The following is a 67,475-nucleotide window of genomic DNA, read 5'->3' on the forward strand; positions in this document are numbered from 1 at the left end:
CTGACGATCAACTCGTTTCTTATCTGCCTGAGTTTGCATTCGATTCTGAGCAGTACAGAGATGATCTTTCAAAGCATCCAAATGCAACTGACGCTTTGTGGCCAGATCTGCTACAGGAGAACTGGTCTGGTCAGAAATCTGAGACAGAGCTCCAATGTTTGGTTCATACCCATACAGTGCTTTGAAGGGAGAGCAGTTGAGGGAAGAGTGGAATGAAGAATTGTACCACAGTTCAGCCAACGAGAGCCAGGAATGCCGCTTCTTGGGAGAGTCATAAATGGAGCAACGGAGATACATTTCTAAGCACTGATTCACGCGTTCAGTCTGACCGTCTGTTTGAGGATGGTATGCAGTGCTGAGTTGTAGAGTGATATCATAGAGCTTGAACAATTCTTTCCAAAATGCACTAACAAAGATCTTGTCTCTGTCAGTCACAATGGAGGAAGGAAGACCATGCAACTTCACAATATTGTCCAAGACTAACTTTGCAATTTGTGCAGCTGTGAATGGATGTTTAAGACCCAAGAAGTGAGCATACTTAGTAAAATGATCCACCACCACCAGTATAGCATTGTATCCATTAGAGATGGGTAAACCCTCAACAAAATCCATGGTTATGTGTTGCCAAGCCCCCTCAGGAATAGGCAACGGAGCCAACAAACCAGCCGGAAGGGAATTCATGTGTTTAACTTGTTGACAGACAGAACACTGTTTCACATAATCCTCCACATCTTGTTTCATACCTTTCCAAGAGAAGAGATTTTTCAGACGATAATATGTAGCCTTTGTCCCAGAATGCCCCCCAATAGCAGAAGAATGCAAAGCAGCAATGAGCCGAGTCTGGAGAGCTGAGTTAGAACCAATCCACACTTTGCCATGATGTTTGATGAGATGTTGGTGTAAAGAAAAACCATTGTCGTCTGGGGAGTGAACAGCCAATTTAGTGAGGAGAGACTGAGCTGCTAGGTCAGTGGTATATGAATTAACCACTTCCTGAATCCAAGTAGGTTGTACTGTGGCCACTGCTTGCAGTGCCATGAGATGACCCACACGAGACAATGAGTCAGCCACTGTGTTCTCTTTACCTTGTCGATATACAATTTTGAACTTCAGGCCCATCAACCTTGTCATGGCCTTGCGTTGCATGTCTGAATGAAGGTTTTGTTCAGATAAATAAGCTAGACTCTTGTGATCAGTGACAATGACAAACTCCTGCAATTGCATATATGACCTCCAACGTTCCACAGCCATAATTAGTGCCAAGAATTCTTTTTCATAAATGGACAGAGCTCTATGTCTGGGTCCCAAGGCTTTACTCAGAAATGCAATAGGTTGAGCACTTTGTAAAAGCACTGCTCCAATGCCATCATCACAAGCATCAGTCTCCACTTGGAACTGTTGGGAGAAATCTGGTAAGGCCAATACTGGAGTGGTACTCATGGCCTGCTTAAGGAGATCAAAGGCAATTTGAGCCTGAGAAGACCACTGAAACATATATTTTCTGAGTAACTGTGTCAGTGGCTTGGCAATGACCCCATAATTTCTGACAAAGCGTCTGTAATAGCCCGTTAAACCCAGAAAAGCCCTCAACTCAGTGACACAAGTGGGAACAGGCCAGTTGAGCATAGCATCAGTTTTGGCAGGATCAGTGGAGACCCCATGAGCAGATATAATGTGGCCTAGGTATTCTAATTGCTCCTAAGCAAAAGAGCACTTGCTGAATTTCAAGTAAAGTTGATTGTCTTGCAAAACCTGGAGAACTTGCTGAAGATGATCCAAATGGCTCTCTAGAGTAGGGCTGTAAATCAAAATATCATCCAGAAAAACCAAGACAAATTGTCTCAGAAAAGGGCTAAAAAATCTCATTCATCAAACACTGGAATGTGGCAGGTGCATTGGTTAAGCCAAAAGGCATCACCCTGAATTGAAAATGGTCGTGGTGAGTCTTAAAGGCAGTCTTGTTTTCATCTTGTACAGCCATTCTGACTTGGTGGTAGCCAGACCTCATATCCAGTTTGGTGAAAAATTTAGAACCAGCTAGCTCCTCCAATATCTCTTCTATAACAGGCATAGGAAATCTGTTCTTGACAGTGATGGAATTAAGTTTTCTATAATCCACACAAAATCTCCAAGTTCCATCCTTCTTTTGCACCAAGAGTACTGGGGATGCAAATGGACTGGTACTATACTCAATTAAACCAGCCTATAATAGCTCCTTAACCTGCCTTTCAATTTCAGTCTTGTGCAAGGGAGAGTACCTATATGGTCTAGAATTCACTGGTGGTGTATTGGGAAGAAGGGGAATGTGGTGATCATGTTTCCTGAGTGGTGGTAACTGTTTGGGATCAGAAAACACAGTGTGATATTGCTTAAGCACTCTATCCACTTGAGATGGATAGGCAGGAGTCTTAGCAGGAACAAAAGAATCCACAACAGCCAAGGACCATACAGCATTACCTTTGATCCACTTAGCAAGAGTGGCACTGGACAGCTCTTTAACAGAAGCCAGAGAAGGTGACAAACCAACCAGTTGCACCAGCTTATCTTTAACTGTGAATTCCAGGGTCTTATTAGCCCAATCACAATACATTGGACTATGAGAATTCAGCCAATCATAACCGAGAATGGCATCATAAGTAGGAATATCAAGTACCAACATATCAGTAACAAGAGTATGACCATTACACCACCATTCCAATGCAGGAACCACTTTATCTGTAACCATAGTATCTCCACTAGCAAGTTTGACCTGTCTGGGCACCGCAGGACTGGCAGAAATGTTCAGGTTCTGAAGGAATGCTGAACTAACAAAACTGTGAGAGCTGCCACTGTCCACCAGAACAAGCATAACTTTGTTGTCAACTAGAGCTTGTAATCTCATAGCTTGACCAGAAACGGTACCAGATATGGCATTCAAAGACAGCTGACAAAATTCCTCATTCAGAGCATCCTCGACAGCTAATTGAGTCAACACCTCCTCAGTCAGATTGGTATCTAAGTCATTGACAACCAATGCATTAACACGATGCTTGTTACGTTTGGAACACTTGTCAATATGACCAGCATCAAATTTCTCCCCACAATAAAAACAAATGCCATGTGCTTTTCTAAAGTCACGTTCCTGTCTCTCCTTCCATAAGTTGCTGGTAGCAGCAGTTTTGTTGTCAGCTTTGGTAGCAGTAGCGAAGGGCTTAGAATCGGATGTGGTCTTCTGAAACTTAGTCTTACTTCTCTCCAAAATTTTCTGCTGAATTTTGGCGAGCATGATAGCTTTGGTCATTTTGTCTGGGACTTGAATTTGGACAGGAGCTCTGATGTCCTCCTTGAGACCCTTCAGAAATTGAGAGACAAAAAATTCCTCATCGTAACCATGGTGGTGCATGGATATTTGGTACTGAAGAGATTCAAATTCAAAAACAAACTCTTCTACGGTTCCCGTTTGTTTCAGCTCTAACAGTTGATTCAAAGTATCACGATAATCAGAATGACCAAACTGAGTTTCCACAGCCTGAATGAAGGAATCCCAAGTGCCCAAACCAACCTGTGCCTTATAAAACTGAAGCCACATAGCTGCATTCTTCTCAAAGTACATTGAAGCCATGGGCACCCACCTATTCTCAGGAACCTCAAAGATATGAAAATAATCTAAACATTTATCCTTCCAGATTTTCGGTTGCTCACCAGTAAATTGAGGAAAAGGCATCTTAGGTAGAAAATTACGATGCAAACCATGTGACTCAACACGCGGACGACCAGCGAGATGGGAGGAGGAAGGCTCACCAAAACCGCGATGGAATCGATGTGGCGAGACCGGCTGCTCAGCATGGATCTCAGAAGGAGGGTGGCGATCAACGAGAAGTTAGGCAACTGCATGAGCGGTGGAATCAAGCTTCTATTGCAGAATCTGGTGTTCTTCCCCATACTGATGCATAGCCTGCGTGTTCAACTCCACCTGGGCCCGGAGTTGCTGCTGCGTGCTCCCAATATCTGTCATCCGAGCGAAGATGAGGTCGAGGCTCTCCATAACCTGCTCCTGGTGTCGATCATCCTGACTCGCAGTATGCGCCATTGCGTCGAGCACAAACTGGGTCTGCACGGATGGCTTGGGAGGCGCCGTGGTGACCGCCCGCAAGTCGATCCAAGCAGAGAAGAGAAGATGGATAGCAATTCCGCCCGCAAGGCTCACCAAGTGTGGCGGAATCACAAAATTCCAGCGAACAAAAGCTCAGATCAAGATCGACGGAATACTGCGGAACACCAACGAATCGGAGAGCAGGAACACAGATCTCGAACCACGAACGCGTTCCGATGTCCCCCAACTACAACCTAAGCGGCGCGAGGAAAACCTATGTGGACGGCGGCGCCGGAACGGCTAACTGCCGGTGTGCGGTGGCCGCCGCCGACTGGGAGTCGGTGGGCGGGGCTTGGCCGTCACGATCGGACGGATCGGCGACGGATGCAGGCCGCGGTGCCAGAGAAGCAGCGTCGGCCGGGGGAGAAGACACGGCGAGAAGGGAAGCGCGCGCTAAGGAAAGAACGACTCTGATACCAGCTGTCACACCCGTGGCCGCGGCAAGATCGCCGGCGACGTGAGCTCACAGAATGGATCAAGGAGAACGATAACTTGGGGGAGGGGAAGACCCCTCTGTCCCTCCACGAGTCTGTTACAAGTTCAATTTATTCTTGTCTTTCTCTCTACACCCACACTAGACTATATAGTCTCAAACACTGTCCGATCGACCCGGCCAAACACGATACGCTCCACACGCAGGTGGACAATTCACACGCGTTGATCCTCTGATGGTGTAGCCGGCGTGACAAGGACGCCACGAGGCAAACAACCAACGGCTTCCTTCCGCGCCGCCGCCTATAACGACCACTTCACGTGCCCTATCTTTCTCCGCCTGTGTTCACGGCTCCCCAATCCCGTCCCCCTCGAGAGTCTAGGCCCATCCCCCGAAGCCGCTGACGCAGGAAACGAGTCGACATGGAGGCCAAGAAGAAGTCGGACCCCTCCGCCGCTGCCACCGCCGGAGCCGCGGCGCCGCCGCCCAGCGGATACTTCAGCTCCGTCTTCTCCTCGTCGCCTGCGGTACCGTCTCTGTCATCACGCCTTCTTTCGGGCCCTCGGGCCCATTTGATGTTAGTTTTAAGGATTGTTTCGATGTCGCCGTTTGTGGTGATTGGTGAACTGGTGGTGCGATTTGATAAATCTGTTATTGAATTCGTCAGTTTTTTTTTCGCATATGAATTTTGATTTGATGATGGAGGAGTTGTAGGGTTATGCAAAATCTTATTTGGGTATGCGGTTTACATTGTTGTTCTTGTTTTGCTTTTTAGGGGAACGCAAAAGACGCAAAGCAGACCGACTTGTACGCGATGCTGAACAAGCAGAGTTCCAGAGGCCAGAATGGCAATAGCATCACAGGTGGTTCTGGGCATTCCTGTCAATTTGATATATATTACTAGTCGATTTAGTTTCAGTTCATATTCATATGTAAAACAATCTTCATACCTGTTTGTTAATCATCTTGGCTTACAAATGATCTTGGGCATTGATGTAACTGTGGAAGTTTAATTCGTGCTCCAGATAGCAAATCTAATGGCCGCAATATGTACAAGGATGGAAAGCATGCCTATCCAAACGAGTCATCAGAATCTCCTTATTTTGGCTCATCCGTGCATTACGGTGGTCGGGAGTTCTACAGTAGCTCTGCACAGAAGCAACATGCCAATGAACCCCCCAAAAATGTACGTAGTTATTTTTATATAATATACAGATAGATTAGATCACTTATGTTTAATGTTTGTTTTGCATGTTGAATACAGTATAAAGAGGGCAATCCAGATGGCTCTGCTACTAGAGGTGATTGGTGGCAAGGTAAGGCATCTTTACACGCTATTAATTTGTACATTATCTTGAGTTGATGAATGTGTATGCACTGACTAGATTGCACTTTCAGGTTCACTTTATTACTGAATAATCTCCTGTGGACTCTCCTTTTGTGAACGAGGTATACCCAGAAGCACACTAAAAATACTTTTCCAGTTTGTGCTTTCCATCACTTAGTATTAATCTTAGACTATATGCTTCTTCAATCTCAACAATTGTTTATAAATTATTGTCTGAAAACGATAGATTGTTAGTCTTTAACATCAAGCTGAACCTATTCTAGAGACATGCAAGATGTGATGTGTGGCAACTTAGTTTCATTCAGTCTTTTCTTTGGTGTCTCTAGGGATGCTGCTCTTGTTCATCCATTCAGTGTCGGTATCCTATACAAGTCTTAATTACTTCAAAGCATATCTTAATTTTATACTTGTGTCGCTATTCCAGTTTGATTACAAAAAAGAATAATCACCAAAGTCTGTACAAGAATTACCTGTTAGTTGTCGAATCCTACATATGATTGCATAATAGTGGGGGCTGACAATGATACTGTTAGCTGTCATGAAAAGTAAACTTAATTAGCTAGAACTAAAACAGATTACATCACCATCAATATTTTCTCTAAGCCTAGTATACCATCATGATAGGTCACAATTCATAAGGAGAGTATTGCTCCTGTAGAGAGTATTGTCTTACAATTAAGATGCTTGGAAGTGTTATCAATCTATCCAAAATTAGGGAGTACTTTCCTAAGAAGTCCATAATTGGTATAATGTGATGTTTTGGCATTTTTTAGCCTCATTCTTACCATGATATGAGCCTGCGACAAAGGCTACTCCCCAAGAATGTCAAAGGTTTTATGAACTTCATGGTTTGTCAGATGCTTCATTTTAAAACATAGAAAAAAACCATATGTATTAATGAATTGTGACCTATTAGTGATAAGGTATCTAAAAGTTACATATATCACTGATAAAACATATAAGGCTGATGGTGACACATAGGAGCTTAACCAGTACTAGATAAGATCACTAGAAACCTGCTACACCTGTTGCACACAATGCCTTTTCATCCTTTTATTCACATCATGTTCCCCTTTTTCTTTAGGAATAAAAGGAGTAGCGCTTGTTGCAGTGTTGGAACTGTTGATACTGAACCGTCAGGCATCGGAAAACCATAGCTGGGAGTTGGCGTCGGGACTACGCCCGTCCTGTCGGTGGAGGCAGTATTTAGATGCATCATCTCACCTGGACAGATGTGGGTGTAGGCCGTGTCCTTTTTCTGTTGGTCCCTTTGTGTTTCTTGTGGTTTAGGTGCAGTACTGAAGTAACTGAACTACTGCAGGGAGTAAGCTTCATAAGCAGCTGCCCAAAGAGTCGCAGCTCGCAGGATCTCCTGCTACCTGTACCGCGTGTGTCCTTGTTCCTGCTATGTTTCTAAATGATTTGGATTGTACATACACCTGTTCCTACCAAGGCTGTTTGGGACCGTGTCCAGCATAAGCGCGACGCGAATAAGCAAAACGCCGCTCCAACCCCGCTTCTCGCTTTTTTGCGGCCGCACGTTGAAACCGCAGCTTTTTCTGCGATTGGTGGTTCAGCAACGCGCATCCAACACGGGGCGTTTGGCGGGTGTATTTTGCTTTTTTTTTTTCTCAAATGCGCCGGAGAAGCCGAAACAAACACGCCCTAAACTCTTTCTCCAAGTTGACCAGTGTTTTCTCCTGCAATTTCATCTCATGGGCGAGGTGGTTTGTGGGCTGCATTCTTTCTCGTGGGCCGCCGCTGAAGGCCTGACTCACTGACTGACTAACCCACACCGGCCGCCACCTGGGAATGGGCCGGTGTGGCGGTATGTGCCAGGTTTTTCTGTTCCCGTTATGTTTCGTCTTCTGTTTCGTTGGCCCATCGTCCTCTATCTATTTCCCCCCAACCCCGTTAGTAGAGCCATTTCCCACTCAAAAAAAAAACAGTAGAACTATTTTGCATTTTTCTTTTTTTGATAACAGAACCATTTTGCCTTGCGACGGCGCCGAGCTTATGCCTTGATCCGATGAACATCGAAAGGCAACTCCCTTAGCATACCAAGACTTGCAGAACTAACATGACACCGTGCCAAGCATTACAAACGGAGGGCGGCAAACGGCAACATGAGAAATCGCCCTCGGATGCCTAAAAACTAGTAGCACGCAACAACAAATCTGGACAGCGGGCACGCCTGACGCCGACACGAGGTAAGTATACACAGAGAGGCCTCCCCGCCGGCGACCTCATCTGAACCCAGCGTCTGCCCCGGATCTTCACAGCTCTGCCGTGACGGCCGTCGGGATGTCCAACACGGCGCTGCTGCCGAGCAGCATCCCCCTGACGACCTCCACGCCGGCGCGGTCAGAAGCAGCGGACGTCGCTGTTCTCTTGGCTCCGGCCCCCTTGGCGTGGTGCGACCGGCGGTCGACCAGCAGGGCCCTGCCGATCTTGGACGGGCTGGACAGCTGCGCCGGCGAGAAGCTCGGCGTGGCGTACGCGGTCGCGTACGGCGTGCCCGAGGCGGGCACCGCCGTGGCCTTGCTGCTGCTGCTGTTCTTGCAGGCGATGTTCCCGTCCGCGCCGCCGGCGGGGAGGTGGTCCGACAGCTTGCTCAGCTCGTCGACGTTGAGCAGGTCGTCGATCCGTGCGATGATGTTGGAGGCCAGGCTCTCCAGGACCCTCGAGTAGCTCTCGAGGATCGATTTCCCCACGTCCTGAAGAACATGACAAACAAAAAGGTTCAAGCCAGACATCAGCTGAATAACCGTTTCAGTAGGTTCAGTATTCAGAACATGACACGACGAACCTTGTTGTACTGGATCTTGCTCATGTCCAAGCTCGTCTGCGTGAGCCCGGGGAACCTCTGCTTCAGGGATATCAGGAGGCCCTCGGCGCGCTCGGCGAGCAGGTCTCGCTTCTCCGTGTCCATGATCATGTCCTTGACGATGCCCCACGACGACTTGGCGCCGGCGCGGCTCGCCGGCTTCGCGGCGCCGCCCCTCCGGCGCCACACGTAGATGGACGCCTCGACGCGGTTGGCGATCTCCAGCGCCTGGTACTCCGACGACAGGTCCAGGCAGTCGAGGAGGCAGTCCGGGGAGAACTGGTCCGAGGTGATGTACCGGTAGATGACGTCGCCCAGCGTCGCGCGCCCATTCTGACACGTCCAGCGTTGATCAGAGAAAGCATCGTGCGTTAGAATCAAGACACACCGGCCAGCAAGAAAATGTTCAGACATGGCGACATTTCTGAGCTCGATCTGAACCTTGGGCAGCGAGTCGAGGTAGGAGTCGGGCACGTCCATCTCGGCCAAGGCGTTGCTGTTGATGGCCATGGCGGCCTTGAGGATCTGGTTGGCGCAGTCGCGGCGGTGCTCGACCTGCCTCCGCGTGGCCTCGCAGAGGCCGCCGTGGGGCACGCGGGGCACCGGGAGCCACCACTTGTCGTCGCGGCGGTGGAACGTCCTCCGGAACGACGCCGAGCCGTCGCAGTCCGGCGCGCAGATGCCTTGGTCCACGTACCAGAATTCGGCGTCCCTGAATCCCTCCAGGATTTCCTGGAAGCAGAGGTTTGTCAGTCAGTCAGGAAATACTCCCCATTCTTTCAGAAGAATTGGGAGGACAGACTCGAGAGGATGTTGAACTCACGAGGAGCATGTTGTCTAGCTTCCGAAGTGCAGGCAGGTTGATGTACAGATCAGACCGTGGCCTGCTTGTCATGATCTGAAAACAAAGTAGCCCACAGGATCAGTTTACACTGCTCGCGTCATTTTTTTTGTTATCTTCAGAGTTTTTTTTTTTTTTGGTGCGAAAGTGTCTTCAGATGTAGAACTGCATATTGCAATGTTCAAGTGGCCAGTTACAGTACATAAGGAACCCAGATATTTACTGGTATATAATTATTGCAGCAAGAAAATGGCCAAACAGGATTAGCAACATTCCCACTAGTTCTGATCTCGTGGTCAAGTACTTGGCAGATGCAGCTAGGAGTGTGCAAGCATTTGACCTGGCAGGTTTGATGAAACACGCAGAGGTGACCAGCCAAAACGGACATCACATTGATGTGCTCTTTACTCTTGCATTGGGACCTCAGGACATCACGCGCTTAACTGCCCCTTTCAATACATTAGGTTAGGTATTACTCCTCCTAAACGGCTAAGTAGGCCGGACGCTGCATTGCGGTCCTGCAGAATTTAAATTCAAATCACCCAAGATTTTGCGCTCATTGCACTTGGGCAGGACGCAGCATCTGATCATGGAAATTAAAACGACGCGGTTACTGTGCTGGGTTCGGAGATCTTACCAGTACTTAGTTCATGACACCGACTGATTAGTGATTACAGGCAAGATTTTGGCATTGATGCAGAGGTTAATTTTGGGAGTGTACTCAATTTAGTTGTTAGCATTTCTAGTTACTACTAGGAGTTAGGAGCAAGCTTTACCTCCAGCCTAGTCCCGTCCGGGAACGTCTGCCATGTGGGCACGAGCTCGACGATGTGGTCGCTGACGCAGAGCAGGCAGTCCATCTCCCGCCGCCACATGGCCTTCTTCTCCGGCGGCAGCGGCTCCAGCCTCCAGAGCTGCCCGAATATGGTCGCTGCAATCGCAATGCAAAGACGGCGCGCACAACCGCAAGAGCTAATTAAGACCCCGTCGCGATATTTCTCGTCAGGGAAAGGGGAAAGGCAACAGGTGGTGGGCAGCCGCCAACGCCAACCAACCGAAGCTGGCCGAGTGGATCGCATGGGTCACGAGCGTACCGCAGAGGTTGGTGATGGCGTTGGAGATGGCGAGCGCGGTGCCGACGCCCTTGCCGCTCCCGGACATGTCCTCGCCCAGCAGCAGCTTCGAGAACCTCTCCTTCATCATCTCCATCTCTGCCAAATTCCGCCGTACAGTTGGTCCGGATTGCTGGCTTGTTGCACGTTTGAAACGGCAGAGGAGATTCGCTTGCGACGTACGTACCTGAGGCCCTGCGCCTGTCGGCCGCCGCGTCGTCCTCGCCGCCGCCACTCGCCCCGGGCGCGGCGGCGGCGGCGACGTCGGCCGACACGCAAGTCTTGATGATGGCCACCTTCTGCCAGTCGTCGGGCGCGGTGTAGGTGAAGGACACGCTGGAGGCGGCCTCGGAGCTGGCGCTGGAGCTGCTCCCGCGGCGGCCCTCCTCGTCGGCCGAGTCCGCCGTCAGCGCCGCCTCGCTCGCCGCCCGCTCCTCGTCCTCCTCCTCGCCCGCGCCGCCGCCCTGCCTCGCCATCCCCGGTCGACGAATGCTGCTGGCTGCTCCCTCCCTACGCTGTCTCAGCGAAATCCAGCGGGTCTTGGGAACCCGCCGGCGGAGGCCGGAGGCTTGGACTGAACAGCGCCGGCCGGTGGCTAGGACCAGCGACTGCGCTTGTGGGTGGTGGCGTGCGGCGAGAGGGGAGCACAGATAGACTGGACCCTCGTGGTCGTGGCCCGTGGGGTGGATGCGACGAGAGTGAGAGACGGTGAGCGGGAGGGGAGCGAGTAAAGGCTTAAAAAGAAGCGAAAGGCGGGGGGAGGGAGGGAGGGGGAGGAGTGACCGTTGGGTTTTGAGTCGCCTTGGTGGGCTTCCCCGTCGTCCGTCTGGCGCTTCTCCTACCAGGCTGCGTCTTTCCTTCTGGAGGGCATCGTCGGGAGGAGGCAGCAGGTCAGGACTCAGGACTCAGGACCGCACATGGCAATGGCATGGCCGCATGGGGCTGCGCGGCCAACGGTTCGAGGGAGGGAGGCTGCAGCCGGCAGGGGTTGGTCGGCGCCGGCGTGGCAGCTACGCCGCGCCGGGGGGCCGTCTGGCAGGTCATAGGTGGCGTGGCGTGGCGCGTCGTCTCTACGTATGGACCGGCTCTGGCCTCTGGCTCCTCACCGTGGGTCGTTGGCTCGTTGCCGTTGGGCGCTGTCGTTGGCTGCAGCGTGCAGGTGGTGCCGTGGTGATCATGTGCAGGGCTGCAGGGAGACGGGGTTGCTGGGTCTGCAAGCCATGGAAATTCCGAGGAGGCAAAAAGGGGCCGTTTGACGCATGATTCCTCGTTGCAGGTTTCTGGGTTTGTTTACTGGCGTTGAGCGTGATCCAACGGTCAATTCGGGTGTCATAATCCGAGGTGAGACTCGCCCACGGGCCACGGAGGACGCTGGTTGCTTGTACTACTTTCGTTTCGACATGCTACGCGTGCGCAACCATTTGAGAACTTAAGGGCAGCCGTGCAACTAAAGCAACTGATACATTTATAAAACTTCCATCTTATATGATTCTAACCGTTGGATATATAATGCGCGGCGGTACGTGTTGTCATCTGGGTTCACCAAACCGGTGGGAACCGGTCCGGTTTGACCGGTTACCAGTAAAACTGGTCCGGCCCGGTTCCGGTTTGGGCCGGTATCAAACCGGTCTAAATTCAAAATTTAAATTTGAATTCAAAAAAATAAAAAATTCCCCAAAAAATCCTAAAAATACTTCAAGGTGCGACGAATCTAATGGTGTCAAATTTTCTCAAAAATTCGTTCATTTAGTATAGTTTGCGGAGATTTGAAGTTAAACAAAAAAAACGTGCATACAAAAGTATACAAATACAATGTAAAAGTAGTACAAAAGAGGATTGGATGGTTCATTTAGGCTAAAATATATTATACAAATATTTATTTAGTGTACTTTGTGGGCATTTAAATTTAAACCAAAAAAGAAAAAAAATTGAATTTGGCCGGTCACCAGTCAAACCGGCCGGTAAACCGGCCAAACCGGCCGGTAAACCGGTCAAACCTACCGGTAAGCCGTTCCGAACCGGTTGCACCGCGGCTTTTGAATTCAAATTTGAATTCAACCGGTTTGGACCGGTTTCCGGCCAAACCGGACCGGTATACCGGTACCGGACCGCGCCGGTTTGGCCGGACCGGTTGGTAATGTTAACCCTGATTGTCATGTGCCAAGAACACCCCGCCCTATGTCTTCTCCGATCAACAAATGGGCCGTTCTTCCTCGGAGAAAACTATTAAACAAATTAATCGACACTTCGACAGAATAGCTGGTCCCTCATACACCAAAAGCACTTGGGCGCTGACACGTTAACCTTGAGGGTTGCTGGACTACGGTGATACATCGCTGAGTACGTTGCGACAATGATAGCTTCACAACGTATTTTAATTCACCCAACAAAGTTCTCAAATAAATAGAGAACTCTAGTAGTATTTGGTAGGCAAAGCAATTTTGTAGGCCCAGTTTTAAGTTTTCATCTTTGGCTGCCCCACGCATGCCCTTGAGGCAAAGCATGAGCCAGAGGTTTTCAAAATCCGGATTTGAAAACACTAACCGAGATGAGAGCCGGAGAAAGGCTGCGATGGATAGGCCTGGACGCGTCCTGCAGCCACGTCGTCGTCAGGTCGTCAGGCAAAGCGGCCGCCCTGCGGTTAGAGCCTTCCTACGCCATAAATCCCGTAAACACAAAAAAAATATCATATCGAATATATCGACACATATATGGAGTATTAAATGAACTCTATTTACAAAAATTTTTACATGGATGGGCTATAAATCGCGAAACGAATCTAATGAGCCTACTTAATTCATGATTTGAAATAGTGATGCTACAGTAATCATCTGCTAATTATTGATTAATCATGAATTAATTAGCATCATTAGATTCGTCTCGTGATTTACAACCCATCTGTGCAAAAAAAATTTATAAATAGACTTTATTTAGTACTTCAAATTAGTAAGATTCCATAAAAAAAATTTGCTTTGGAACTAAACACGCCCTGGTAACCGCGGCAGGAGCAGGATCTCTCCTTTTTGCCGGCGCGTGGGAAAATCCACCCCGTGTCGCTCCCTGTCCGTCGCTCCACGCTGTCACCCAACCCAAGCGCCCCGGTCCCAGGCTCTCCCTCCCTCCCCCACAAGGCCACAAGGCCACCGCCGGTCACGAATCCACCCTCTCGCACCAACCGTCTTCAAAATAGCCGGGCTCGATCGCTTCGGCCGGATCGCCGCACTGATCGCCGGCGGCTCCCTTGTACCGGAAGCAAAGATCGCAAAGCAACGGGCAGGAAATGATGCTCGCTTTGGCCCACCCGGAACGGAACCATCTACTAGCCTTGCTCGGCAGAGTATCGGCAGCTTTAACTGACACGCCTCAGGCTTCTCGAGCTGTACTGACCAAGGTTTTTTTTCCCGGCCGGTTAACCCAAACCGCCGGCCACAGGTTCCGGCTTACCGGACCGGTTGGACCGGTAACCGGTGGAAACTGGTTGAATTCAAATCCAAATTCAAATAAATTCAAAAGCTCCTGTGCAACCGGTTCCGACCGGTTTACCGGTTGATTTAACCGGTTTGAATTCAAATCCAAATTCAAAAGCTCCCGGTTTACCGGCCGGTTTGACCGGTTTGACTGGTGGGCCTTAATGAGCCGGCCCATTTTTTTCTTTTTCTTTTTAGATTTAACTTCAAATCCCCGCAAACTATACTAAATGAACGAAATTTTTGAGAAAATTGGACATCATTAGATTCGTCGCACCTTGAAGTATTTTTAGGAATTTTTTGGGATTTTTCCATTTTTTGGAATTCAAATTTAAAATTTGAATTTGGGCCGGTTTCTAACCGCCCGATACCGGAACCGGTCCGGGCCGGTAAGACCGGTAACCGCGGTAACCGGACCGGTTCCGGCCGGTTTTTTTAACCCTGGTACTGACACTAGCCGGAGGACGGATGTCTTTGTGCAATCGGTATCGCCCGGGATCGCAATCGCATTCCGTCTGGTACAGTGCTACAGACCAATGCACGGCAGAGCCAGCACGTACCATCCAACTTGAACGATGGTTTTTTTTCTTTTATTTAAATTTCAGATTCCTACTCAAACACTGCTCGATCCTAAGGCACACTCACCATGGCAAATCTTTGTATCTTCCGAAAGGAAGTCAAAGCCACTGCCACAGCTAAGTTAGTGGAGTGACGGGAGACAAGAGAATCGCAGTTGCGCCATACGAGAGCTCCAAGATAGGGACCCCGAATGTCAAAGAGAAGGCGACCCTCTGCCTAGAGGAATGTTCCATGAGAGTACGCACCGGCACCGCTGGTGCAGAGTGCAGACACGGCGCTACCGGTCAGGTCTGCCACGCCTTGAGAGCCCCAAGGGCAAAGAAGCGGACGCGCGGCACGCAGACACTGGGGATCATCGGGCGTCTCGTCACCTCGCGCCGGCGGGAGGCCGTCGGCGAACTGCGGCCCGCTAGTGCTGCCCCGGAATCCCACTCCGTTTTCGTGGCGCCGCCGGGTGGAGGGGGGAGATTGATTGGCCGCGGCGGCGTCGGGAGACTCGACGAAGAAAAGCTGCTGAGGATCTCGGGAGGACGTTCCGTTTCGTCTTTTCCTTACGGCAGCCACGGCCAAGGGCCTAGGCCAATCTTCTTTTTCAAAAAAAAAAGGGTTTTTAGTCTGCAGCACACCGCATAAATGTGATTTTGCATCCCGCACACTCTCAAAGTTGAAATTGTCTCTCACACACTACAAAATCAATGTTTGGTCTGCAGCACACTGAGCCGATTAAAAAAGTCATTTCTAATCTGGTTGAGTAGGAGATATCTATGAAATGGCATATATACCCTTCTTCCTTTCTTCCCCTGCCCGCTCTGTGTGTTTGCGCTCTGCTCCAATGGCACCCTCGAGGTCCGGGGCGATGGCGAAGGCGTCGGCGTCCGCATCGTCAAGAGCGTCGCCCTGGGCGCGCAGGAGGCGACGCTCCTCGACGGCCCAGCTCCGGCGTCCGCCCCCGGCGGGCTGTCGTCCAAGCTCAGAGCCCTCCGGCGCATCACGTCGGGGAGCAACCGCGCCGCGGTGCCCCTCTCGGCGTTGCTCTGTAGGGACCGGCCCGCTAGGCTCGACCGGAGCGTCACCGGCGCCGCCAGCACGCTCAGGCAGCTCCAGTTCCTCAACCAGGCTGTCGTAACCGGAGCTTCGCACTCTGACTGCCTCCACAAATAAGCTGTCCAATATCCTCGAGCGCGTCGGCGAGTACACCGCCCGGCCACCTCTGTCCTTCGCTGCACAGCACGCCCCTCATCCGTGCTTTGCCCCCAACGAATCAATGTAATTAATTAGTAGCAGCAAAATTACAGGCCATCAATCTTGCTCCATCAATTTGATGCCTCTTCTCCAAATCAAGTCGTACCACGCCATTGCTGATGTCGAGCACAGCGGCGGGCCGCGCGAGGATGGAGGCGCGGGGGAGACTGTCGAAGAGGGGAAGGAAGAAGATGACATGTGGATCCAAGGGCAAAAATGGTTTTTTACATCTTTACTCAACTAAAAATGATTATTATAATCAGCGTGGTGTGTTGAAGATAAAATCGCAATTTCACAATGTGTTGAAGATAAAATCAACTTTCACGGTGTACTCCACACAAAATCACTCTTTTAGAGTGCGCTGCATACAAATTTCCCAAAAAAAAAAGGGCCAACCTTCTTACAGGCCTAAACTACATGCATGGGTTCTGCTGAGATCTTATAGTAATGATTTCCTGAAAAGAAATTGTGATCTGCTGGGCCCAATAAGTGCTAGAGAAAAGACATTCTTCACTTGGAAGGCTTGAATATAAGATTGTACCGTCCATAGGCTTATCATCTACTAGTCTTTGTCATCGTTGGCCTAGGTTGGCACTTGGAAGTATTCCATCGCAAGCATGGAAACCATCAATCCAAAGCCCCTTGTTTTTGTGTCCAGTGACCATCCTCCAAATTTGCGTGGTGCAGGGGCGGCAGATTCTACCACCCATCAGTGCCATGGCCTACCAGTTAGTTACACCGAAGAACAACGTTGCAAACCACCAGAAGCATAGAGGGAAAAGAATATGAAATAAAGTGCCAGTGCTGCTTTCAGAAAACCTACGGAATAGTTCGTTTTAAGTTTTAATTGGAGCACGTGGACCACCGCAGTTTGGCCGTAGGTTCCCAGAAAACTGAACTTCTAACATGGCACTGCATGACGAACTGGTCCTAAAAGGGCAAAATGCTTCAGGATCTGCTCCTACTTATGCCAGCAATACTGAAGTACAAGACACTACAGGTTGTTTCTTTTTTTTCTACGAAGTTGGTTCAGTCCCATTCTGTTTAAACAAAACAAGAACCAGAAAAGGAGACGGCAGAGTATGAAATAAAAGGGTTCTTTTATAAATGAATCAAAGCATCATTTATAAATACATTAAGAAACAAGAAAGTGAAGAAAGGCTGGAGATGAGGAAAGACGTTCGAATTGTTCAGGGTAGGCTAAGGAAAGATGCATGCCACATGCGAATCTCCGAAACAATAAAGCAGATAGAGAGGCAGCTTTATTTGTTCACCATTTTGTAACCATAACACCAGATACACAGCATGGCGACCTCAAAGAGTAAAGCATTATAGAGGATAAAGCAGTGCACTGACAAGCTAATTGGGCATGTGTAGTGCTCGTGTATGTCGGTTAAAAGAGTGCGGCTCGTGTGAAACTGTGAACATAGCAAAAGACATTTTAGTTAACTTGCAAATTCATCTTTCTAACTCTATCGCGCAGTTTGGGCATGTAAGTTCTGCATGTGTATTACCAAATGTTCTGCATGGGTATTGTAATAAACATATGACCCATAATGTACTGGGGAAGATGTTCCAGACAAAGATCTAGAGTTGAAGAGGTTAGGTCAGGAACTATGGCATGGTATCAACAAACACCACGCCATCATTGATGCAATTCAAATTTGAAAATTTATGGATACTACAAGCTGCACGCATTCCAAGGTCATATGGCTTTAACCTCATAAAATTAGCAATCTTCAAGCTAGAGTCTCTAACCATCAATTACGGCCTGTTTGGCAGGGCTCCAGCTCCGGCTTCCTCGGCGGCTCCTGCTGGAACCCTACCAAACACTTAAAAGGTGAAGCGGCTCCATATTGTAGCATGTGAGAAGATGGAGCTGCAGCTTTGCCTACGAGGTCGAGCCGGTGGAGCCACAAAACCCAGCTCCACTTGCTCCAGCTCCGGCTCCACCCTTTTTGCAAGGAGCCGGAGCCCTCCCAAACAGGGCCTTAGTGTTGTGGTGGCCATGCTGGTTTCCTAGTTCCCAAGAATAAAAGCATCTCAAGAAACTTGCGGTGGTTAAAAGAAAATACCAACCTTACCTTAGTGATGTTCAGTATAACTTTACATAAATCCAGTAAGCAGGAACTTTCCTGCAAGAACTGCACTAATCTTGCTTCCTGACAAAGATGGAAAGGCCACTTGTAATGTGATACAAAGGTGGAATGGGCCTGTGTTGTGGCTTCTGACTGGAACAAGTTAGAGCTCGAACTGACAGGTAGGGCATTGAGTGCAAGAAGTAAATCATATTGGTGCATAGAAAATTATAGGTTCTACGCCGAGCAAAACTAAATGTTAATGCACACGTTTAAATGTTATCAACATCAGCTTTCTTAGATGTCACACTGGCACAACGTCCAAATGTAAACAGAGGCAATGAATTTTATTAGGACTCCTTATAATCTATGAAGTGGTAAATTTTACTGTGTAAAAATACATCGCAAAGAAAATAGACATCACGACAGAGCTGTTATAGACTTTGACTAATTCATCTAAACCAAGAAATCATAGCTACAGCTAGTTAGAAGCTCCATGGTACAGAAAATATCACGTGTACCTTGTACCTTCACACCCAAGATAACACCATCATTACACAGTCTCTGCAAGCATCAGAAGAGTGCTTGTTCCATCAGGCAGCAGCACTGAAGAAAAAGAGGCAGCACACATCCCGCAAAATAATCAGTTCCAACATTTACAGTTTAACAAGCAGGTCAAAATACAGAAATGCCTCAAATTTGGTAGCTATCACCACCCTAAACTGAATATCAATGCACTTAATAGTGACAGCTGAACTAGCCACATGTGCCGAGTGAAAAATATACAGCAGCCATCTCTACTGATCTAAGACAAGCATTGGGCAAGTATGAAACCTTACAGCAGTATTACACTAGTAAAAGTGCAGCTTAAGTAATAAGATAAAAAGGCAAGGAGTGATACCTATTATACATCATATGTTATCTCTACTCCAGAAATTCTTCCATAAGACCCTATAGTAAGTTCAGCATCGTATTATTACCAGAAGATACAGCGATTAGCGATAGAAGGATATCACAAAGAAACAGATAGAAAACCTGAGATATAAATTGTTCAGCATCTGTGCGCCTTAGGAAATGCAGTGAGTTCTTGGTCAATGACACGGAATGGTCACCAAGAGATACTTCGCCAATATCCTCCAGCACCCGAACCTGAATGTAAGGATCCTTGGGAGGGACCATGTCCTATAAAAAAGATTTAGAAAGTCAGATTCATCTATCTCATCCTTAAGAAAGCGAAACTTTTTGAGAACTTGCCTGGGTAAGTATTTCATTAAGCCTACAAAAGCATAAGACAGAAAAAACATACCACTGTCAAATCTATATCCATTTCCGATATATATGACTTGATGGCTGCAGAGTGGTTCTTGAAGTACTCTTTCTCCGAGAAATGGAGCTTTTCTTGGATATCATGAGGAAGCACAGGGCCAACTTTCCATCTAAAACTCTGAATAACTTCTGCTCGGTTGTACCTGGTCCGATATAATGTTTTAAGATAAAATACAACCAAAATCAATTTATGCAAGTGCTATCAGCATAAAACAGAGAGGCAGATTTGTACATGTAGGCCATGAGGCATCTTTTGTTACGGAGCAAGGAAAGATGGTGAATAGCTGCACCATAGTGGTCCTCGTTTCTAGTTGTTTCGATGTCTAGGTTTTGCTCCACCATTTTCCTGTCATAAGCCAGAGCGAATCAGTAGATTGTACATTGGAAATGCCAACCACCCAGGTCACTGTTCGATCAAGATGTTCAACATTCTAGTAGGACATACCAATTACCTGATCAATGATTGAAACTGTGAATTGTGCTCATTGCACTCTCTAATGACCTGATCAAACACGTCACTCTGCACATTTCGAAAGACTGAAAGTATAAGGTATTAAAGAAACTAACGGAACTGTGGCTATCAAAATCAAATTGCTTCTGATAATGGAAGAGTACTATTAATGCATTTAACTTATTTAGTTTGTGCACTATATAACAAATATGATAACATGTTGATTCGTTCAGAAAAGGATACAATGCTATAGCTTCTACTTCATAACACATAATTATTAACATCCATGTCAAATGCACATATTAAAATTCTGATCGACTACAAAAAAGGGGATGGCCGCATTCTCCGTCTTGCCCACTTTGTCGTACTGCCCCTGAAACGGCACACCACCTCCTGGTGGATTGTAGATACACGAAGAGGATTTGGAACCTCACTGCGGAGTGGACAGCACAGCCGTCCCTATGGCCGCAGGAATGGCAGGCCAGCAACAGTGTAGCTCAGTGGTGGTCCAACACTGCGACAACACCACATATCCCGCGCAAGGCGATGGCGAGTCTCACAATGCTAATCTCCTGGGAGATCTGGAAGAAGCGAAACAGCAGGGTTTTCAGACACCACGAGACCTCAGCGACGGCCCTCATGACAAGCATTAAACAGGAAGCTCTTGCCTGGGTGGCGGCGGGGGCAAAAGATCTAGCGAATCTTGTTTTGCGAGAATAATTTTTTTTCTTTTTCACCACCTAAAAGGTTGTTTCTTTCTGCTTTATCAATGAAATAGGCACAATCTCGTGCCCGTTCGTTCAAAAAAATAATAATGAAATATTTAGTGATCCTTTTTTCATGGAAACTGATAGTGAACCTATGGAACTTGGAAAAGGATAGGTTCTTACTTGATGGAGAACTAAACCAGGTGCCCCAGGATTTCTTAACAAACACGTTTAGAATGGACAAGGACAAGAGGCTAAAAATATACTCATGAGCTCACAAAATTTGATTAAAACATTGCAGGCACATCGGTCAACTGTCAGAAAAAACGTCAACATTTGATCTGATGATGATTTATGATTTTTTAGGTGCTACGCTTCTACCACACAAGTAAATTAATACTTTCGATTGAGAATAAAACAGAGTCTCTACACACCATTTCACCCATGGGACACCTGAGACACTAGATCAAACGAAATTTCAGCCGGTCGCAAACACAAACGAGACAGAACACAGAAGCATCAATCGCTCTGATTCCGAAGCAGTAACTGCAGTCTGCAGGCGAGTTCAGAGATGCGGGAATTACGTTGAACGGCGCGAGCTGGCCAGCCTCGGATGAGTCAATCTCCTTCAGCAGTTGTGACGCGCGCCTCCCGTACATCCTCCTCGCCTGACGCTGGCAACTGGGGTAATCCTGGGCGCTCGGGCAGCGTGGTCGGATGGTCTGCCTTCCAGCCGGCCCCCGACTGCTGCTTCCCTAGCCGCTAGGGTTTAGGCGACCTGGGGATCGGGGGCAACAGAGAAGTAGAGAGGCGGGAGGCGTCAGCGACGGGCGCTTGGGCCGCCGGGGAGCCGGATTTGGCGAGGGGACGCTGGCGGGGTCGGGAGCTTGGCGGCAGGGCGGTGGAAGGGGAATTTTGGTGCGACCGCGCGGGAAGAAAAATTGAGGCTTCGTTGGTGGCGGGAGGATACAGATTGGCTTTGACCTCCGGCGCGCGACTCGTTTGGCCGATTGTGACATCCAACGTTCAGCACAGCTTTGGCCACCCTCCGTTTAGCCCTGGGTTCATTGTAGCCATCCATCCATCATCCAATAAGCCAATAAAAGGAACGTTGAACGGTACAGTGATGGTCGTAGAGATGGGGCCTCACATGTCAGCCTATGCGAACGAGCGTGTAGCTCGGTGGTAGCGCTGGCAGTGGCCAGCCTGCCCACCCGCGTTCGATCCCCCGGCTGGGACGACGTGCGGTGTCGCACCGGGGATTAATTCCCCTGAGAGGACCGGGCACTGTGTAGGTAGAGTGTGTGTGGGGTTGCGTGTGTGCCGCGGTAGACGTGTTCCGAGACTTCTCGGACAGTCTCATCTGTGTCTGAGCGTGCGGTCAGCACAGATGCCTATACGAGTCTTACATGATGGGCCAGTGCTCCTGGCAACTTTCAAAAAAAAAAAAAACATGTCAGCCTATTATATTTTGCTTTACTTAGCCTTAGCAATTGTATGTAACTTCCCGTTTTACAACTAAATCTAGTTTTATACCTATATCTAGGCCAGTTTGATTCGGGGTTCATATAGAATTCATGAGCACTAAAGTTGTGCCATATCAATAAATTTGCTGAGTTTCATATGATGGGAGAGTAGTTTCATTCCCATAATATTTATCTAGCTCAATTACTAAGTTCCAATATTGGTAACTATGCAACATTAACACTGATCTTAGGCCAATCTTAATGGGAGTATCATGTGAGTGTCAAACATTAACACTAATCTTAGGCCAATCTCAATGGTAGTGTCATGAGAATTAAATTTGCTGACATGGCATATGAGAGAGAATGTGGAGTGTCATGGAATGTGAGAGAAATATTATGATAATGACACTCAATTACCTAGTTCACATTCTTTGTAACTATGCGACGACACTCTCCACTGAAACTGACCTTAGGGCATCCCAAACCCCCCATATAGGATGATTTCCATATCATTAATTATACTGTCATATGAAACTTTTAACTTACGTGGCACTATAATACATAATAAACAAGAGAGAGTGTGGAGAGAGGAAGAAACTAGATCTCATGCAAGATAAAAAGTGTCGAGGGGCGGATCTAGCAGTGGGTCTAGGGGGCTCCAACCCCTCTTAGACCCCACAAACAATGGAACCCCCCTTCATTTTTTAGGAGAAAGGAGCAGGGAGAAGGAGAGGAAGAAGAAATAAGCAGGTTCGAGTAGTTAGTCCTATTTGAAGGTAAGAAGTTCAGCCCCCTTAATCCATTTCTGGATCCGCCAAGTGTCAATACATAAATCGATATGCTAGGCCCTACAAGTTGTGTATTGGAAGTGATGTAATATTTTTATAATAAATGGAGAAAAAATATAGGTGGAGAAAAAGGAGCGAGTTTAATAGGAATCCATACTAATATATCATTGGTTGTAGAGTGTGGTAAAGTCTAAATTACTCCTGTGAACTATAGCCAAAGTTTGAATAACCCCCTAAACAATCCTTTATTTCATTTTATACCCCAAACTATGCACTTTGGTTCAAATTAACCCTTAATACAATTTATCTTTTTTATTTCTCCATGCATAGGTAGAGTTTCAAGCTGAAAATTTACAAGATGATAGTACACATCATAACTTATCTTAGAAAAATATATCATAATTTTATCATTATTTTGATAGGTCAGGATATTTAATAATAAATTAATCATTGGAGTACAAAATTATATGAAAATAATGATAAAAATTATAACAAATTTTTTAAAATGCATTGTGATGTCTACTACTACCCTACAAAATTTAAAATTAAAATTCAACTTGTGTATGGAGAAACAAAAAAGACAAATTATATATGGCGGTAAAATGGACTAAATTGTATAGTTTATGGAGTAAATTGAACCAATTTATTTTTTTTGAACGAACAACACTCGACGAGTGCGTTTCATTGATATAGTAGGAAAAATACAAGGTTATGTCCCTGGAAGGCTAAAAACAGAAAAAATAAAAAGAAGAAAACACACGCCGGCGGGTTGGATTGTGGCATCAACACGTGCCGAAAACAACTCAACTCAAACCGCTCAGGGAACCGGAGGCAGAAATGAAACTTAGTAAATTTAGAGGGTTATTCAGACTTTGTCTATATTTGAAGGGAGTAAATTAGACTTTTTTCTTTCTAAAGATGGTGGTTTGATGATATGAAATATAGACACTATCCATGTATACTATGAGATTGGGATTAAACGGAGTACAATGTTTCACAGCACGGACGCAATCCATGGTTGGCACCTGGCAAGTTGGCAGTGGCGGGAGTCGGGAAAATGAGTACAGTCAGGCAGGGTAGCTAGTCTCACTGTCTCAGATGCACCCTGCTTGACAAGTTTGAGCTGCGGTTTGGTTGAACAGGAGTGGCTCCTGCGTTTGATCGAGCTTGGCGGCTACTAGAGGAATACGAGTTCAAGATGAAACAAGGGTATCAATCATCACAAATCCACAAAAACTGACTACACTAACCAATGACCTGCCGCCAGATCAAAACGAACGACCATAAAAAAACAAGGCATGAAACCTCAAATTCGATTTCTTAAAAAAAAAACCCCTCAAATTCGATCTGAATAATTAAGACTAGAGAGCACTAGTACTAGTAGCGTTCAAAGACTAGAGATCGACAGGGTTTCTGAAAGCTGCGGCATCGCAAATAATAAAAAGCCACACTTTATTCAAATGCGGTAACAACACCGATCACAGATTCACAGTGCTTAATCCACACAAACTGCATGCTACCATCCTCGATCATATAGCTGGTAGGTTGGCCGGGTCATTACTTCCCCTTGACGACTGTCACCGGGCACGATGCGTGCGACAGCACGTAGTTTGTCACACTTCCCAAAAGGATCCTGCAGTAATTGCCAGATTAGAGAGTCGGAAAAATGAAACAAGTTAACCTATTCTTTTTTTGGGCACGGAATGATCGCCTTCCATTAATCACTGGCTCTAGGTCAACAAGCAAACAATTTTTAGGGCTATATTTGCATGCATCAAGTTCTGAGTGCAGCGAGCATTTATAAGTTTGCATGAAAAGGGTGCAAAACAAAAGGCACAATGCTGGAAGTATCAGATGTCAACAATCTTGAATTGAACAGCAAATGCAGTAAAAGTGTGGTGAGAAATATGGCCATGGTATTTTTTTAAAAAAAAGGGAATGGTCATGCAAACCAGTTCTGATTTGTAGCATCTTAGTAATTGAGCTGTGCATATTGAATTGGCTAATTGGGTAACATGAGGTGCCTTCAACAACGCGTATTTAGATACTGGAAAGTCATATTTTGTGCAGGTAATATAAACTGCATAGGTCCCTTTTCTGTTCAAGCAAACAATCTATAAATCAGGAATGGTGAGTTTTCTTCAAAACAAGAATCTATAAATCAGAAATTATTATTATTGTAACGATTTTTCTATCCATCTCTAAACTCGAGTAAAGTACTTTTTTACTGATTTTGAAATGCAAAAACATTTGCTGCGTTTAATGCCCAATATAGATCATCTTTGGACAGAAGTACTCACTTGTGAAGATATTGAGCTGAAGTCGTAGCTCCAGAACATATCTATAGAATAACTACCAACTTGTGATAATCATATATATGGGCCCTAATCATAGCATACTGCAGTCGAAGTTTCGAACAGCAGTGGTTGACCCGATCATGAGTGTGGTCTTCCAAATGCTCAAACTATTGTAGAAACATTTAAAATTTCAAAGAAACCAATTGTAGTTTCACATGGCCCCATATAAAATTTGCCAAGCAATCACGGTGAGGATGTCTCTAGGACAGGCTAGTACAATGCATCTTCCAAGTTTAAAAGTTCTCGCAAGTCAATGTTTGAAAAAAAAGGCCTCCTGATTAAGAAAAGGGTTAACAGCTCAGTATCACTGGATTCAACGATACAAGACAGAATCTGAGATCTAGAAAAGCATTATCGTTGAAATGGCATCCTGGAACAGCTCAGTATCACTGGAGTGCTGTGAATTTAAGTACTGTACTTTGGCACGTGGCCTGTCCCTATCAATTGAGCGATGCAACATATAGTATGACAATTTAATTCCGGACACTCCATTGACGCGCACGCGCTTATCTAAACGAGATTACGGAGAAACTAGGAACTCCATGACAGAACAGCGTATTCGGTTCTTGATTAGGCAGCATTTCGACAGTAGTAATAGTGTATCAGGATTGTACCTCTGGATCGGGCCGAGGCCGCGGCTGCCCATGACGAGGGAGTCGATCTTGAGCTCCTCGACGCCGTCGCAGATCTTCTCCCTGGCGTCGCCCCAGTAAAGCTTGGCCACCACCTTGAGCTGATCATCAGCACGGAAATGGGCAGGCGTCAGCTAGTTGTTATCCCCATCCGCTTGACCAAGAACGCAGTAACACTGTAAACACTGAACAACGCGGCCAGGAGGCGGCGCAGCACATGAGTCTGCAGCAGGAACATCGCCCCTCACCTGCTTCTGGCGCGCCGCCGTGTCGATCATGTCGAGCACCTCGGCGTCGGCTTTGACGCCGTAGTTCTTCATCACCTCGGGCTCCCGGAACTCGGAGAGAGGGATCAGCGCTGCGAGGGGGGGATCGAAGCACACACACGCGAGGAGATCGCATCAGCTCGTCAAGCTATCCAGCCAGGCCAGGAGAAGAACCACGCCGCGGATTAATTCTAAGAAGAAGATCTCGGCGGAGGAGGGAGCCGCGGGGGTGCTTACGGGATCCGGACTTGGCCCAGAGCGTGTGCTTGGCCTCCTCCCCGCCGTGGTGCAGGACGTGGAGGACGACGAGGGTGTCCCCGTGGCGGAGCAGGTTGTCGACGGCCCACGCCAGCGCCTTCTTGGAGCTGTCCGAGTAGTCCATCGCCACGCCGATCCGGCGCTCCCCGTCCGCCCCGGCGCCGGCCATGGGATTCGGATAAAAAACCCTCGTTCGCGCGGCTCCTCACTCGCTAGCGCTAGCAGGGCTCCGCTTCCTACCTGATCTCCGAAACGCAGCCGGGCGTGGTGCGGGGGCAGAAAAAATGAGCTCGGCCGGAAAGCGCCGCGGCGATGCGAGCGAGAGGGGAGCATAAAAAGGAGCGAGCAGGTCCGGGTGGGTGGGACCGCGTCGGCATCCGGGTCCGGGCCGAAGCAAGCGAGCGGTGCTGTGGCGGGCAGCCACATAGGCAGCGGCGTGCACTTCCGCGTTTGGTGCGACGTGCGCGCGGAATCTTGGCACGGTGCCGTGCCGGCCTCCGGTGGCAACGGTTGGGAGCGAGCCAGGGAGGCGCCTCGCGGCCTGAGCGGTGTCTCGGCACCGGTTTCCACGCGGTTTCTTTTTCGGCGTCGCGAAACGGTTGGGACCTGAGATTGCTTTCGGGCTTGAGAGGAGAGGCGGAAAGAGCGCGCTGTTGTCGCCTTGCTAAACTCGGTCGGTTTGCGTGAACGGAAGCATTTTGACGGGGACCTGCGGAATGTTTAGTCAACTGTCTTTGTGTAACCGAGCTTTTTTTTAAACTTTTGCTCATGAGGAAGATAAAAATTCGTGACTGTCGCGAGACCAATCGTGCAATAGTGTGGTTCGACTTCGAAGCAAGTTCCGGCTTGTCTACGGCTACTGCTAGTAGCAGCATTTTACTTTATTTTTCTAGTAACACGAGGCTGGAAAATTGGAAATAGCTCGATAGGCATGTCGCATGTGAACTTCAGCTGGTCACGTGCCGGAAGGTGAAGGTGTCAGCTGGATAGCTACAGCACTGCACGCAACCGCATGGCCGGGAGCAGAGGATAACGTGCACTTGCTCGTTGCCTCGTTGGCTGCCAACGTTGCTGCATCGGTGCGTTGCTGCGTGCAAACAGTAGACTTGCAAGACCACGGGGCTTTTGCTTCCATGCGAATGCACAGCGGGGTGTGGGCATTCATTTCACAGCACCATGTACTTTCTGTTGTGGGGTTTGTGTGGTTCGACATGCGCTGTGGTTCAATGTCAGCCCAATACCCGTTCTTTAGCACAGTAATATTAGCTCTAATGCCACATAACATATTGGGCTGACACTGAACCAATTTTTCATTGAAGCAGGCCGCCGGCCCACCAAAATACGGCCCAACGCTTACCTTATCCAGTGTGAGCGACTGCTGGCCCGCAGGCCGACGAAAAAAAAAAAGGTTGTGTCCAGTTGGAGTCGTCTTCTCCTCGAGGACCACCGCCACCACAATCCAAACCGATGCAACGCCGCCGTCGCGGCTATCGAGCGGAATCCTAACATACGAAGCAGAAATCGACATGCCGATATACGAGATATTTTCATGCGCCCAGCGCTTTTTGGAGATTTTTTTTATCGGTACAAGGCTGCACGGAGCACAGGACCATGCGATACCACCCAACAACCCGGCCGGCGGCGGCCTGGCCTGCCTAGCACATTGATGATGGATGATCGACGACGAATCCGCCGCGGCCCACCGGCGCCAGCAGCCATGGCCGCCGCACCAACCAAACTCGGCGGCGGCTTTCGGGTCTGATTGATTGGCTACCGTATCAAATTGTGGGCATGCTAAAAGAATTTGACAGCTGTTCAGTTAGGTTGTGTTTAGTTCCAAAAAAAAACTTGCACAGTACTCGTCACATCGAATTTTTATACACATACATAGAGCATTAAATACAGTTGAAAAAATAACTAATTATATAGTCTAACTGATTCCTACGAGATGAATCTAATGATGCTAATTAATCTATGATTGAATATTAATTGTCAAATAACAACGAAATGTGCTATAGTAGCCAAATCCCAACTTTTTCACCAACTAAACACCCCTTAGAGCATCTCCAAGAGTCTTTCTAAATTTCACTCTCTAAATTATTATTTGGAGAGCCTTCTCCATAAAAATCGCTTTCTATATGCTTTTACTTTCCAACAGCTTTTCTATATCTTGTGTACACTATATAAAGCTATATTCGTTATCTATCTTTGGCTAGCGAGAAATGTGGAATGGAGGATGACTATGTTTGTTTGGATAACCATTTAGAGAAGCTATTGGAGGATATTTTTCAATCAAAATCTCTATTTCTAACAATGAGAAAAGATATAGAGTCTCTTGAAGTTGTTCTTAGAATCCAAAAGTACTAACTCACCTTCTAAAATTATCAATATTTTAGTAAAAAAAGATCATCGTACCTACGTTTTGGTATGCCTATATTTTGCCTACATTTCTTTAGCCAAACAATCAAATCCTTTCTCAGAAAAGAAAAAAACAAGGTGGGTCGCGCATGATTGCCATGCCATCGAGACGAGAGAGCGTTTAGTTCCCAGAAAATTTCACCTCGAAATTTGTGCCTATTCTTTTGGATATGTATATGGAGTACTAAATATAGTTAAACAACTAAATGTAGTTAACTAATTGCACAGTTTGGATGTACACGGTGAGATGAATTTTTTGGGTCTGATTATTGCATGATTAGCCATAAGTGCTACAGTAATCCACTTGTAATAATGATGCGATTAAAGGCCTCAAAAGATTCGTCTCACGATTTTCAGGTAAGTTCTGAAATTAGTTTTTTAATTAGTATTGAAAAGTCCTTGTCGTGCGGTCACGTCACCGGGTCGCGGTTCGGAAAGCGAATTCTCCGTCGGCATCCTCCTCCGCCTCCCCCTGGATCGAGCCGCCAATCCCTATCCATGCCCGCGCCTCCACTCCTCGATCGCCCCCCGGCTTCGCTTCCCTCCAACTCCACCCCTCCCCCTTCCTCCTCCCCGTACAGCAGCAGAGCAGAGCGCGAGGCGCATAAAAAATGGCACCGCCACCACCACGCAAGCAGCAGTTTCTGGAAGCCGCCCGCGTGCCCTTAAAGGCGCCGCGCGCGCCGGTCGCCTCCCCTCCCCACCCGCTGGCGCCGGCGCTGGCGCTCGCCCGTTTTAAATCACCGTCCAGCCCGGCAGCAGCTAGGCCGGCCGCGCCCAATCACCCGTTCCGCCACCGGGGGCTCCGCTCCGCACTGCTGGTGGTGCTCACCCTCACCTGCTGCTCTCCCTTTCTTCCTTATTCCCTCCCTCCCTCCCTCCCCCTCTCCGGCCTCGGAACAGGGAGGGCTCTGCCTCTGCCAGGTTTAGTTGCCGTTGCCGGCCGGGGGGAGCGGGAACCCCCCCGCTCGATCGAGCTCCTCGCGCGGGCGTTTTGACCATGTCATGTGGCCCCTCTGCGTCATCTCCGAGAAGCTCTTCAGGATGGCGGGCGACGACGGCGGGCACGGCCCGGGCTCGCCTTCCGCCGACTACGCCCAGATTCCCCTAGCGCGCCGATCGTACTGCGTCGATGTGAGCCCCTCTCCTCTTTCTCCCTCCCTCTCGCGGCGCCTCGCCCAATGTTGCAATAGTCGTCTCCCTATGCCTTTCTCTGCACATGTGCTCTCCTCACTATTGGTTGACACATTTCGCTTGCTGCTCTGGGCTTCTTCTGGCGATGGCAGGTTCCACATGTGCAGCAGGCCTTCACCTGGGACTGCGGCCTCGCCTGCGTGCTCATGGTGCTCAGGACGCTGGGGATTCATTGCTGCCACGGCATTGCCGATCTCGAGAGGCTCTGCCGCACCACAAGGTTCTCCCTCCCTCTCTGTGACTACTGGAGTATTTGCAGTTTTAAGTACGATGAGCTGTTCAGCAGTACGGAACAAATAATGCACATCTGTAATCACGAGTGGTTAATGTTTGCCGTCCTAATATTGCAATTTTTTCGTATAATTAATTATCATGACATGGCATATAGTTTGATTTGGTTCTAATTTATTCAAAAATTGTCCGGGAATATATGGTCCAGAGGAACATGGAATTAATATTTCAACCTATTAAAACAAGGGTCATTTTGATCCATGCCACTACAATTTCTTGAAGTTGGATTTCATGTTGAAATCCATGCCATTGAGTGGCATGATTTTGAACGTGACACCCAATTTCACGGAGTTGTGGTGGCACGAATCGAATTTTCCCTTAAAACAATGATAAAAGGTATATGAACTAACACTGTTAAAGCTTTTCTGTTTTCAGCATTTGGACAGTCGACTTGGCGTATCTCTTAAACAAGTTTTCAGTTAGTTTTTCTTTCTTTACGGTGACTCTTGGAGCAAATCCGCAATATTCTGCTGAAAGCTTTTATAGGGTACGTGTTCTAACCAACTTCTAGTCATAGTCACAAAGTTTCTGGGTCGACCGGGTCGAGGAACGGGGTCGAGGGTCGAGGGTCGTCATTTTATAAAATTGTGGTACGAATGGGGTATACATCTATGGAACGATAAATTATTATGTGGGACGCGACCCTGATTCATCGGGGTCGATATCTTCGGGTTGATAAAGACAAAAATTATATATGTGCTACTAATGAAGAAACTAATCTGCACAAGCATATAAGAAACATATGAAAGAGTACATTTAGACCATGCTACACGTACTCAGCTCATTGTCTAACAAAAACCACACCAATCCACTGTGCTTAACCTCCTTATCCCAATTAAATCTGCTAGCAATGGGGCTGCGACCCCTTTCAATCCGGGACACGATCCAACCTTGAATGGGACGCTGACCCTCTTCGACCCCGACCCTCGAATCGGAACGACGTTCCCGGGTCGAGGGACGAGGCATCGACCCCGAATCCTGTGACTATGCTTCTAGTACACATTCTTGATTCTTCCGAAGTTCACAATAGTAATGTTTTCAAAATGTTGATAGGAGCAATTGCAAGAAGATATTGATCGAGTCGACGAGCTATTTGGGAAGGCACTTGAAGCTGGAATTAGTATTCAAGTATGCTCAAAAACAGCTAACAGCTTGAGAATTCTGCATTATGTATAATTCTCACAGCACTTAATCCCCCCCCCCCCCCCATTTTGTGCCTTTTTGCAGTGCAGATCCATCAGTGCATATGATATTGCTTTTCTACTGTTATCCGGGCACTGCATTGCCATTGCATTAGTGGATAAGTCAAAGCTAAAGTAAGTGTTTCTAATTGTTGTAGTACTGAGATGATACATAGCTCCTTTTTATTTACGTTTTTTCTGCATTTTTTTCAACTTCATAACTCACAAACAAAGATAAGTTTGGTCTTAAATTTTTTGGTAAATTTCCATGCCACTTGGATAAACTCGAATCCTAGATTTGCTTCTGCTAAAAGCATATCCCTTCAATGCAATGTCAGTGGGAGGGATATAGGGGATTAAAGCAAAGATTTATTGTTTAATTTTCACTTTCAAGCGCATCATTTGAAGCTCAACTGAGAACACAAGTGATCCTAGATTGATTTGAAACTTGATGCTCGGACAGAATATAATAATAGCTGGAGTTTTGAATGCAGTTCCTCTTGGATGAATGATGTACATGATGTACAACAGCTCAATGAGGATTCAGATTACATGGGTAAGTTGCTTTATGCTCCTCTTGGAACATTTAATCTCTTTCAAAAATGAGCAATTTCCAGGTTTATGTGGGGTAAAGGACATGCATTTCAGTGTTCATGGTTTTGATTGTTTGTTCATCTGGTTAGAAGCACCATGTTCTTCATTTTCATCATGTTGTAAATTTATTTATATCCTTATATCAATTTATTTACACTTTGCAGGGCATTATGTCGTAATATGCGGGTATGATGCTGATGATTGTGAATTTGAGATAAGGGATCCTGCCAGTTCCAGGTGTGTAATATTCACTTTGTAACTAGAAGTAGATAATGCTGTTCTGGGATACCGAAGTACAAGAGTCAAGGATCATTAACTGTTTTGAAATGGCAACTTCGTATCAATTGAGAATTTCCCCCTTCTGCTTGAGTTTCATCTCTGCCTCAATCAGCCCAGTTTCTGTCGGGAACATAAGGCTGTTTGTTGATTCTTTCAGGAAGCGCGAAAGGGTGACAATGAAGAGCCTAGATGAGGCCCGCAAATCCTTTGGAACCGATGAGGATATTCTCTTGGTAGGAGAAACAGTGTAATTTGTTCTTCACATTCATTCTTGCCATGCTCAATGCTCTCCGAGTCTTCCTCCAATTGAAGTGTGCTAGTAAGATGTTCATGCTTGCAGCACTTACTGATGGTGTACTGGGTACTGCAGGTCTCCTTAACAGGAAAGAGCGGAATGAAGGTCACGCGTAAATTCCTCGCCGGCTCCATGTAAATAGCTCGCCAAGCCTCCAGCCCCCTTGTGTATACGTTGTACATGCCCCTGTAGCTATGATTGTCGATTGCCAGCCTTGTAATTTTACTGCCGATAGGAACAGTGTGCCAGGAAAGGTAGTTAGCTTCGGTTTTATGGTTTATTGGCTCATGGCATCACCAAAGTCCAGCTGCGAAGGGTTCAGCAGCGGCGGCAGCAAAAATTGCTGCTCTTGTGTAGTTGCAAATGGAATGGTGCCGTAGCAGCCAGAAATGCTGCTCTTGTGTAGTTTACCGCTGGCAGCAGCTGCAAACAGTTCTGCCGATCTTGTAACGAGCAAAAGCTATACGATCATATCTGAACGTGAACAGATCTTCCTTGGAGTGTTCCGCAGTCTGAATCTCGCCGATCATTCGAGCTCGTGGCCGCCGGACCCAACCGGCGTCGGTGTCAAGGTCGCAGGGAGCGAGCTCGCGCCAAACTGGCCTGCCTGCCTGCCTGCGGCTCTGCACGTCGCTTTCCAGCGATTGCATTTGGAGAAATAAAATAACTTGAGCTAAGTGATTAGGGAGCAGGCATCTCCTTGTCAATGAGCAGCGTGCACCGTGCAAGTAAGCTCACAACAAGCGGAATTCTGTTAGTATTTCTATTCCATTCCTACTCTACGGGCAAGTAAGGCCCTGTTTAGTTTCAAAAAAAAAATCCTACGGTATCTGTTACATCGAATCTTCGGATACATGCATAGAGCATTAAATGTAGTTAAAAAAAAAATTTATTATACAGTCTAACTGATTAGCACGAGATGAATCTTTTAAACCTAATCAGTCCATAATTAGATATTATTTGTCAAGTAACAATGAAATATACTACAGTACCAAAATTCAAACTTTTTCACCAACTAAATACACCGTAAGCTCACGGCTTCAGAAATGTCGTATTCAGTCACTGCCAAAAACATTGCGTAACGAGTCGGCTTCCATGCCTCTTTCGAGTGGCTGATCCATTCAGTAAAGCGAAGGTGGTTACAGAAAATGTCGCCGCTCAATGGAATGGCTCCCGTGAACCGCCCGCCTTCACCGAACGCAGACGCGACGGGCAAGCCCCGCCCGCCGCCGCCGCCGCCTGATTTCCCCGGAGGTGCAACCGCGGAGGAAACCGACGCGACGGGCCACCCTCGAGTCACTAGTGCGGGGTGACGCTGCTGCCGACGGGGGACGCGGGCTCGCGTGACAGGCTGACAGCGACGGGCCTCCGCCGTCGCCCGGTCGCTCTCGCCGGAGTGCAGATCGCGGTTTGAATTGCACTCCGGACACTGCCGTCTTTACTGCTGCTTTTCTGGTATGGTTTCCGTCGAGAAGCAGGAAACGGATGGGCCTTGTTTTGGATGGTGCTAGAATTTTAGCATGCATGTTTTTCGAAAAAAAATCTCATGCATGAAGTTTATTTGTAAATTTTTTTAGAGGTGAGGGTAACTTTTCGCGACAGATCTAATGACAGTAATTAATCGATGATTGGCTACAGTGACAGTACAATACTATTCTTTAATCATGCGGTCAGATGTCTCATTAGATTCTTCAAGATTCCTACAGTAGGGTTTTGAAATTGGTTTTGTAAATTAGCTTTATTTGATATCGTAATTAATGGTCAAAGTAACATTATTCCTAACACGGAAAGAAACCAGGCCATTGTGCACGGAGGGAGGAGTATCGATAAGGTCGCTCGCTCAACTGGCCGCAGCAGGGAAAAAAAAAAGTACCCTTACCGGTGCGATCACAGGAACTCAACAACTTTCCAGTCAAAGATTCACGATCAGGCAGTGTCACTGCCGCAAAGCATCCAGTGCTCTGAAGACACGACGAGTCAAAACGCCTAGACAATTCCACAACGTGGCGCACGAACATGGTACCAGCAAACTGCTGCGGAATTCATTAACGGTACGGAATGCTTTCAAGTCAGCAGAGATCTAGAGAGATCAGAAACGACCGTGTTCATCAACCTGCACGCGTCCATCCACCACTCAGAAACAAACCGAGCAAGCTACCGTCCGAGAGCTAGCTAGCTCGCAACAATGGAGGGAGGAGCTGTGGTGAGCGCGGCAGCGGGAGCCCTGCAACCCGTCGTGGGGAAGTTGGGCGCGCTGCTTGGCGAGGACCACAAGCGTTTCGAGCCGATGCGCGGCGATATCGACTCTCTCACTCATGAGCTCGACGCCATCACGGCCTTCCTCATCGAGAGATCCAAGGTTGAGGATCCTGACGCGCAGGACAGGCTCTGGATGAAGGATGTGCGGGAGCTATCCTACGACATCGAAGGCAGCCTCGACGAGTTCTTGCTGCGTGCCACCGACAGGTCTGCCGAGCCGGACGGCTTCATGGAGAAGGTCAGGAGCTTGGTGGAGAGGACCAAGAGTCGCCATCGGGTAGCCAGGGAGATTGGGGATCTGAAGAAGAAAGCCATCGAGGCGGCCGAAAGGAACCAAAGCAGCTACAGGGCCGGTGACCAGCCCGTGGTCAGTGCCACTGCCACCAATGCATCGATCGATCCAAGGGCGCTTGCAATGTTGGAGGATGCGACTAAGCTTGCTGGCATCGATGGGCCGAATGGCGAGCTCATCAGATTGCTGGAAGAATATCAGACTGGACATGGCTCGGTCCATCAGCAAGCTAGAGTGGTCTCAATTGTTGGATCTGGAGGGATCGGGAAAACAGCTCTGGCGCACCAGGTGTACCAAGCGCATAATGGTGGATTCCTGCATCGGGCGTTCTTATCGGTATCAAGGAATCCGGACATCAAGGGAATTTTGAGAAGTGTTCTGTATCAAGTGGTGAGCCCAAAAGATTACGAAGCCGTGGTTAAGGGGGATCATGTTATTAGAGAGGCTGGGGCGGATCAACTTATCACAAAGATCAGGGAATACCTCACAGACAAAAGGTACTACCTAAAATCCTTTAGACCTTTTGTCTTGGAAGACTGAATAGCTAATCAACATTTATTTCAAGAAACAATAATTTAGATCTTTTTTTAGAAGAGATAGATATATATATATATAAATGCTTGCACACATTTATATATAAAAATGCTAATCGAATCCTTATGTGTGTAGATTTTTTTACAAGAAATTTAAATTTTGGTTGGATTCGTTTTTGCAGTACACTTACAGTATGGCCTATTGCGCAATACACTTGTTATGATCCCGTGGCACTTTGCTTATGTATAGAACTATAGATATACTCCTATAGTCCTATGCTTAAACAGTATATGGAGATAATGGCCAAATGTGTATAGCAAAGACCAGTGTTGTTGTCTGAAATGAAGTAGAAGAAAAGAAGATATCGGAGTCCTCTGTGTTCATAAAAGCATCTCCATACAGGAGATTACTAATAAGGGCATGTACAAGTACAAGGCAATCGTCTAAGTTCTAACTATGTTAGCTCATGCTAAGGATTGTTTACTAAATTGTTTCTCAATAACCTATAATAATAACTAATGATTAGTTGATCACTATATACGACACATACAATGGTAACATGTCCCCCTTACATTTCATTTACTTTTATTTCTCTTACCATGTGCACCCACACTCTATTTTAACACCGTTTTCACATCATAATAATATAAACATAGATGTAGGTAAAAATATAAACATGTAGGTAAAAATAGATGAATAACCTTGGATCAAGTCTGTAATTCCATTTCAGCAATTGTGTCGGCTTATTTTTTTCCCCTTTCTGGTCAATGGGAAAAACATTCTTCCGTGTTTGTTCTGCAGATACTTTTTTGTGCTCGATGATACATGGGACTTGAAAACATGGAACGCCATTAAGGATATCTTCCCCATGACCAGCTGCGGCAGTAAAATCATCAGCACTACTTGTATAATCGATGTGGCTCAGGAATGTTGTCGATCATCCACTAATGGACATATATACAATATAAGGCCTCTTAGTATGGAGCACTCAGCACAATTATTCTACAGAAGATTATTCAACCCTGAAGAGAAATGCCCTTCACAGCTCGAAGAAATTTCTAGCCAAATCTTGGAGAAATGTGCTGGCTTACCGTTAGCGATTATGGCTATATCTGGCTTGCTGTCCAGCAAGGAAAAAACAAAGGAGCAGTGGGATCAAGTGAAAAATTCGATTGGCCGTGGACTTGAAAGAAATTCTAGTGTTGAAGTAATATCAGAGATACTGTCCCTCAGTTACTTTGATTTTCCTCCCCATCTTAAAACTTGCCTACTGTACCTGAGTATATTTCCAAAAGACTATACCATTGGGAAGGAGGATTTGATAAGGAGATGGATTGCTGAGAGGTTCGTCCATGAACAGAACGGAATTGCAGCATACGATTTAGGCGAGAGATGTTTTAACGATCTCATCAATAGGAGCTTGATCCAACCAGGAGGGAAAGACAAGTTTGGTGAGGTGAATAGCTGCCGAGTTCATGACACGGTGCTTGATTTCATTGTATCCATGGCTATTGAAGAGAACTTTGTTACTTTAATAGGAGTACCCGGTATAAATCCTATTGGTGGAAACAAGGTCCGTCGGTTGTCTATCCAGAATGATGGTCAAATCCCATCAGGGCTAATTTTATCTAGCGTCAGGTCACTTAATGTTTTCGGAGGTAATGTGGAAATCCCATCTCTATCGGAGCTTAGACTCTTGCGTGTTTTAGCCTTTGAAGACTGTGAGCAGTTAGCAGATGATCATCTTGCAGATGTAGGCAATTTGTTGCACCTCAGATATCTGAAGCTCAACCATGCACATGCTGTTACAAAGCTTCCACAAGAAACAGCAGAGCTACAACACTTGAGGGCACTTGAAGTACATGGGCACAACAAAATAATGGAAATTCCAACGGCCATTTATCAGGTTGAACGATTGGAATGTCTGGTAACTCTAGTTACAGACGATTATACTATATTGCCTGATGAAATTGTAGACGTGAAAGCACTGAGAGTGTTGGAAGGTGTTAATGTGTATATTCATTCGGTTGGCTTCATTAAGCGGCTTGGCGAACTAACAAATCTGAGGAAGCTGGGCATGCTATTCGTCAACAGTGATGCTGATGAAGAATGGGAGGAGAAATATGGAGAGATTGTCTCTTCGATCTATAAGCTTACCCAAGCAAACCTTGATTCTCTGCATATTCATACCGTAAATGAGCCGCCAGAGTTGCTGGACAATCTAAGCAAAGAACACCCTGAGCCACTTGGCCTTCGGGAACTTGTCATTGAGGGGGATGACGTCTCAGGCCTTGCAGCGTGGTGGGGTTTACTTATGAACCTCCAGAAGTTACTCTTCTGTGCGTATGAAAGAGTTAGCGATGAAGATGTGGAGACCCTTAGAAGCCTATCCGATCTGAAGTACCTCTGCATCCATCTCTGGGATGCACCCGACGATCCTGAAGTGAAGGCTCCGCTGGAGAGAGCAATGAAGGCCCATCCCAACCGTCCCAAATTGGTATGGATAGATGAGTACTAGATCTCAGGTACCAATTCTTCCTTGCACAGACTTCTTGGCTCAGAATACCTGTTACTTCTTTCTTCCGTTTTCGCACAAAGATACCTGTTCAATCGCTGTTTCCCGGCACCAGGATCAGGTGCAGCGGTAACTTGTACTGCAGGTCTGCAACTTAAGCAGTAGGTCCATCTGAGCCACTCAACGGGGCTGGCAACGTCTTGCATGAGAGCCCCTGTTTCCTAACCTTTTTCTCTTTATTTTTGCAACCAGCTGTTAATTTGGAGGGGAAAAACAAAGAGCAAAGTAGGCTTGGTGAGTTCTTTCTCCTTCCCAACTAAATAAAGCGTAGTGAAGGCAACTAAAAATAAATGCTGGTGGAGGAAAATCTGGGCATGGATACTGTTGTTTAGAAAACTCTTTCCTATATCCTCCTCCTTTTTCTTTGAAGTACCTTTTTTTCTGTATGTTGTCATTCTTGGTATTTTGCAAGGCTTTGTACATGGGATTATGAACACGGAACGTTAAACAGAATTCGATTTATCATATACTCTTTTGTGGTACTTACTACTCCGTATATGCTGTTTTCGGTGTTACAGTGAATATAAAACGTTCTAGTTTACACAGCATGAACGTCTCAATTCAGAGCAATCTATATGCGCTGTGCGGTCATGCAGAATTTATAGCTGAAATGTTATGATTTGGGTGGTTTCCTACATTTCTGCATTCATTCTTCATTTTCAATCCTCAGTCAAGCTGTGTTTTTTCATTTCTCTTTTGTGGACTAGATGGATTTGGCATGATTAAAAAAAGATTTTCTTTGTTAACTGGATTGCGTCCTCCAACCAAATTTCGAAAACAAGACGAGAATCCTATCATCTCTCTGCCTAAATGTAATGCCTTGGATCATTGTAATTTGTTTTACCTTTCAGATGAACGCAAGATACAGCGTGGGTTTACAGTATGGTTCGCACCAGGTGGTGTTGAAATCTAGGGCTGCAGCAGGGCATATTACTGGAGCTCATCCTCAGGCTTATGAACTCCCAACTCTAGTTGGTTGCATTTGTGAACAAGAACAATAATGCTCCCAGAGGTGCTACCAGGTCTTTATCCACATTTTGCACTCAAGAACGGGATTTCCTGATGGTGTCGATTTTTCCGTATCATTGTTCTTCCAGAGTCCAGAAGTGTGTTTCCAAAACTTTATCTGTGTTGCTTGGCTACTTGGTTGAAGTGCCAGTTGCGTAATTTTATTATTTGAGTGTGCTGTTGTTTAGAACTTGATACTGAAAATTTGTATTGTTTTTCTTCTGGCCCCTAATGAAATAAGCTAACAAAACCTTGGCATACTCAACCAGGAGAAGTGTGAGATGTACCGTCTAGTACTTACGTGCTGCCGAATAGCAGTTTGTCCTGCTCCGTGCAAGCTAAGTGCAGGTGCATACTGGGAACCCAGTATCCTCTTCCCTCTGGCCCAACAGTCATGTTGAGCTCATCGTGCAAGTATTCAGTTGCTGTCAGAACATTGCGTAACGACCTCGGTTGCTACTGATCGCGAGAGCGCGACGGAAACGCTCCTCACCTTCCGCTGCCTCCTAGTAGCTGAAACATTCGGTAAGCGAGGTAGTTACGGAAATGTCACCCCCCGTTAACCACCTGATTCACCCGCCACCACCAAACCTAAACGCGACGGGCAAGCCGCGACGGGCAAGCCGCCACGCCCCGCCCGTCAGTTTTCTCCCCGGAGTTGCGACCGCGGCGGAAACCGACGCGACGGGCCACCCCCTAGTGGCCTGGTCGCTGGTGCGGGGTGACGCCGCCGCCGGCGACAGGGACGCGAGTTCGCGCGACCGCGACGGGCCTCCGTCGTCGCCCGGTCGCTCTCACAGGATCGGAGATGGTGACTTGCACTGCACACTTGAGAAGTTCAGAGATCGAGCAATGAGCCCGGTCACCCTTCGACCTTTCGTAGCCGTCCTCGGAGCAATGACTGATGCTACACGAAGGAGCATCGATCAAGGTAGCCCGCGGATTCGATGCGACGCGACGCGACGCGACGCGAGGAGCTTTCGAGTCAGGCGCCGGTACGACAACCGGAACTGCACGCTTTCGAGTCACGAACCGATCAGCCGGTCCGTCAGGCACAAAAGCAAAGGAGCGAAAGGACCTTTCGGCCGGGGCCGTTTACCTCGCCGTCGACGACAGCTCAGGAGAGCTGCTACTCCTACTGTCCTACAATCCTACCACCACGATCCGAGTCACGGCGTACCGCCGGCCTTGCCTTTCATCTGGTGGTCACGAGCAAAACTCCCCCCCCCCTAAGTTTCCCCGAAAAGGAGAGCTGGACCGATGATGGCACGCATCGTGCTTGCAGTTTGCCCGAGGTTAACGTCGAGGACCGTGAGATGAGAGCCATACGAATCCCCTTTTCCCTCCGTTGCCTTCGCCGGAGCGGTGATTTCGGTGCGCGCCAGATCGGGCCGTGACGCGACGCGATGTGGACGTCCGGCACGGCCGCCGCGCGCACGCACGCACGCACGAGCGCTTCTTTTCCGACCGGCGACCAATGGCGACGGGGGCGTGGTGCGCGGCACGTCCCTGGCGGAGTGGCGGTCGCCATCGGCCGCATCGCACGCGATTGCCCGTGGCAGGGCAGCCGAGCAAGCGCAGCCACGAGATCCGCGGCCGTCACGCGCCCGAATCAAATCCCCCCGCTCCGTCTTTCGACCCGCCGCCGCCGCCGCGCGCACACGCTCCGTCCTGATCCGGACTTCATCCCTCGTCCGGCAGGCTCCGCCAGTGCGCCGGCTTCTTTCGAGCGGAGCCACGCGCCGCACGCTTGCACGGATGCGTCGAGGTGATGGCGATAGGCCATACCTATTTTTTTTTTTGGAACAGGCGATAGGCCATAGCTGACTAGCTGAGCAGGCGTACGAGAGCACCGCCATTCATCGTTCGTGCCTGCCTGCCTTCAGGGAAGACCACCAGTGGAGCTGTACCGAACCCGAGGCATTCAAACCGAACCGTGCTCTCCGTCACCGCCGGCCGCCCGACACCGGCCATCGAAGTGGGACAAGGAAGATGACAAGGGCACAGGAACGCCAGCCGCCGGCCTGCGGCAACCGGCAACACACAGCACGCCGCAAAGACAGCCGATCGAAAGCATGGGGCGCTACGGCAGCAGCGGCCGTGATGCGGTCTACTCCTAGCGGGCTAGCTGGCCAGGGAGCAGCCATCGATGAGGCTAGCAATGCTAGCTTCACTGCCTGCGTCGTCGCCTTGGCCGGTGGTTCGTCTCGTCACGGGGCCGAGAGGCCGAGCGAGAGGACGGCCGCATGAATCAATCAATGCTCCAGATCGAAATCCTTGGCGTGAAGCCAGGATCCAGGATGAATCCGTAGCGTGAATCCGTAGCGTGCAGTTGCTTGCCTCGCCGACTGTCTTAAATGCGAGATCCTGCCTACCGGCCGCTGCCGGGGCCATACCCATCCGGATCTGCGTGGGTTCCCGTCATCTTTTAGCGCAGAAATGCCAATTGTGCGTCTCTGCTGTCGGTTCGCCCACTTAATCCTATACTATAAGATTTTGATTCGTTTATTTAACTCTCCAAGGTGTTTAAATTTATTTATCGTTTTAAGAAAAATTCTTATCTTTTCTCCAAGTAGCAAGTTGTGCTCTTTTATCATTCTCTAAATTCTTTTTAAGGAAAACTACGACAATTCTGGGGTTGCCTGAACTCATTATCAAAATTATGGAAGATAAATATAAAACATGATTATTTTCATTGATTGGATGCATCTAGGAAAATAGGGTTATAACTGGTTACGCATGATGTGGCAATGTAGAGTCATGGATGTTGTGGGCTTTTTAGGGTACCCACAGCCGGGTGACGGAATGCACCCGCCTATTCCCCGAGGGGTGTACTCGGGATTGCGCTAAGCGATTAGGCCAATCTAGCTTGTGGGTAAGAACGCAAGAACACGCGATGATTTTAGAGTGGTTCGGGCCGCCGGAGCGTAATACCCTACATCCACTTGAGAGTAGTATTGCTCTAGTGTCGGTGGATGAGTCTATCCTCTGCCTTCAGTCCTCTTTCGGACCTGAGCCTTCCTCTAACGGGCGTCTCCCTTTTATAGAGCAAGGAAGACGCGTACACAGGCGTCGGACCCCGACAGGTGGGCCCAACAAGGATGTATATTTTACTAGACAGTAGTGGTGCTATAGTGATGGAGAATCTCTTGCCGGATACACTTCATCGTCCTGTAGACTCTCTGACCGAGGGGGATCTTCTCCTGTCTCATCGGCGAGGCGCCCGTTGAGGCAGTGTAGGTTGCGGCGTAGACTGTTTGGCCTACCGTGTATGCGTTATGATACTCCGTCGCCGAGTTGTCGTGTCTAACTGGTGTAGCAGACTGATGTGCGTGGCGTGAGTGGCGCCAGCGGCTGTACAGTGTACCTTGGTAACGCGCGATCAACAGTACAGCCTGGCGAAAGTCTCATTGGGCTCTGCTGTGGCATAGCACACTTAACGCCTCCCGCATTGAATGCGGTAGGTGGCCAAGTCTTCCCGAGGAAGCTTGGCAGCCGCGCGCGTATCTGCGTCTGCGGACACGCGGCGGCTCCGGACCCCCCAGGCGGGGTGTCTGTTCCCTCCCTGCCGAGGGGTCCGGATAGTATATGGGGGTCCGGGACCCCGTGGGAGGTCCGGGGCCCCCGGCTGTTTTGTCTGAGTGCTCCCTTCTCCGGGACACGTGGTGACACCGGACCCGACCCCGAGCGGGATGCGGGTCCGAGACCGTTGATCCGGTGAGATGGAGTCGGGCCCTAGGGGTCCGGTTGCTCAACTCCTTTGGGCGTAGTTACGGATAACTACGAGTCTTGACACATTAAGAGGGGGTACCCTAGTCTAGAGGTACCGACAACGGAAGACCAAGCTGGGCCAGTTAAAGCATCTCCAAGAGCTCTTGTATCTATGAATAGCTAAAATTCAGATTTTGCTATTATGTAAAATGAAATGGCTAATAAAAAAGTAATGAAATCCAACAGCTCTTCTAAATCCGGTTGAGCATATCCCCGAGCGGCATGGTGGCAAGAGTGCATGTGCCTAGGTCCACTACAGCTTGATCACGAATGAATCAAGCTCCGGCGAGGTGGCGGCATGGTGCCAAGAGTGCATGTGCCAGGGTCCACTACAGCTCGAGCACGAATGAATCAAGCTCCGGTGAGGTTCAATCTAGCTCGAGCACGAACGAATCAGCTACGGTAAAGCTCAATCGAGCTCGAACACAGCCAATCGAGCTCCGAAGACGCACTGCCGCAGTGCTCCGGGCGCCGCAGTGCACCGGCCCCACCGAGCTGGTTGGGGGAGCGCCGCCGCAGTGCGCCGACCCTGCCGAGTCGGGCTGCCACGCCACGGAGCTCCGGCCCCACCGCGTCATGGAGCTCCAGCGCTGTAGCACCAGGCCGCCGCGCCGCCACGGAGCTCCGGCCCCGCCGCGTCACAGAGCTCCAGCGCCGTAGCACCAGACCGCCGCGCCGCCACGGAGCTCGGCCCCCACTGATGAGGACATCCCTTCCAACGATACAACCATGCCTACTATGCAGCAAGGACCAATGACAAGAGCCCATGCACGAGAGCTAAATTATCAGGTAAACTTGTTCCTCGCTGTCCATAAACCTTCATCTCAGAATTGGATGCTACTAAATAATTGTGATGATTTTATTGTTATTAGGAATGATGGAGAGAAAGTTAATGGGTCAACCAATCAGTTTGGACATCAAGATTGCACAACAAGGAAGCACAAGATCGGACACCAAGTCCAGACTTCAAGTTCGTAGAGCCAGGCAACAACAAATTGATTTGGCAATATTTCTCGACTCCGGATGTTGTTTGAGGCATATGAGTACTCAATGGAAAGATCATGAAGTCTACTTTCAAACGGATCCAACCCTACTAAAAAATTCCACTGGTGACGTTCTGTATCGACCAGAAGACGTTCAGACCTATAGTCTTGGGCTGACAGCCTTGTAACTTATTTGGCCCACTAAGGACCCATATCGTGTTAGGGTTTCCACCTCCCCACTCCTCTTGGCTGTCTCCTATCTATAAATAGAGGCTCCAGCCACCAGGAGGAAGGTGCGTTTTGTTTAGATGCAAGTTTAGCTACTGCTACTTCCTAGTGAACGCGTGTGTCGACTAGACCACCCGATTTGCTTGATTCAAGACCCCAACTCATGATTCTGGCTTCATTTGGTTCAGATCCGTGAGTTTATTTGCTTGTTCATCTTGTTCTTGCTTGTTCTCGATTGCTAGCAGGTTCAAGGGTGTTCTTGGCACGACAAGAACAGCCCACGTCGGTATCGGTGTGCCTGTTGCTAAGGCGCAGCATCCTGTGGTTGTTGTAGTCGGACAGCCAACGTCGATTCCACCCCCAAATCGAAGTTACCCCCTCTCATCGAAAGAACGGGATCAGCCCCTGCCATATCATGTGGTAATAAGAGCAAGGTTTATCGGTGAGAGTATCTACCCATTCTTTACTTTACCTACAGTCCAAAAATACCCAAAAAATAGGCTAGATCTAAAATCCCAAAACTAGTTTGAGCCTTGCTGTTCTACATAGTTCTTGGCTTGTTGAGTTTGTGGTTGCATCGTGGTGTCATGTGCTGGTTCTTAGTGGTTCAATCTTTAGAGTTTTGAGTTACTCTTGGGGTTACTCTTGGGGTGGATTGGACATCTTTTGTTGTTAAGTATCTTGTCGAACTGGTCCTGTGGTTTGTCGCCCTTCTTACCGCGCGGTGTGCGATCCATAGTGTCGACAGTGTCGTTAGGCTTACACTTACGCGTAGGATCCCGCTGGTTGCTGGGTCCTCCACGGTCGTTGTGGCGCTTTCCGTTGTTGTCGCTGTTGCGATGGGGAAAGCGACTGCGTTCTTGCTCCTCTTCATCTGCCCAGCGCTGCATCGTGTCACGTAGATCTACCACCGTTTTGGGCCGATTACGCCCAAAGTCGCTGTATAGTGACTGGACGGTGATGCCGCTCTGGAAGTAGTCGATGACGTCGTCATCGGCGACATTGGGGATGGTGGCTCTTGTGTCGAAGAAGCGCTTGACGTAGGATATGATCGACTCGCCTTGTTCTTGCTTGCATATGGACAGGGCGTGTCGAGTAGCTACACGATGTAGTGACCCTTGGTAGTTGTCGATGAAGGCTTTCTTGAGGTCATCCCGTGAGTGAATGGACTCGCGCGCCAAGCTTTCGTGCCACATGAGGGGTGCGGGCTCCAGGGCCATTGGGAAGTAGAGGACCTTGGTGTTGGTGTCTCCCCCTGCAACACTAACAGCGGTCGAATATAAACATAACCATTGAGCAGGGTCTTGCTTACCATCGTACTTCTGGATGTTTGTCGGCTTGAAATCCTTTGGGTACTCGACGTTGTCGAAGACACTGCTGAGGGCGGGGAAACAATCGGAGTTGTCTGCAAGTTGTGCTCTGCATCTTGCGTTGATGATGTCCCGTGCATCCATAATGGAATCGGCTACCTCTTCCCTGTTGTTCCCACGGTTGTTGTTGTTGTTGTTGCGGTTTGGCTGAGGGCCAGGAGCTTGATTTGCTTGTGGTTGGCCACCTCTGGAGCGATGACTACTCGCAGCTTCCTGATCCTCTTGATTCCTTCGATTCTGTTATTCCTGCTGTTGTTGACGCTGGTGGCCTCCGGGGGTACGGCTTGCTTAAGGTATTGCTGTTGCGGTAGCCCTTGATCGCGTACCGTGAAGTGAGGACAGGGGGTTCTGCTTCTCGAGTTGTTCAACAACATTTTTGGTGAGATTTATGACTCGTTCCAACTCGGGATTCTGGGGCATCGTCATGAGTCACAGGGTTGCTTCTGTCATTGCGGCGATCGGTGTTCTGAAGATGGGATCCGCTGCATTTTTGAATTAGTTATTGAGGTTGCGTGGCGGGAGATGAGCACGTTCGGCCGCATGAGTCCTGCACACTTCTTTGCGTTGATTTCTTTCCCTGCGGGCTGTACGAGTAGCTTCGTCTTCATCAGCTGGAGCATCTTGGGTCAGGTTGTCTGCTGAGATCTGATCCAAGGCTTCGTTTGGATCATGGTGGCTTGGAGCACCTCCGGGCTGTATGATTACCGGAACCAAACGCTCCTGAGAGAAGCTTTCCAGGTCTGATTCATAATCAGCTAGGACAGTTCCACCGGAGCCAGTTTCCCTCTCGGTTTCGAGGGGAGTCCGTGTTGAAACAGGAGATCATCAATGCTGGCGACTTCTCGCAGGTTATCGAGTAGTTCTGCGAGAGTATGGCCTCGGCAAGATTTGAGTTGCATCTTAGCCAGCGCATTGGTGATGAAATCCAGGCTGTCTTGAGGTGCCTCGACTGGATCTGAGTAAACGTCAAATACAGGTGCCTCCCGGCTAGCGGTGGCTGGTTGGTTTTTGACGTGAAGTATGCGATCCAAGCTATTTTCATAGGAGGATCTAATCATCTATTTGTAACCAGACGATGAATTATGCAAACCAAAGATGGGTTGCGCGATAAGAGTCCCAATCCGAGCGGATTTCGGTTTGAGATCAATCTGAGTCCGAGTAGAACTCGAGTTGTTTTCGAGTTCCGACTCAATCTCCTTGGCAAAGTCGGGAAGCAACATGCCGCCGCGATCATGAGACCTGGTGAGCTTGTTGGAGTCTTCAGACGTGGAGCTCTTCAGCGTGGGAGAGTTGGTTAAGTGGCTATCGAAGCCGCCTGAACCATTGGCGACGCAGAACCATGAACCGAAGATGAAGGTGGCGCCTCTAGAAGGCGTCATGGTGCTGAAAGTGGAAGTGGCCATCGAACTCGCCGATGAACTCGCCGAGTCCCCTACCTGGCGCGCCAGCTGTCAGTGTTTACCGCCAAGCCTGCTCAGAGATACCCTTAGCAGTAGGGTTTGTAGGTAGGGATCGATGGCTCTGGAACTCGATGGTGCAAGGAACACCAAGATTTAGACATGTTCGGGCCGCGAGTTGCGTAATACCCTACGTCCTGTGTGGTGGTTTGTATTGCGTTAGGTGTAGATGTCTTTCGAGGGGGTCCCTGCCCGCCCTTATATATCCAGGAGGACAAAGTTACATGGAAAGTCCTAGCCGAGTACAGTTGGAGTCCTTCTACAACACGACCGGGTAGTTTCCTTGTACTGCAGCTAGTTCTACGCCTATTCGGGTAGTTACAAAAGAGGTAAGGTACATCCATGAACTATCCCTTACTCTAGAACATTCTATGCCTATGAGCAGTCCCGCTGTCCCGGGTCTGACAGAATTGATGCTACTAAATAATCGTGATGATTTTATTGTTATTAGGAATGATGGAGAGGAAGCTAATGTGTCAACCAATCAGTTTGGACATCAAGATTGCACACTAAGGAAGCACAAGGTCGGACACCAAGTTCAGACTTCAAGTTCGTACTGCCGGGCAACATCAAATTGATTTGGCAATATTTCTCGACTCCGGATGTTGTTTGAGTCATATGAGTACTCATTGGAAAGATCTTGAAGTCTACTTTCAAACGGATCCAAGCCTACTAAAAAATTCCACCGGAGACATTCTGTATCGACCAGATGATGTTCAGACCTCTAGTCTCGAGCTGACAGCCTTGTAACTTGTTTGGCCCACTAAGGACCCATATTGTGTTAGGGTTTCCACCTCCCCACGCATCTTGGCTGTCTCCTATCTATAAATAGAGGCTCCAGCCACCAGGAGGAAGGTGGGTTTTGTTTAGATGCAAGTTTAGCTACTGCTACTTCCTAGTGAACGCGTGTGTCGACTATACCACCCGATTTGCTTGATTCAAGACCCCAACTCGTGATTCAGGTTTCATTTGGTTCAGATCCGTGAGTTTATTTGCTTGTTCATCTTGTTCTTTCTTGTTCTCGATTGCTAGCAGGTTCAAGGGTGTTCTTGGCAAGGCAAGAACAACCAACGTCGGTATCGGTGTGCCTGTTGCTAAGGCGCAGCATCCTGTGGTTGTTGTAGTCGGACAGCCAACATCGATTCCACCCCCAAATCGAAGTTACCCTTCCTCTCATCGAAAGATCGGGATCAGCCCCTGCCATATCACCCACCATGCCGACGGGGATCTCTGTCCCGCCGCGCCGGACCTCCGCGCCGCCGTGGATCTCTGTCCCGCCGCGCCAGACCTCCGCGCCACCGTGGATCTTGGCCCCACCGCGCCGGACCTCCACGCCGCCGCGGCCTCGGCCCAACCGCGCCGGACTGCCACGCTGTTGATGGAAGTGAAGGGCGGCACTGAACCACCAAGAGAAGAGGAGGGGAGAGCGCGGGACCACCGAGAGAAGAGGAATAGCGAGAGTGACGAGTATGTAACTTTGCCTAGGGAGAGCAACGGGATGCATAATAAGATAGCTAGTGGGTAAGTTTGCATAAGCTGTTGGATCTAGTTTTTTGAGGTTTTTCTTTTTTTTAGCTAGCCAAGCTAAGATAGCTAGACTGTTGGAGGTGCTCTTAGGCCTTGTTCAATTGCTTGGGTTGTATTTATTTTCATGCTGCACTTTTTTTCTACCCTTTTGCAAATAGCAAAGGTCAGGGTGGCAACAAAACCTTTCTGTTGGAATGCCTAAAAACTGTCAGGATAATACATCCAGAAGTATCTGGCCACAATAAAAAACATTGCATGTTCCAAAATGATGAAACTAGGCTATATCGGTTAAGCATTTGCCGAGTGAAGTGTTTTTTTTTCTTTTTTGCAATAAGGTCCCGTTTTAATCAACCCAGCTGATTCATTAGCTAATTAGCTTGGTTGAACCAACTAATTGGGTGCTATTTAGCTTGTTAGAGTTTTATCTGCGTATTAGCTAGTATAGTTTGAATTCACCATAACTAAAATTAGCTTCCTACCAATTAGCTTGTGGATCCACACAGGCCCTAGAAGGGGCAAGGGGTGAGCATTTGCAGCGAAATGGTCGATGTGACCAAAAACCAAGTGGCACAAGTAAGAAGTATAGCTAGCGTTCCCCCCCCCCCCCCCCCCCCCCCCTGGCATTTTCCAACACTGTTTTACGATGGTACCATTGACCCCACAGAGTTTCAAACACGGTTCTAGGAGTACCACTCAGTGCAAGCCGTTGATTTTGCACTAGACGACAAAAGGCAACAGCGGTCATACCATATTTGCACAGGCTCTCGACTCCGGTCCCATTTCGGTACCATCTGCAATACTACCACCGCACCTCTTCAATCAGCCAATTTCAAAGCAGCTGCAGTATTATCGAGGATAGTCTATCACGTCATCAGTTCAGAAGTTCAAACCCTTAGCTTGTACTCAACGCTCAACTGGGGTTCACACGCATCGCACCCGCCGGACCATGGCTCGCCGAGCTGGTTGTCACGCACGCATCCATGATCAGTGCCCAGCCCAAGTGGTCGCGGATCATTGGCGCGCGGCGTGGTTTCGTGCCCTTAACTTGCATCTGAAGCAGCGGCCTCCATCATAGCAGTTGATCGATCGAGTACGGCTAGTTGCTTCCGATCCGCAAGGCACGAGCAGTAGTCATGCTTCCTCGTCTACTTGAGCTGTAATAATCCCCGAGAGATGGGTGCTAGCTATACGTGCACGTGTACGGACATAAAAAGATGGCTCCCCGCACGTGCACGCAGCTGCGTCGTGCTAGCAGGCCAGCCAACTGGCCAACTTGAGACCGGGCACCGGGCTCACGATTTGAGCCGTGGTCTCGTGTACGCTCACGATCGCGCCCGCAACTTATGGGGGGCGATACGAAGGTAGCGTAGTTTGGAACCTAGGACCGCGACCTGTGAGCAGCGATCAGAGTGCAAGGTGGTGCTGCAGCTTGCACGCACGCCGCACGCTACGCCGCCACGAGCGACGTTGCGGCGGGGATTGCGAGCCGGCGGGTGACGGGCTGACGCCTGACGGCCAGCCAGTGGTCAAAGCGGTGTGGTTGTCCATGAGTCCATCTGTTGAGAGCGCGGGGAGGGGTATCCTGCACGAACACTAACATGGCTTTTGAATTTCTGATCATTCCGTTAAATAATAAGTATGTACTGTACTTCTGGGAATGGATTGGGACCGATCCAAATTCAATTAGACTTTAGCACTTAATCTCTACTGGATTTGGATCTAGTTGGATATGAACATCCATTTACTTTGGATCAAATAGGATTGGATTCTATTGGATGAAAATTAGAAGTTAATCCAAACATTATTGGATAAAGCGCAAGGGAGGGGTGACCTAGCCAGCAGCCTCGCCATGGCCAAGACCTTTGCCATAGCCGACGCGTGGCGACGTGGCTGTTTCCGCCAGCACGAGCAGCACGAGGTCAGGCGGCAGCGCGGTGAGGCGGTCGCGCAGCCGGCGCGCCCGGCGGCCCGACGCAGGGGCGGCGTGTGGCCTGCGCACGGTGGCGCCAGCGGGTCGAAACAACGACATTGCGGCGTTCTGGGACCTGTGGAGCCGGAAACGAAAGGAAAAAGGGCAAGGGGATGCGGGTGCTCACCAGGGTTCTGTTTTTCACGGTGAGTGGACGAGGAGAAGGGCCGAAGAGGGGTCGTCGACGTAGGAGTGTAGTTTGGGCGGTACGGGAGGCCGGCGGCTGGGGAATCCTCTATTCCCGGCGAGGCACTAGGCGAAGCTCGGGTATGACTTGGGGAGGGAGCTAGGGAGGTGTGCGGGCTTCGGGTGTGGTGGATTTGAAATCCATTGTGGGAATCTAGAGGATTTCATCGGAGAAGAAGGTGGTCTGCTCGGGCTCCGTCGTTGCTACACCTCGGAGTTCGATTTTATCGATGGATTTAGATTAAGGGAGTTGGATTGGACTAAATTGGATGTTGGGGACTGATTATTAGGATTAGACTAGATGAATGTTTGATTTTAGTTGGACTTAAATTGGATTCTACCCATGGGATTTTGGATGTCAATTCAATCCAAGAAGTACTTGGGGTGGACATAATTGCAAGTTCGGACAAACAACTAATCGACATCATCTACAAGAAGGCATCAAAGCAGATGAGTTCATCACACCCCGAAATTAACTAAAATAAAGGAACAACAATGTACTCGAGTGTATTTTCGTCGCACCAACACTGGTTACCGCCAATATATGTAATGATACTTTGTTGAACAAACAACTTTAGAAACTCAGAACCCAAACCCATATAAACCTATCTAGAAGATTAAGTAAAATGTCTACATCCTGCCACCATAGGCCCTTCTTGAAATCTTAGCCTTTTCGGTTGAAGACGTTGAATCAATATACTGACACATACAGTTTTCTCTAACCTCTTAATAGTGTTGATAGAGAGAATTAAATATGTTCCTTGGTATTTGAACCGGAGGTGGTTACGCCTTATATACTGGGACAGCGAGAGTAGTAGGATAAGCCAATACATCTCTCTTTGACAAAAGCTATTAGCAACTTATCTCTCCACGCATTTGTTTTGGGTCTCTGGTTGGGCGGCCCCTCCCATCTCTTGCTAACCAATCAAAAGTGTCACATTCACTTTCATATCGTAAATTGTTCACGTTCTTTGTCCCATAGATGCGGCATAACCACGTCGCTTTTGCACACAACACCTCCTTCACTGCGACATCAATGAGGCTCAAACTATTACCCTTTGCGAACTAGGGGCATGTATCTCGGATGATAAGAATGTTAGATCTGATTATTGGTCGGATCGGGTTGGGTTCTGATCGGATCAAATGGAACCCGTTATTTGTTCCTTTCGGCCTGAGCCCGACCTAACCATCAGGCTGTATTTTTGAGCTCGAGCCCAACCCGATATATGGACGAGTCAGGTCCGGTTCGGATCGGATCAGGTGAGGTCGGCTAAACCTAATTTTTTGTATAATTTCCGGGTCATGTCGGTTTGGGATGGATTATTTCAGGTTTTGGGTTAAAATTTTCAGCCCAAGCCTCTGGCCTATACATTGGTCGGTTTTAAGGATGGCAACGGGTTGGGTTCGGTTCGGGTGGAGTGCCTGGGCACCCAAACCCGAAACCCGAACTTGAAACCCGAACCCGCCCCGAACTCCAATTCGGGTCAAAATTCATCCCCGAAACCGAAACCCGCGGATACCCGAAACCCGACGGATAATCCAAAACCCGTTTTTTTACAAGCAAGTGTTCCAGTGCCTGCGTGCGGGGGCGCAGGCGGCCTCAGCCCCTTCGCCATGCGGAGGCTGGGTGCGGCCGTGCGGGACAGGCGGCTCTGCTCCCGGCGCCGCCCGACCTGCGTGCGAGGGCGGAGCCCGTGCGAGCAGGTAGCCCCTAGCCGACGGCGGGAGGGGCCGGCGGCGGGGCGGGGCTGGCGGCACCAGCCACCAGTGCGAGCCGCCGGCAGGGCGGGGCAGGCAGCACCAGTGCGAGCCGCCGGCACGGCGGCAGGGCGAGGCCGACCTTCACTCGGGGGCAGGGTGGGCGCTGCGAACTCTGGGTCGAGGGTGTAGGCGTGCGGCGGCAGGCTGGAGGGGGCGCGGGGGTGCTGGGTGCGGGCGTGCGGCGGGGGGCTGGTGGGGGGCGCGGGGGTGGAGGCAGCAGGAGGATGGGGGCGAGGTGATGAGGATAAGATTTCAGGTATATATTGCTAGGGTTGCTAGATGGGCCTTTATTTGGCTGAAGGTTTTGGGCCCCAATGGAGCTCCGCGGGTTAATTTTGGGATCCGCCCCAAACCCGAAGAATTTTGGGTACCCGAACCCGCAAACCCGCGGGTCTATATTAGAAACCGAACTTGAAACCCGCAAACCCGAAACCCGCGGATACCCGCCCCGAACCCGACCCGCTGCCATCCCTAGTCGGTTTTCAGGCGGGTTGGGTCAGATTCGTCGGGTCGGCCCGCCCATGATCAGATCTCAATTCCAGGTGACCATCAATTTGAACTTCTGCAAATTTAAAGTAAGCTAGAGTGCTAGAAATTCTATAATCTAAGCCCCCCCCCCCCATTCCCTATGTAGTTACTCGTCTTATTTCGTGACATATTGAAACTTGGCAAGTGGACTACGCATACACATTTGCACATATGTTTGAAGTTTTGTAGGAAAATTAGTTAGATCAGAGCAAGTACTTCAAAAAAATTTGGCATGATACATGCATGTTTTGAAACAAAGAGCAGTTACTTTGGTTTGAACTCGATGTGTTTTCAAGCAACGAATACAAATAGTCAGCATGTTGTATTTGTACTTATGTTACCATTCGAAGTATTTAAGAGCTAGTATCACACGAGTTTTAGAGCCATAAGTACATTGCCAGGGACAATTGAAACTTCAAGTGGGTTTGTGGTTTTCTTTCATACAAATACGAGAATACCTTATGATTAGGAGGACGGACAAAAAATTAATATATATATGACTTTGCTTCTAGGGGTTGACTATTTCAGACATTCTTCTTGTTACTTTTTTAGTGAACTTCATGTTACCAATTTTGATACCACACACGATGCGATGCACTATGCTATTACGCACTTTGTGGAAGGATTAGTCCATGGATTTCTTTACAATATCTGTTGGCTTGATGATATTTTTTTTAGAAAAAATACGGTGCTGATTTTGTTTTCCTAATTGCCATCCCTTTTACCATCTTTGTTGTCCTTCGGCCTTGGGTGTACAATCAGTGGCATTGATGGGGTTTAGTAGCCACAGAATGACCATCGGGCCCCTACCCCCTCAGCCGCATTGCCCTCACGCAGCGGCCTCCATTTGCGCGGGAAAGCTCACGCCCCCTCCTCGAATGGCGAGAAAGTGAGGCGCGAGGCGCCAATCTGAAGTTTGACCGCGGACAGCTGGCCCCGAGACCGGTCCGGCAGGGGCGCGCGCGCGCGCAGGGATCACCGCCGCAGAGACCGAGACGCACGTCAGCTGAGGCAATGGCAATGGCTTTTTCCTTCGTTCGGTCGGTATTGCCGACCAGTTTCCGCTACAAAAAACAACAACGAAGGGACAAAATGCAAGCGTCGCGTCACCGTCTGCCGCGAGGAAAATTTAAAGGCCATTCCGTTTCGGCACCGCCAGTAAAGAGTTTACTATTGCAGAGTCTACTTACCCGTTAATTAACATTTTGGCGTCTTCCTCTCTGAAAAAGAAAAGAAAAGAAAATCGACGCATAGTATATTCTAGCCCTCTGGCGGCGCTGCGTTTGCTGACCCCGCGCCTGCTGCCGCGCATGCGCGGTGTAAAAACGGCAGCAGGCAGCGCGAGGTCACGGGGCGGCAGGGTGCAGGCGCAGGCCGGCAGCCAGAGCAGAGCTGGGTGCGGTCAGCGCGGCGCTCCGGCCTCCGGCACTCGGGGCGGCAGGGTCCGCCGCGGTGCGGCCGCGAGTCATCGCTGCGGCGGCGAGGCGGACAAAAGGCTGGCCGCCGGGGCGCGGCCCAGCAAAGGTTGGAGAGGCCGCGCCGTGCCGCGCGCAGCGGGACTCGGGGGCGTGCAGGCCGGACTGGAGACAATCGTCCACCCGAAACCCCTCCCGATGCTTTCAAACTATCGGGAGGCGTCTTGTTTGCGCAGATTCCCCTCCACCGCTGTCTCTCTCCTTGGAACTTCTTCCAGGCCAGACAATGGACTTGCAGGACGCAGCTGGGAGCCTCTCTGTCCTTCCAGTGCGAAACAAAACAAAAGCCTCGCCACCAGCATTGCCGTATCTTTTGTGGACTGTGGTCGCTCAATTCGCTCGGGCCTGTCGAACGCTCCGGGTGGGGGCCGGGGCCCTGCTGCTCATCCCCGGCCACTCGAAACCACCACAGCCTGAGCCCTCCCTGCCTTTTTCAAAAAGATTAGGCTCTCAAGTTGCGTCGCGTGGCGAAGTCCAGGATGGAAGGGGCTGTGGGTATCCAATGCAGCGGCGTTCAGATATTTTTTCGGGTAAACTCGGGTCGAAATCGGCGGCGCGTCGCACACGAATAATGCTGTGTACTGATAAGTACGATAGCGGACGTCGCTCTTAATAATAACCTAAAAAATAAAAAAGAAACGGCGCGTCACGGCTTGGCGATGAGCGGGGCCAGTGGGCGGCCGACACGCCAGCGCGCGCATGATTTGCACTCCAGATCCGCGCTTCCGCCTGAGTCTCACCATCATCGCCGCCCGCCATCGACGTAATCGAGGGCATTTGCATCTGAGTAACACGGCTCCATGCCACTTGTTCACGGGAAACTGGACGAGGCGTCCGACCACCGTCGAGTCGTTTTCCGGCGGGTACGCAGTACGCACGCCGGCGCCGCCCCACGTCCACCGCCAGCGACGGCGCGCGGACTCACCATAGCTCTCAGCATTATACTCCCTCTGTCCATAAAAGAATGCAATTCTAACATTTTGCACGTAGATCAATAAATAGATAAAAAGACATTTATACCCCTATGGCAGGATATGAGAGTGGACAATTAAATATTTAAATATTGCTCCAAACTGAACCCAACAATTTGATCCATACAACATGTCACTGTGTACAATAATATTTATATGGAACATATGCTCGAGCGCCAGATCACTACAAGAAGCTACTGAAAAACTCCACAGCCAGCAGCATGCAAAATTTGAACTCCCGCCCATTTTGTCTCCCCTGTTTGGCCTATACAAGGCTGCTAGCCAGAGCTTTTCAGTGATTTTTTAGTGATTTTCTTGGCTATCAGTGGGTCTTATGCTAATTGATGTATTCTAGAGTTGTATTTTTTTGTGGACAAATTTCAAATCCTAAAATTGCATTCTTTCACGGACGGAGGGGGTATATAAGAAAAAGAAAAACTGAGAGCCAAGCACGCTGGTAAAATTCGACGGCTGAAGTGAGCACGGAGCCAGAAGCCCATAACCAGAATTAACCGGGCGCCGACGTCTCCGCCGTGGCGTCCGCGATGGCTTGGGGTTTCAGATGCTGCCCCCACCAGGCCACCACGGCCCACGAGACCGACGGAGACGCGTGCCGGACCAGGGCGGGGGAGCCGCGCGACAGCGACCAGGGGGGGGGGGGGTGCGGTCGCTGCGAGAATCTCCGGCGTGGGGCGGTGCCGTGTGCAGCGGCCGGCCGCGCGGAGATTCACAGGAATCCATGGCCCGAGGGGATGGCAGGTGGGACCAGAGCTCGAACGCGACAGGTGGGCCCCCGCTGTGGCTCGGCCGCGCCGCTCTTATCCAGTTCCCGTACGCCACTCCCAGCATGCGTTACTGCAACAATGATAGAGCCCTACTTCTACCACTGTACCTGTTGCGCCCACCCCCAAAGTCCTGAGGAAACTGTTTTGCCATGTCAGCAAGATCTGACAGGCCCGTCGGAGCCGGTCGCGAGATGAAGAATTAATTAGACTCATTAGATTTATTTCGCGATTTATGTGAGAAGTTTATAATTAATTTTATATTTAATATATATTTAATATTGCAAATGTGACAAGAAATGAGGGGCTAGATTCAAAACGCGACAGCATATTCAAATTGCCGGAGCGCATGGAACGCGGGAAAAAAAAAGCATGGCGTCGCAACGAGGGAGCGCATGCACGCAAGGTCGTCCCGAAATTTAAAAACGCGACCTACTTGACCGCCCGCACGGCACCGCCCGCCAAGCGGTGCGCGCGCCACGGGGTCCGGACGGGCCCACCCCGCAGCCGCACCGGGTCAGCGACACCACACCACCGCCTTCGCCGGCAGGCCCGGCACAGGCAATCAAGCCCACCGCGCCGTCGTGCAACCGGGGCCCCGTTTGCCCCTGCTCACCCGGCTCCGTTTCCGCCGGACACAACAGAACTGGGCTCGCGCCGGTGCAGAAACGGGGCTAGCGGGCGTGCACGCCGCTTCCCGTCCCAAGCCCGACACAACTGGACCAGCGCCGTCTTCTACGTGAGGTGTACCCCAACCCGGCAGCGGCGACACGCCATCACGCGCCCCTTTTCCGAGCCCGTACCCCCGCCTGCCTTTAAAGCGCTCACGTCTTGAATGCGCTGTAAAATTTAATTAAAACGCCTGCACGCCGGCCATGAAGAACTCGCATACGGTCGGAGACGCAACTCTCGTGACCCCGATGCGGCCGTATGACGCCCCAACTTTTACCCTCGGCACCCCACAGTGACACAGGCTCTGCCACGGTAGCCACGCCCCGCTGAAACGAGTTTTCTTTTCTTGATAGCATCCTGCAGGCTGCTGCAGCGGTGACAGTGACACCAAACTTTTTTAACCACCGTTATTTTGGTCAAGAAATGCAGCGGTTGCAGCTGTTGTCTACCGCACGGTCTCCTTTTTCTCTCGAGAAAATTAGTTGAACCACTATTTGACGGTCCGGGAACAAAGCGCCCCACAGCGGAAGGAGTGGGTGGAGGGGCACTGACATGGGCTGCACGGATTAGACCTGGGCAAATGTCGGATCGGGTCGGGTTCGGGTCGGGTCAAGGCCGGGTCACGGGTCGCATAGGACGGCCCGCGCCCGACCCGTACCTATCACCAGGTCGGGTCGGGTTGGCCCGTGCACCCTGCGCGGGCGTGTCGGGTCGGGTTTTTTTCGGGTTGGGTCGGGTTTTTTGGCATTTGGTTCGGGTTTTTCGGGTTGGGTCGGGTTTTGGGTCAAAAATCACGGCCCGTGCCCGGCCCGTTGATTGTTGCGGGTCAAAAAATACGGCCCGCGCCCACCCGCCACGTAGCTCGGGTCGGGTCGGGTCGGGTTTTTTTCGGACGGGTTGGGTCGGGTTGTTCGGGTCGGATGACCCATGCCCAGGTCTAGCACGGACATAAAAATCCAAGACGAGATCTACGTAATCTGACGTAGAATGTACAAGACCCATCCCAATAACTGCCCAAACTCCTCTGCTCCAGTGCTCCTACTCTACGACGGCCGTCCGGCTGCCCCAAAAGAAAAAAAATATACGCGCTTCGGGCTCCGGCGCGTCGCGGCCGGCCCCACGACTTGCCCCGGCGAAAAACCGGTTCCAAAGGAAAATGATTTCCCGGTCGAATTAAAGTACTATTTTATATAAATTTAGTTAAAATTAGAATTATTTGACTTCTAAAAAAACAAGCTTTATATTGTTTTTGAGACGGAGGGAGTAAAGGAGTACAGCCCCCAGGCCCTCCGGCTCGGTGGCCGTTTTAAAATCCTCGTCGTCCATCGACATTCCATCCCCGCCTCCCTCCATCCCCTTCATCTCTCTTTCTCGCCGTCCCACCCCTTTCCGGCGACACGCACGCCGCTCCTCACCCCTCCACTTCTCTGCTTCAAGCAGCGGTTGCTGCCCGGCGGTGCGGGGCTTCGACGGCGGGCGGTGGGTTTTCGTTGGTTTCTTGGGACCGGTTCGAGGGTTGAGGAAATGTCCACGGAGTGCTCGGACCTCGGGGAGGAGTTCTGGCTCCCGGAGGAGTTCCTTGACGACGACTTCTTCTCCGAAGAGGAGAAGGCGGCGGTGGCCGCCAGGAGCGAGAGCGACGAGGAGGACAGCCTGGCTGGCCTCTCGCGCCGCCTCGCGGGGCTCCTCGGGGACGACGCCGTGCGGAAGGCGCCCGCCAAGGTTGGTTTTCGTGGTTGCATGCATGGTGCTGGTTGGCTCCCTCTTTCTTTGCGACCCACGCCTTGTTGTTTGTTTCTTGGCGCGCGCCGGAGTTCCTGATTGCGAGATTTTCGGGGGTGCAGGAGGAGGTGACGGTTGGGTCGCCGCAGTCGACGCTGTGCGGGCTTCCCAAGTCCGGCCAGGAGAGCCCGAACGGCGGGGCGTCCAAGGGGACCTCGCCGCCGTCTTCGCCGCTGGTGCAGCGGCCGGCGGACCCGTGGGAGCTCCTCTACGAGGCGGCCGGGCAGGTTGCGCGCATGCGGTCGGTGACCAACAGCATCCCGGTGCCCACCAACGCCTACGGCTTCAACGGCCACGGTGGGTTCGCGCCGCCGGCGAGGAAGCCGTCGCCGCTCCCGGTGGCGCCGCCCGCAACCAAGGCCCCGGCCGGCGGTTACTACCACCCGCTCGCCCATTTAGTCTCGCAGCGGCAGATACAGGCCGCTCAGGTGCGTTGGGTTCTCGGCAAGATTCCTCGGTTGTATCCTTCTTCTTGTTCCGTTCCTGTAGCCCTGACGCTTTCCATTTCGGTTCCCACGTCGGTTTGCAGTTCCATCTCCTCAAGCAACAGCAGCTGCTCAAGCTGCACCGAGAGCGCCACCTTGCCGCGGCCGCGGCGTGGAGCGCGCGCCAGGGCGCTGTTGCGAAGCCCGTTGGCTGCGGCGGCGGCGACGCGCCTCCCGGTCTGAACCCGGCGGCGTGGCCCCCGCTTCAGAAACCGGCGCCGCATCTCCAGTCTCCGGCGACCCGTACCGCTGGCATGCGCGCCGTGTTCCTCACCCCGCCCGGCGCCAAGCACGAGCGCAATGGCACCGGCGTCTTCCTCCCACGCCCTGCTGGCGCCCCGGCCGAGCCGAAGAGAAAGACAGGTTCGTCGGTTGCAGCAACTTGCCTGGCCGTTTCTTGCCCAATGAATACTTCCGCTGGTGTTCTTTTCTGCGGGGTTACACCTTCGACTCACATGGTGCTCTCGGCGTCCCCCAGGGTGTTCGACGGTTCTTGTCCCCGCCCGCGTCGTGCAAGCTCTGAACCTCAACCTTGAGGACCTCGGCGCCCAGCCTCGGTACCCCGGTGGCTTCGTTCTCGATCACGGTAACCATCTTATAATACTTGCTGCAATTCTGTTCTGCTCAGTTCCTCAAATGTCAGGATATGCTAATGTGAGCTTTTCCCTTGCAGATGCCTTGATTAGTCGGAGCAACATGCTGGCGAGCCAGAAGCGCCGCGCTGCGGTTGCGGCGGCAGCCGTGGCCTCGCCGGCGCTCTGCCATAGTTCTTGAGTCCAGTCGCCGGAAAGGTTGCCGCCAAAGATTCCGGCGACAACCTCCCCGTCTGTTGGCCACTCGGGTCAATCCTAATAATTAAAGAAATTAGTTCGAGTACCTTTGGCGGCAGAGTTTGGAAGGCCATACTAGTGTTAGCATCAGTGCTAGGTCTGTTCATTTTGGATCCGGTGATATATTGGTTTTTTGGCGTGGACGGAAAGCGGTGGAGATGGACGAGCAGCGAAGAAATCCATGTCGTCTCCCAGTTTGTTGGTTTGGGGGAAGAATAATAATAAGTGGTTGGAGAGGGGTGTTTTAGCTTCAGCAAGAGCAAGCTAGAAGATGATGAGAAGTGACATGAAAGGATGGGGTGCGGTTTATCTTGGAGAGGAAAAGGAAACAGAAGCTCATCTTCCCATCCGTCCTCCATCCATCCATCGATGGCTTTGCTTGCTTTGGGTGCTACCAGCAGAGACCCTTAAGGCCTCCTCTCCTCCCTCTTTTTGCAGCCTTTTTTCCTTGCAAAAGAAGCTTGCCGTGGGCTCCATGAATAAGGGCGCTTGCTTTGTTATGTTTAGAGTATGCCCAAAGGATTTATTGGTGTTTTTCTTTCCTTGTACCACTAGGTGGTAGTAGCAGTAGTAGTTAAAGTGTCCCCTGACTTTTCTTACAAGGGCAATTAGGAGTGCAGTGGTTAGTTGCTTAGCTTCGTCAGCAAGTGTGGGCTGGGCTGATTACTCTCTGTCTGGTGTACGTGACTACTGTGGCCCCATGTCATCATGGGACATTAATATAAAATGGAATTTCATTGCTTAATACGGAGTACGGTGCATCATGGCTTAATCAACTCCTGGACCCCGCCTTCTATTCTCCCAATGGTTGGTGATTACGCATGTGAGGTCCCGCGGCAACCGTTTGTCCGGGCGCCTAACCGCCGCAGAATCTGGCCGCGGGTGGGGGCGTGGGATCTGCATCTGCATCTCCCCGCTGCCAGCCATCTCGCGCCGGCCGGAGCCGGATCGCTTGAGAACGACGCCTCTGGGTGGGCGGGCGCCCGTCCAAACCTGGCTTGGCCTTGGCCGCGGTCCAGCCAGCGCGGGTTTAGCTGGAGAGAACGCCGTCCGGCGTCCGGCGGCTGCGGCTGCTTGTGTGGCTGATGGCGAAGATCTTGGTCTCTTGTGCATGCAGTCCGTCGCCTCTCGTTGCGTTCTCTGATCCAGGCATCCAGCAGTCGAGCTGCGTCTGCATGGGTCTCCCTCTCCCCTGGTCGCCCTCGCCTCCGTTTGTGGTCCGGTCAAACCGTCAAAGCGGTGGCTTCTTTTTATTTATTTTTTCTCGCTTGCTGCGCCGCCTTTTGTTTGGATTTTTTACCGTGCGTCGCACAACCATCGGTCGCCGGGAAAGGCGTGTTTCCAAGAGAAAGCGGCCCTGCCTCGGGTTCCCACCGGTGGAGCTCGAAATGGCCTGGCGCTCCCCCGCTCCCCCTGGCAGGCTGGCACCCCCCTGTGTCCTCGCGCGCCGCCCCCCTCTTTCCTTGCCTCGGGGCGTGTTACGATGATCCTGTCCCTTTTCCGCACGGTACCCAACTCAAAATTTTAAACTCCCCCGCCTCCCCTGGAGTATCATCTTTCGAGCGGGCCCACCGCTGGGCGCTCCAATCCGGATCGAACTTCACGTGCCCGCCCTCTTAGGCGTGTTCCGGCGAGGTGGCGGCCTCGGTGGCGCGCACGACGGCGGGCTAACTCTGGGCCGTCGTGATCGCTGGAAAGGTGGGTTGGCTCCACGCGCCTGATCGGCCGCGCTGGTCGGGCTGGGTGCGCGCGGGGGGTGAGAGCATCACCGTCAGTCTCACGGCGCGAGCGGGCAACTGGGCAACGCTTGTCCGGTCACCCATGTGGCCCTCACGTTGTGCGTGCGTACCGCGGGTGGGAAGGGAAGGCTTTGCTGGCCGGAGGTGGCGGTGGTGGTGTGTTGGGTAAGTTACTACTAGTAGTTGAGTTGGGAGGGCCACCACCGCCGGCCCGGCCTGGGCTCGCTGTCATGCCCGGCGCACGGCGAGCAGCGCCGCGGTGGGTTGGCCGCGGCTCAACTCCCGCCATTTTCCCAGCAGTGAATGCTGCCGTCCCCAACCGGTCCATCCACCCCACCCCCTGCTGCAAGCGACGCTTCGTACGCCTTCCCGCCATCGAATGGTGAGCAGGAGCGCCACTAGATATTTTTAATTTTGTGACGCATACGTCAAGCTAGTTCTAGCAAGGGGCTGTTTAGTTCCCAAAATGAAAATTTTTGAATGTCAAATCGACTGTTTGATTAGATGTCGGGAGAATTTTTCGAATACTAATTAAAAAACTAATTTCAGAACTCACCTGGGATTATGCACTTATGGCTAATTATGCACTAATTAGGTTCAAAAGATTTGTCTCGTTGTGTACATTCAAATTGTGCAATTAATTTTATTTTTAATTATATTTAATACTATATGCATGTATTCGAAGAGGAGGTAAGTCTGGGATTATCCGTCCAACTGCGTCCCGCCATCGTCCGTCGCCGCCGCCCACATAAACAACTGTGTGTTCGCTCGTCGCGCGGGGGCCCAGCGGGAGGTTCCAGAGGGGAATCGGTGCGAGGAGCCTTGAATCCGGCCCAGTTCCAGTTCAATCTATATGCCTTTGCAGAGTTTTTTATTTTCTTTTTTCTTTTCCAGTACAGGAATGTGCTGTTCTCTTTTCCAGTACAGGAATGTGCTGTTCTCTTTTCCAGTACCGTAGTATAGTAACTCTACTTGTGCTATGATGCCAAATGTTTAGCAGTTGACCGTGTAGTTTGGTGACCTAACTGAGGCGCATCATTCGCCCTCGGCTCACATCACATGGCCGGGACTGGGCTACCATCCATTTTGGTACGCGTAAGCCACGGTGACGTCCGTGTCGTCTTTCAAAACCCCAACTCAATTAAAATGGAGGCTCCTATCGGTATCCTAACGGGGGCAACATGGCAAATGGAGGCTCTGGGTAGGTGTTAAGCTCAACCTTTGTTTGTTCTAAACCTCTCAGGATTCTCTAGCTACTGCTTAGCAAATTAAAATCCCAGGACGGTCTGGCCGAGCAAACCCTCTTCCCACAGCATCCTTTTGCGACCAACTGTAGGTTGTAGCAGGGAGTAGGGTGTCGCACTCTCGCTCGCCTCAGCACGCACTCGTGTACGTGAACTGCGACCGGCCGACGTTCTGCGCTGCCAATAATTCGCCTACCGACTGCGACACCCAAATTTTGCCGCTCGGCCGCCGCTCCTACGCTCGGTGTAGCTAACCAACCATGGCGGACAAGTGCTGTGTCGGTTTCCGGCATCTCACTGCCCCGGTATATCTTTGCAGTAAGACGGTGCACCAACTAGGGATGCAAGCGGGGCGGGCTCAGCCGCCAACCCGCTGGGCAAACCCGCACCGCATACCCGCAATACGCCGCATAGCAGCCCGCGATAGTGAAACGGGCTTGCGCGGCCAGCCCGCGAGAGCCAGCGGCGCCGCAAAGCCCGCAAAAACAAATCAGAGAAGGCTTCCACCGCTTGCATGCGCCGCCTCCGCAAGATTCACTTGCGCCGCTTCGTCCTCCTTCCTGGCTATGGTCGGAACGGCGCCGCGGCCCCCTCCTCCTCCTCCTCCTCCTCCTTGCCGTCGACACGGCCCCCTCCTCTCCTTCCTCGCAGGGGCCGCCTCGCCCCGCTTGCATCCCAGGGGACAGGGGAAGGGGAGAGAGGGCATCCAAGCTGAGATCGAGGAGAGAGCAGGGTTAACCAAACCGACCGGTCCGGTCAAACCGCCGCCCTCCGGTAGCGGTTTACCGGACCGGTGGAAACCGGTTGAATTCAAATCCAAATTCAAATAATTCAAAAAATCCCGTGCAACCGGTTGCGACCGGTTTACCGGCTGGTTTTACCGGTTTACCGGTCGGTTTGACCGGTTTGAATTCAAACCCAAATTCAAAAGCTCCCGTGCAACCGGTTTACCGGCCGGTTTGACCGGTTTGACCGATGGGCCTTAATGGGCCGGCCCATTTTTTTCTTTTCTTTTTTGATTTAACTTTAAATCCCCACAAACTATACTAAATGAACAATTTTTTGAGAAAATTTGACACTATTAGATTCATTGCACCTTGAAGTATTTTTAGGAATTTTTTGGGAATTTTTTATTTTTTGAAATTTAAATTTAAATTTTGAATTTTGGCCGGTTGGGTACCGGACCAAACCGGACCGGTTCCCACCGGTTTGGTAAACCTTGGGAGAGAGTGCGCCCATGGCGTCGCCGTCTTGCGCGCCGCCGCCCGCTTGTGTGCTGCTGCCACCAACCGCCGCTGAATCAACTGTTATCGACGCTCCATTCTCACCTCTTCTTCCCTCTCGTTGTCATCCTATCCCCCAACCCCCTCCACAAGAACAAAGAGGAGTCAGTGCAAGTGGTTGCGGCGATGGTGTGCGCCAAGTGTAAGATCTCCCTTCCTCCTCCCGGTCTAGATGATTCTCATGCTGGATTTTCAATTCCTCTTATTTTTCTGTTCATCCATAAAAGGATTTTGTTTAATTTGGGATGAAGGTTGGAAAAAGCTAGGGAAGGACGGCTGGAACAAGGGCACCAGCACAAATTACTACAAGGCACTGAGTATTACCTTTATGAAATAAATGTGTTTTCTATAATGAGGAGAAAACTGCACCATTTATTTGTGTGGTAGCAGCACAAATTTTGTGCCATATCTCTGAAGTGGTTAACATAAACTTGTTCTTTTATTTCAAAAAGAAAAAACTGTCGCTCTGACATCACATCCATTGGCTAGTGATTTTGTTATATACTATGGCTAGTAATCTTTCTTGTCTGATATATACTAGCAAATGAGTAAACATGTCAATCTTCTAGCACCAAAACGTGATTTTGTTACTAGCATCAATACTACTATGGTCTGTCTCCACTATGCACTTTTCTGATCATGCACATTGTTCTTACAGTAGTCATCTAACCGTCAGCTTGGTGTTCTGATACTGTCATTTTGAGGATCTTTTTTGTATTAAAAACAGTCTCTTGTTTGTAGGAAGGATGAAATAATATGCTGCTTGTTCATCAGTTGAGCAAGTGCAAAGAGTTTGAGTACAGAATTGTTGGCTACAAGGTGCATCAAGGAGATCTTTCCTTTGCATTTCTGATTGGGACAACCACCACCCTGTCAATGATGCCTCCTGTCTCTCACATCGGCAAGCCTGATGAGTAGAAGAAGTGCAAGCGTGGGGTTTCGATTTTATAATGAAGTTTGATAGTTTTTTATGTTTGAGTCAGTGTCCTAGAATCTGGGTCATTTTCTGTGTCCATCAGTACTATACTACTATGGCACCTCTTTATGACAGAATTCATAATCTGTTTGTATCTTAGCACTGCTTCGTTCATGAATGGTGTTTTCAGCTCTGTTTTTACAGTTATCTTAACTATCAGTCGAGTGTGTTGATAGTGCAATTTTTTTTCTAATTTGTGTCAGTTACATCAGTTTATGCTAGTTTTATGCTGTCAAGTAAACGTGAATGCTTCTAAGATGTTTGATCTGAATCAGATGACAAAAAAATTTCAGGTGTGAACTTCATCTGAAACACCCAATTTCCACCCATGTCAATTTTCGTGTGTTTTGTTGATGGGAAACAACCGGTGTCAGATGGCCCTCAAACACGAATGACAGGTAGACAGCCTCTTTGCATTTGAGCTAGTTAACTCTGTCTAGCGCATGCGAAGTGACTATACTCATGCGGCGGTAGAAGCAGCGCAGTGGCCCCGCAAATATTCTATGCGCAAGCGGGCTGCCGCAAACTCCCGCAAAAATTATGCGGCGGCATGTGGGCAGCCGCTTCGCCCCGCAAAAGCGCTTGCGGCTTGTGCGGACGCGGGGCGGGCAGCCGCCCCGCTTGCAACCCTAGCACCAACCGCCGGAGCCCGGAAGCCCTCGGCCCTGGGCCCTGGCACTGACGACTGACTCACTGCCGTTTGGCGCAGTCGCGTTACGTGCGCAACGCAACCAACCTGGCAAGTGACAGCCATGACTTGCTTCCGCGCGTACTAGTCCATTTGTCGGTAACCCGATCCGCCGGTGCAAAATTTTAGTTATCGAGCTGAGTCGCCGTCACCCATGATAAGGAGCAGCTGGCTCGTTCACCTGCCTGCTGGTCCTCTATCCCTCTCGTCCCCTGCCCCAACAATGCTCATGATAATCCTGTTCCCCCCTGTCGCGTTACAAAATTGTACCCTACTTACATTTCTATTTTCTTTTTAAAACAAATACACTAGTAGTACGTTTGAAGCGAGGCAGAGTGGAGCAGCGGTAGAAAATGTGAACAGGGCAGCGCCGCCACCGCCACGCCGGCAAAGCGAATGAGAAGGGCGGCTGGTTCGTTCGTTCCTAGGTATCCGCCCCCCTCCCTGGATCTCCGATCGGCGGCGTGACACTCTGTCACACTGACACTTCATCCCCCGCCAGCGGTTTGCCGGGCTGGTGCTAGCTGTTGGACCAGCCACAGCCAGCAGCCCCGGGCCATTTTTCCTTTTCTCTCCGAAGACCACGTCGTCGGCGTCTTCGCATCCGGCCGCGCCGTGGGGACCGAGCAACAGCTTGAGCCCAGGGGGACAGCCCAGTTAATTAACCTCGCGGCCTTCCCAGTTCACACTTGGGGGGACCCTGCTGGGCCCACGCTGCTCCTTTTGGCAACCGGTAAGTGAAAACAAATCCACCGGAGGGTTTAGCCTTTTTTATTTTGTAATAATCTCCCCGCTCGATCTTTAGTGGCAGTGGGTACTCCTGTCAGTACGTGCTTGTTCTTAAGATGACAGCTAATCTTACAATACGATTTCCGCACCAAAAGAAGGAAGCAGAGCGTGGCCACGCCAACAAAAAAAAATCGTGCCCGTCCATCCGGCGACCAACGGCCGGCGGCTGGCCCAGCCCATCCTCCCCGAGGCCCGCTCCTCGCCGCCGCTGGGTGAGGCCACGCCCTGCCGGCTCCTCGCAGCGCAGGCCCAGGCTCCTCGCGTCCGCAGGGCGCCGCGCGCGCCCGCAACCCGCCCGAGGTCCGGCTGGATCCGACCGCCGCAGGAGAGAGAGATAGAGGTAGAGGGAGAGGAGGGAGAGAAAGGGCAGCCAGACGCCGAGGCCCGTACGCCGCCGCCGCGAGCTCCTCGCTGTCGCCCGGGGCCCCGCTGAGCTCGAGGCCGCGTGGGCCGAGCTCGAGGCCACGCCGCCGCGCCACGCAGGCCGAGCTCGAGGCCACGCTGCCGCAGCGAGGTCCGGGCCGCTAGAGGCTGCGCGCTCGCGGATGGAGAGGAAGGGGGCGAGGTGGGCTGGGGCGGCGCGGCACTCGCTGCCGAGGAGGGAGGAGGGCCGGGGCGGCGCGGCCTCGTGCCGCCACTGCCGCTACCTCCATGGCCGGAGAGGGAGGCACCGGCCGGGAGGGAGGAGACGCCGCACCCCGCACGAATCCTGCCGTGAGGGAGCTCCAGGGCCGCGTCCAGGCGCACTC

General features: G+C 50.1%; 7 protein-coding genes and 1 long non-coding RNA gene across 14 annotated transcripts; 5 read left to right on the forward strand and 3 right to left on the reverse strand.

Moving 5' to 3' along the window:
* Positions 1-4,609: 4,609 nt before the first annotated feature.
* LOC120665290 lies at positions 4,610-7,382 on the forward strand. Of its 2 annotated transcripts, none has more exons than XM_039944813.1 (6): positions 4,610-5,092; positions 5,341-5,428; positions 5,591-5,751; positions 5,830-5,881; positions 5,964-6,014; positions 6,998-7,382. In XM_039944813.1, exons 1-5 carry the CDS (start codon positions 4,988-4,990, stop codon positions 5,978-5,980), a joined length of 423 nt encoding a protein of 140 aa, XP_039800747.1. In that variant the 5' UTR covers positions 4,610-4,987; the 3' UTR covers positions 5,981-6,014; positions 6,998-7,382. The 2 variants fall into 2 exon arrangements, with proteins under 2 accessions (XP_039800747.1, XP_039800746.1); XM_039944812.1 differs by having other exon boundaries at positions 4,781-5,092; positions 5,341-5,431.
* A 561-nt stretch (positions 7,383-7,943) lies between these two features.
* Positions 7,944-11,578, reverse strand: LOC120665289 (rop guanine nucleotide exchange factor 7-like). 2 transcript variants are annotated; one of them, XM_039944810.1, is made up of 7 exons: positions 10,881-11,578; positions 10,676-10,792; positions 10,358-10,512; positions 9,564-9,638; positions 9,182-9,472; positions 8,726-9,073; positions 7,944-8,685 (listed from the first exon to the last, which is right to left on the reverse strand). In XM_039944810.1, exons 1-7 carry the CDS (start codon positions 11,167-11,169, stop codon positions 8,278-8,280), a joined length of 1,683 nt encoding a protein of 560 aa, XP_039800744.1. In that variant the 5' UTR covers positions 11,170-11,578; the 3' UTR covers positions 7,944-8,277. The 2 variants fall into 2 exon arrangements, with proteins under 2 accessions (XP_039800744.1, XP_039800743.1); XM_039944809.1 differs by having other exon boundaries at positions 7,944-8,630; positions 8,723-9,073; positions 10,881-11,441.
* A 6,734-nt stretch (positions 11,579-18,312) lies between these two features.
* LOC120665291 (DNA replication complex GINS protein PSF1-like) lies at positions 18,313-21,532 on the reverse strand. The gene is made up of 7 exons (XM_039944814.1): positions 21,128-21,532; positions 19,838-19,905; positions 19,618-19,731; positions 19,366-19,528; positions 19,095-19,241; positions 18,961-19,010; positions 18,313-18,665 (listed from the first exon to the last, which is right to left on the reverse strand). The coding sequence occupies exons 1-6, from the start codon at positions 21,200-21,202 to the stop codon at positions 18,984-18,986; spliced, it is 594 nt and encodes a 197-aa protein (XP_039800748.1). The 5' UTR covers positions 21,203-21,532; the 3' UTR covers positions 18,313-18,665; positions 18,961-18,983.
* Positions 21,533-24,081: 2,549 nt separating this feature from the next.
* On the reverse strand, positions 24,082-26,631 carry LOC120665292 (universal stress protein PHOS32-like). The gene is made up of 4 exons (XM_039944815.1): positions 26,290-26,631; positions 26,035-26,144; positions 25,769-25,887; positions 24,082-24,430 (listed from the first exon to the last, which is right to left on the reverse strand). Exons 1-4 carry the CDS (start codon positions 26,477-26,479, stop codon positions 24,355-24,357), a joined length of 495 nt encoding a protein of 164 aa, XP_039800749.1. The 5' UTR covers positions 26,480-26,631; the 3' UTR covers positions 24,082-24,354.
* Positions 26,632-29,228: 2,597 nt separating this feature from the next.
* Positions 29,229-33,072, forward strand: LOC120665293 (guanylyl cyclase 1-like). 2 transcript variants are annotated; one of them, XM_039944817.1, is made up of 9 exons: positions 29,229-29,862; positions 30,015-30,142; positions 30,589-30,700; positions 31,267-31,341; positions 31,441-31,529; positions 31,889-31,950; positions 32,153-32,225; positions 32,425-32,514; positions 32,638-33,072. In XM_039944817.1, exons 1-9 carry the CDS (start codon positions 29,734-29,736, stop codon positions 32,645-32,647), a joined length of 768 nt encoding a protein of 255 aa, XP_039800751.1. In that variant the 5' UTR covers positions 29,229-29,733; the 3' UTR covers positions 32,648-33,072. The 2 variants fall into 2 exon arrangements, with proteins under 2 accessions (XP_039800751.1, XP_039800750.1); XM_039944816.1 differs by having other exon boundaries at positions 29,259-29,862; positions 32,425-32,500.
* A 1,500-nt stretch (positions 33,073-34,572) lies between these two features.
* Positions 34,573-39,495, forward strand: LOC120665294 (disease resistance protein RGA5-like). Of its 4 annotated transcripts, none has more exons than XM_039944821.1 (4): positions 34,573-35,610; positions 36,449-37,305; positions 37,399-38,456; positions 39,074-39,495. In XM_039944821.1, exons 1-3 carry the CDS (start codon positions 34,748-34,750, stop codon positions 38,163-38,165), a joined length of 2,487 nt encoding a protein of 828 aa, XP_039800755.1. In that variant the 5' UTR covers positions 34,573-34,747; the 3' UTR covers positions 38,166-38,456; positions 39,074-39,495. The 4 variants fall into 4 exon arrangements, with proteins under 4 accessions (XP_039800755.1, XP_039800752.1, XP_039800753.1 ...); XM_039944818.1 differs by having other exon boundaries at positions 34,575-35,610; positions 36,449-38,172; positions 38,278-38,456; XM_039944819.1 differs by having other exon boundaries at positions 34,575-35,610; positions 36,449-38,172; positions 38,415-38,456; positions 39,074-39,490.
* Positions 39,496-58,188: 18,693 nt separating this feature from the next.
* Positions 58,189-60,752, forward strand: LOC120665296. The gene is made up of 5 exons (XM_039944822.1): positions 58,189-58,632; positions 58,755-59,120; positions 59,222-59,540; positions 59,656-59,763; positions 59,851-60,752. Exons 1-5 carry the CDS (start codon positions 58,435-58,437, stop codon positions 59,949-59,951), a joined length of 1,092 nt encoding a protein of 363 aa, XP_039800756.1. The 5' UTR covers positions 58,189-58,434; the 3' UTR covers positions 59,952-60,752.
* A 3,535-nt stretch (positions 60,753-64,287) lies between these two features.
* LOC120665297 lies at positions 64,288-65,382 on the forward strand. Its single transcript, XR_005671136.1, has 2 exons — positions 64,288-64,415; positions 65,015-65,382. It is a non-coding gene; the product is annotated as an uncharacterized LOC120665297 (long non-coding RNA).
* The last annotated feature ends 2,093 nt before the right edge of the window (positions 65,383-67,475 follow it).

This window comes from Panicum virgatum, chromosome 3N, assembly GCF_016808335.1.
Source record: "Panicum virgatum strain AP13 chromosome 3N, P.virgatum_v5, whole genome shotgun sequence".
Lineage (NCBI taxonomy): Eukaryota > Viridiplantae > Streptophyta > Magnoliopsida > Poales > Poaceae > Panicum > Panicum virgatum.

Excerpts from the sequence above, each read along its gene's own strand:
- LOC120665290 (XM_039944812.1), top strand. The coding sequence starts at position 4,988 with ATGGAGGCCAAGAAGAAGTCGGACCCCTCCGCCGCTGCCACCGCCGGA. Across the intron at positions 5,093-5,340 it reads TCTTCTCCTCGTCGCCTGCG|GGGAACGCAAAAGACGCAAA; the intron begins GTACCGTCTCTG and ends TTTGCTTTTTAG. Across the intron at positions 5,432-5,590 it reads TGGCAATAGCATCACAGGTG|ATAGCAAATCTAATGGCCGC; the intron begins GTTCTGGGCATT and ends TTCGTGCTCCAG.
- LOC120665289 (XM_039944809.1), bottom strand. The coding sequence starts at position 11,169 with ATGGCGAGGCAGGGCGGCGGCGCGGGCGAGGAGGAGGACGAGGAGCGG. Across the intron at positions 10,793-10,880 it reads CGACAGGCGCAGGGCCTCAG|AGATGGAGATGATGAAGGAG; the intron begins GTACGTACGTCG and ends GGAATTTGGCAG. Across the intron at positions 8,631-8,722 it reads GCAAGATCCAGTACAACAAG|GACGTGGGGAAATCGATCCT; the intron begins GTTCGTCGTGTC and ends CATGTTCTTCAG.
- LOC120665291 (XM_039944814.1), bottom strand. The coding sequence starts at position 21,202 with ATGTACGGGAGGCGCGCGTCACAACTGCTGAAGGAGATTGACTCATCC. Across the intron at positions 19,732-19,837 it reads CAGTTTCAATCATTGATCAG|GAAAATGGTGGAGCAAAACC; the intron begins GTAATTGGTATG and ends GGCTTATGACAG. Across the intron at positions 19,011-19,094 it reads CTGAACAATTTATATCTCAG|GGTCTTATGGAAGAATTTCT; the intron begins GTTTTCTATCTG and ends AACTTACTATAG.
- LOC120665292 (XM_039944815.1), bottom strand. The coding sequence starts at position 26,479 with ATGGCCGGCGCCGGGGCGGACGGGGAGCGCCGGATCGGCGTGGCGATG. Across the intron at positions 26,145-26,289 it reads CTGGGCCAAGTCCGGATCCC|CGCTGATCCCTCTCTCCGAG; the intron begins GTAAGCACCCCC and ends CCCCCCTCGCAG. Across the intron at positions 25,888-26,034 it reads CGGCGGCGCGCCAGAAGCAG|CTCAAGGTGGTGGCCAAGCT; the intron begins GTGAGGGGCGAT and ends GCTGATGATCAG.
- LOC120665293 (XM_039944816.1), top strand. The coding sequence starts at position 29,734 with ATGTGGCCCCTCTGCGTCATCTCCGAGAAGCTCTTCAGGATGGCGGGC. Across the intron at positions 30,143-30,588 it reads AGGCTCTGCCGCACCACAAG|CATTTGGACAGTCGACTTGG; the intron begins GTTCTCCCTCCC and ends TTCTGTTTTCAG. Across the intron at positions 31,342-31,440 it reads AAGCTGGAATTAGTATTCAA|TGCAGATCCATCAGTGCATA; the intron begins GTATGCTCAAAA and ends GCCTTTTTGCAG.
- LOC120665294 (XM_039944818.1), top strand. The coding sequence starts at position 34,748 with ATGGAGGGAGGAGCTGTGGTGAGCGCGGCAGCGGGAGCCCTGCAACCC. Across the intron at positions 35,611-36,448 it reads GAATACCTCACAGACAAAAG|ATACTTTTTTGTGCTCGATG; the intron begins GTACTACCTAAA and ends TTTGTTCTGCAG.
- LOC120665296 (XM_039944822.1), top strand. The coding sequence starts at position 58,435 with ATGTCCACGGAGTGCTCGGACCTCGGGGAGGAGTTCTGGCTCCCGGAG. Across the intron at positions 58,633-58,754 it reads TGCGGAAGGCGCCCGCCAAG|GAGGAGGTGACGGTTGGGTC; the intron begins GTTGGTTTTCGT and ends TCGGGGGTGCAG. Across the intron at positions 59,764-59,850 it reads TGGCTTCGTTCTCGATCACG|ATGCCTTGATTAGTCGGAGC; the intron begins GTAACCATCTTA and ends TTTCCCTTGCAG.